This window comes from Sinohyriopsis cumingii, chromosome 10 (assembly GCF_028554795.1).
Source record: "Sinohyriopsis cumingii isolate HCF-2022 chromosome 10, ASM2855479v2, whole genome shotgun sequence".
NCBI lineage: Eukaryota > Metazoa > Mollusca > Bivalvia > Unionida > Unionidae > Sinohyriopsis > Sinohyriopsis cumingii.
The window spans coordinates 89,025,333-89,097,421 of NC_142970.1; the positions used below are offsets into that span (position 1 = coordinate 89,025,333).

At 39.7% G+C, this 72,089-nt stretch overlaps 1 protein-coding gene across 1 annotated transcript; it reads left to right on the forward strand.

Annotated features, from left to right (window-relative positions):
- The first annotated feature begins 32,009 nt into the window (after positions 1-32,009).
- Positions 32,010-57,415, forward strand: LOC149790560 (uncharacterized). Its single transcript, XM_089971423.1, has 3 exons — positions 32,010-32,203; positions 33,094-33,170; positions 56,457-57,415. Exons 2-3 carry the CDS (start codon positions 33,107-33,109, stop codon positions 56,843-56,845), a joined length of 453 nt encoding a protein of 150 aa, XP_089827549.1. The 5' UTR covers positions 32,010-32,203; positions 33,094-33,106; the 3' UTR covers positions 56,846-57,415.
- The last annotated feature ends 14,674 nt before the right edge of the window (positions 57,416-72,089 follow it).

The window sequence follows — 72,089 nt, forward strand, 5'->3', positions numbered from 1 at the left end:
GGACTTCATTACTACACCACATACATGGAATTAACTTTTCCGTTGTAATGGACTTCATTTCTATACCACAGACATGGAATGTAACTTTTCCATTGTAATGGACTTCATTACTACACCACAGACATGAAATGTAACTTTTCCATTGTAATTTACTTCATTTCTACACCACAGACATGAAATGTAACTTTTCCAATGTAATGAACTTCATTTCTACACCACAGACATGGAATGTAACTTTTCCATTGTAATGGACTTCATTTCTACACCACAGACATGAAATGTAACTTTTCCAATGTAATGAACTTCATTTCTACACCACAGACATGAAATGTAACTTTTCCAATGTAATGAACTTCATTTCTACATCACAGACATGAAATGTAACTTTTCCAATGTAATGAACTTCATTTCTACACCACAGACATGGAATATAACTTTTCCATTATAATGAACTTCATTTCTACACCACAGAAGACAACACTTTCAAATATGATAGCACATACAAATAGCTTATGCTAGCAATAATATTAATAGTACGCTTTCGAACATGACAGCCAATAAATTATTTTATATTGACAATGATATTAAATGTACATCTTCCCTGTAATAATGATAACATAAGAACTTGCTGTTTGATGTTGCACAGAGCGAAGCAGAGGCCTGCATGCTGCCGTTGACGTCACACGCTGTTTTCAAAATTGGTCAGAAATTATTATTATCATTATTATTATTGTTATTATTATTATTATTATTATTATTATTATTATTATTATTATTATTATTATTCAAATATGTCTAAATAAACAATTTACAAAAACATTACTTTTTTATCTGAATGTCACTGACATTATCTTTAGAATTTATGAATGGTATTCACATTAGTTCAAATCATATAATTTCATGGACACAATGAGCCTATGTTTGAATAGAAAGCAGAAATTAAAACAATAGGAAACAAATACCTTATCTTTCATCATATAGTAGATTCATTAAATAATTATACAAAAAGATTTGGATAGCAATTAATTAAATCAACTGTCATCATCACTCGAAGCCGACATGTGCTTAAAATTTGATTTAGACCATGGGTGTAAAAACATGACAAGATCTGTTTAAGTACCTATTCTGACATTCAGAATTGTCATTAGCTGGGAGTGAATACATATGCTGCAAAACTTCTCTTTGACAAATTCCGTATTTTTATTTTCAAAATACAATTTTGGAATTTCTTCATCGGATAAACATTCACATATGTATCAAGACACTAGATTGTACCTTTCAAGATGAAATAAGTTCATTTAGATTAGTATGTCTCTTAACTTTCAGAAATAAATAGTTAAAATAAATTTATAAATTATATTGTGATTACTTCCGTACAAGTAATGTACATAGTAATATAAACAGAACGTGTGAGAATTAAACATTCCAAATCCTATAAATAAATGAACAAAACAATCTAATGTAAAAAATCATGAATATAAATCTAAACAATCAAACCCTCTAATCATTTTGATTATAAAAATAACACTAAACTACTAAAATACTTTTATTTCACTTCATTTGGTTTAATCTGATGTGCTCTGCGTGGACATTGCGCCCGTTATTTCATGTTTTATTGACAAAACGTCCGACTCCTGTCTTATGATATTCCAGCAATGCATATTAAGCAAATAGGTGCAAATAAAAATGTTCAGAATGTACATAGTTACTACAAGCTCAGTGAAGACCACCAAAAGGCAATCTGTTATTGTTATTCCCAAGCGCAGTTACCTTTATTGCACAGATGCTCGACGCGAGTACGATGTTGAGAAGAAATAATCTGAAGGAAAACAATCATTCAGAGCAGTGATTCTCAAACTGTGTGCCGCGGCATACTAGTGTGCCGCGAGAGATTTGCAGGTGTGCCGTGGGAGTTTTGAGAAATATTTAAAATTGCTAGCGCTTTGAAACCTTGAACATATCGAAAAATTAAATGGTAAATCAATGTCGCAAAAGTTGAAAAAGTAACATATATAAAAATGCAAACTCTGTCAGTCTGTCATTCATTGGTTCCTTTCGTAACGCGAGACTTGTGCGACATCTCGGGAGAACTCGATCGCTCTAATTATAATAATAGTCTAATAATAAATACATGTAGGTGTGCCGTGAAACTTTTTAGATCTTTTTGGTGCGCCGCAAGACAAACAAGTTTGAGAAACACTGATTCAGAGTGACAAAAAGACCTTAGATTACCCTCATGACCCGTTGTGACATAGGACCCTTTCTATCATACTATATAAGTGAGAATGTACATAACTTCCAAATACTTCGTTTCACCCATGACCCTCAATTTCTTTTTGCTATTTCCGTCTTTAAAGGCATGCGACCATACTATATGGCTTATTTTAATCCTGAGATATATTTGTATTCATCAAGCCATAATTGACTTCTCTGCGTTGTACCAAGCTAAAGTTACAGGCTCCGAAACGTGCGGTTTTCGCGATTTAGTTACTGCTGAGACAAGTCCGAGCTCATGTGAAAACTGGTCAAAAGAGCTACATGTACCATTAACTCAATTCAACTTTAGGAATTCTGTTCCATGGAAAAATTAGACATTATCTTCTTCGCTGCACATACATTACATACAAACGACTCTGTTTTCAAAATAGGTAAGCTGTGCGGCATAAACGTCAACGCCGAAATATGTTTGGCTCAAAAGGTTATACTTATACGTCTTGATTTGTCTGTTTGTGAGCCAAATGCCTTCCTATCTGAACGTTTTCCATATAGGCGAATAAGTCATACCAATCGTAAATAAACACAGATGTTGACAAATTTGGTAATAATTTATATGTTTCTCATCAGTCTAAATCAGTACATGGTAATGGACATGTGTGAAAATGCAAAATAAAAATTTCGTTCTTGTTACTGAGTATCGCGTTCGACTTTACCGACTTTCATATTCATTGCGCCAAATGCCTTCCAATGAGAACGTTTTTCATATAGGCAAATAAGTCATGCCAATCGTAAACAGCCGATGTCGACAAATGTGATGTCAAAAATGGATCTGTGCCAATAGACATGAGAGAAAATGCAAAATAGAAAAGTTGGTAGTTCTTTTATCTGTATCGATTGCGTCTTTACCGATCTTCATATCCTTTTCACGTGCATCTACCGTTGCTTTTTGCGATGATGCCACATATTTTGATGATAATACCATAGATGTAAATAATATAAGAAAAGCTTTGCAACAATATATAATATGTGTATCTATCGTATTAAGAACGTCTTCATTTTTGTTCTGTCCTTGTGCCTAGAACCTACCTTTACGAACACTTTCTGTATAGGAGAATAAGTCATACCAATCGTAAACAACCTCCAGTGTTGACAAATTTGAAATGAACTTACAGGTTTCTCATCAGTTCATAAATCTAAGTCGATCTGTGCCAATAGAAATGTTTGAAAAAGTAAAATAGAAAAGTTGGTATTTTTGGCTCAGTATCGCTTTCGATTTTACCGCTTTTCATATCCTTGCTACGTGCATATACCCTTCCAGTTTTGCGATGATCACACATATTGCAATGCTAGCACAATAAATCTGAAGTATATAATTAAAGCTGTACAACAATAAATAATATGTGTATGTATCTTATTATGTACGTTTTCATTTGTCTCTTCCTGCGCTTAATGTCTTTCTATACGAACGTTTCCATATAGGCGAATAAGTCATACTAATCGTAAATTAACATCGATTTTGACAAATTTGATATCAACTGATAGGGTTCTCATCAGTCTAAATCGATCTCTGACAAAATAAAAATGTGAATATGCAAATTAATTTGCTAATATTATTTTTTAATCAGTATCGCTTGTGACTTTACCGATCTTCATATCCTTGCTACGTGCGTCTACCCTTCCCATTTTGCGATGGTAGCACATACTTCGATGCTAATAATATATATCTGAAGCTTAGAATTAAAGCTATACAACAGTATATAATCTATTTTATTCATCTTAGTAAGTCCGTCTTCATTTGTCTGTCCATGCGCCTAATGATTTCCAATACGAGCGTTTTCCATCTAGACAAATAAGTCATACCAATCATAAACAACCACCGATGTTAGACAATTTTGTATAAATTGATAGGTTTCTTATCAGTCTAAACCAATATGCGCCATAGGAAATGTGTGAAAATGCAAACAAACAAATTTTGGTCTTCGAGACTCAGTATCGTCCGCGACTTTACCGATCTTACTCTCATTGCTACGGGCATCAACCCTTTCCGTTTTGCCATCTTACCACATACTTCTATGCCAATACTATAGATCTGAAGCATAAAATACATGCTGTACAACAGTAAATAATATGTGCATGTATCGTTTTAAGTACGTCTTCATATGTCTGTCCCTGCGCATAGATCCGACCTACACGAACATTTCCCATATAATTCTTGTAACGTTTTCGCGAATACGTTTCCAATAACTTCCCCTTTTTGCGTCAGTTGAAATATCAAATATAATAGTTCAGGTATGAGACAAACGTTAGGACATATCCGAATTTTTCCCCAAAATTCCCTAATGCCAGTAAATCTTGAATAGCATTTATATAGATTGTGAAGAGCATTTGTCAATACTTTACCAGAAGTAACATTCCAAAGGAAGATATACATGTCGTTTACGTCTTCGAAAGCTAAACGTACTGGAAGAATTATAGCAGAGCAACAGCAATCCTCAAATGCCATTTGGTAATTCTTATAAAAGTGTTCCAATTCTATTCCCAAATCGTGTCAGGTGACATATTACCCCAAAACTCTTCAGGCATAAGACGAACGTGGTTCTTATCCTCGGCAGTGGTTGCCGGCGTGTTGTCAACTGGAGCTCGACGTAGGGGCTTGGGTTGGCTTTATGGCAAGATTGGAGCTGAACAATCCTATTGGAAAGCGTCGACATCCTTGATATTTCTTATCCAGAGACTGTTGCTTGGGGCTGACACCGTGGTTGCCGTTGTCTCTTAACTGGCGTCTAGTCGTACGGATATTTGGTCTCACGGATTCGAGGTTGTGACATTCTAATGGTGTAGCACAAGGATAGACTGGGGCTCGTCCGCGAGGGTTGGTCGTGGACTTTGGAAGTCAGGTCTTAATATTTGATACATACGCCCACTCCACAGCAGCCAGTACCAACTCATGCTCTTATTGCTTCACCATGATGATTTACATGCAGATCATGTGGTTTATTCGCACGATGGTTTCAATTTTGCCTTCTTTTATCAGCCTTGCGACAGAGAAATGAACTTAGGAAAAATGCGTATTTAAGAGATATTGCTTTTTATGAGATAGTGTTGTGTTACTTCGAAATAGTATGGCGATATTACGAGATAACGTTGCATTATTGCGGAATGCCATTCCGTTACTAAGAGAATATTAGTTTAGTACGAAATGCTTTCATTTTGTGAGATAATGCTTTAATACGAGATAACATTGCATTATTACGTTATTACAATGCGTTATTACGAGATTATATTACATTGATATGAGATAACATTGCGTTGCTGCTAGATAGTGTTGCGTTATTACGAGATAACATTGCAATAATGCAACACTATGTCGTTATAACGCAATGTTATCTCGTAATAACGCAAAACTATCTCGACAAAGCGCGATATAATCTGTGAAAACTCATTTTCACCTGTGTCTAATGGGTTTCATTAGAAATGTAGCTGACTGATAACCTTACTTTTTTATATCAGTCTGTTTTGCCTCAGTCATGGTGTCCACGCACTAGGTGTAGTACATTTGAAAATAATATATCATTATTATCTTCTGCTGTGCCTAATAGAGTTATGAAATCGAACAATAAATGCAGGTATATAACAGAAAGATCTACCCTCATTGAGCAACTAAAACTATGATCTCTCCAACACTGAGACCACACCATTCAAGACCATTCGAGAGAGACAACAAATCACACGTAAACGAAGTCGAGCTACTTGGAATTAAGCTAGAATCGAACAGAAGGCACAGTTCAAGACACAGAGGCTTTATAATCACTGGCTACAAACGGCTAACCTCTTTCAAATCTACCGCAAAGACGGCAACAACCAAAAATGTTTTATGTTAAATCTGCGTTTTTCAAACTGTGTAATACACAAATCCGCCATAGTTGAATCAAAACTAATAATGTCATTGCAAATGAAAATTCCTGCACTTACTAATCAGAGGGCTTCATACATCATACCAATCGCTATTCCATATAAAAACGTCCATGTAGCGTTTCATGAGTAGTAAGGTGGGGCACTAGAGCCTCATTTTCTTCCCTTCTTCTTTTCTTCTCCTGTTTCTTTGCTTCTTTTAAATAGAATTGTCTTATTTATTCCTCTTCTTCCTCTGAAGAATCCCTCTCTTCTTTCGAAGAATCCCTCTCTTCTTCCTAAGAATCCCTCTCTTCTTCTGAAGAATCCTTCTTTTCTTCTGACTCCTCTTGTTTCTTTTTTGGGCAATCTGGAGACCAATGTCCTTTTTCTTTACAATAATAACAGGTATCTTGACTTTTGTCTTTTTTAGCCCCTGTTTTTTTTTTCTTTTTTGACGGTCTGGACACTCTGAAGACCAATGCCCTTTCTTCTGACAGATATAGCAAGTATCTTGACTTTTATCTCGAAAGGAAGGAGAGTAGTCCGTCGGCTGGTCTGAAGAGAATTTTCTAATGACCCCTCGCAAAGCTCTGACGAAACGTTCCATCTGGGTAGTCTCTTCCATCGTTGTGCTCGGCTTGAGAGTGAAATGAATAGTGAAAGAACAAGACACACACCCTTTTATATACGCTGGTCTGCCATGACTATAAATTAGTCTATAGTGTTTACACTTGAGTCATTTGACGTTTTGCACTCAAGATGAAACGATCCTATTCATTCGAGAAGAAAGAAGAAGAAGAAAGTTCGTCACCCTTAGTCAACCCTGAAAAATACTATTCCATTCGAGAAAAGCGCTCCTCTAGAAAATTTAGAACCACGGCTTACACCTACACGGTGAAGTTTAAAGATTTCAAGGCCGACGTACCCTTGGAGAAAGCAGAAGGGTTTATCACCGAGATGTGGGATTCTTTGCTCACCGCACTTAAGCGACAATGTCAACCCAAAGAAGACGATCCCTTGACACTATCCATAGATCACGAAAGTTTGAAATCCCCTGTTTGGATCGAGTTTAGCAGACCCGCAGAACTAACCCCTTCCAAAATCATGGACAAGATTCAACACGTACAACAATCTAATGACCAGTTTGACATCACCGATGGTAAAGCCACACTGAAAATGGCTCACGTCTCTCTTCCTCAAGTGACTGGACGCAAAAAGATGTTATTGGTGAACGAGCTTCGCAGCATTAAGCGTAGCCTTGTCCAAATTCACAATCCTCAAGACCAGATGTGTTTAGCTCGAGCCATCGTGGTGGGACGAACCTATGCCAACAAGAACGACACGGCAGAATGGAAAAGAGCCTGGAAAACTAAGCAGAAACGAAGCAGAACTCCTGTTACAACAAGCCGGACTGTCCAAAGACACACCCTGTGGCATTCCTGAGATGCAAAAATTGCAAGATGCCCTAGCTCCACGATACACCTTGAAAGTGCACCCTCAAGAAGTGCGCGGACCTCTGTTGTTTCGAGGCCAAGGCTTTAAGGACGGAAAATACATTCATGTCTATCATCACGATGACCATTTCGATACCATTACCAGTATCACCGGATACCTGGGATACAGTTATTACTGTGAGAAATGTGACTATGGCCATAATAATCGAGAGCAACACAAGTATTGTGGATGGAAATGCCCAGGATGTTTGGCCTCTCCACCCTGTCTGAGCGAAGGACCAGTGCCTTGTTCGACTTGTCTGCGCACGTTTGTCAGCCCTACCTGTTACCAACAACATTTGAAAAGACAAGGTTCACAGAAGAAATGTACTTGTCAACTGCTAAGATTGTGCCCTACCTGTGGACAAGGCATACTTACCAATAATGCCAAGGCACACGTATGTCGAGGAAAGAAAAAATGTCACATTTGTCACCACATCGTGGACTTGGAACACGAATGCTACGTGCAAAAATACCAACCCCCACCAGAGAAAGAGGACGGTCACAAGAAGAAAGGCAATTTCATCTTTTTCGATTTCGAATGCATGCAAGAGACTGGCATTCACATTCCTAATTTCTGCGTGGCTCATCGAGCGTGCGAGAAGTGCATTCAAGAACCTATCTTCAGTCATTGCCCTCACTGCAGCAAGATTCCTGGAGGACGTGAAAAAATCTTTCGAGGACCGAACACGTTAGCCGATTTTGCCCAATGGGTCTTAGACCCCATCGACAAGACGTGGAGCCAAGAGGACATCGAACGTTACGGAGATTGTCATCGTCATGCCACGGTGATGGCTCACAATTTCTCCGGATACGATGGACAGTTTCTTCTCAACGGAGCCAAAATCATTTTCATGCAAGTGGGACAAGTGCAGTTTAAAGATTCGATGAGCTATTTGGCCATGCCTTTGAGTCGAATGCCTAAAACGTTTGGAATGACAGAAATGGCTAAAGGGTACTTTCCACACTTTTTCAATACGGAAGCCAATCAACACGCCGTTCTACCCCATTTGCCTGAGGCTCACTATTACGACCCCGACAACATGCGTACCGAACAACGAGAAGCTTTCTACGCTTGGTACCAGGCTCACGCCTCGGACCCTTTCGACTTTCAGGAAGAAATGTTAAAGTATTGTCGTTCCGACGTGGACATTTTACGACGTTGCTGTGGAAAATTTCGAGAACTGTTCATGGAACACGGAGGGGTCGATCCTTTGAAAGAAGCTTGCACCATTGACAAAGCGTGTTCCTTAGTGTACCGACAACGATTCATGCCTGAAAACACCGTAGCTGTCATCAGCCCTCAAACGACCCACTATGTCAAGCGTCAATACTCGGTCAAAGCCCTACGCTGGTTACATTACTTGTGCGACAAGGAAGACAAATGGATTCAGCATGCCCGCAACGGAGGGGGTGAAAAGACCATCGGAACGTATTCGGTCGATGGCTGGGACTTAGAAAACCCCAAGATCGTGTACGAGTTTAACGGCTGCTTATTTCACGGATGTCCCGTCTGTTACCCTGACCGTAGCACTAAAAATCAGTTTTTACAACGAACCATGGAAGACTTGTACCGGGACACTTGTCAGCGGCGCCTAAAGTTAGAACAGCAAGGATACCAAGTGGTGGAAATGTGGGAACACGAGTACGATCACCGTATGAAAACCGATCCCGAGTTTAAACGCCTCGTGGAAAGTTACCAGTTCATGGACCCGTTGAACCCGAGGGATAGTTTGTACGGTGGAAGGACCAATGCCACCTGTTTGCTGTACCAAGCCGACGAAGAGAAAGGAGAAGAAATCAAATACTTGGACGTGTGTTCGCTGTATCCCTACGTGTGCAAATATTGTCGCTTTCCCGTAGGGCACCCGCAATTGCTGACGGAACACATCGACCTGAAAAACATTCGACAATACGAAGGCTTGATCAAGTGTAAAGTTTTGGCTCCCACGAACCTATACCATCCCGTCTTACCTCACCATTGTCAAGGCAAACTGATGTTTCCCTTGTGCCGTACTTGTGCCGAAACGTGCAACCAGGACCAACCTTGCCATCACAGCCAGGAAGAACGTGCCTTGACGGGAACGTGGGTCAGCGTGGAATTGTTCAAAGCTCTGGACATGGGATACCAACTGTTAGAAGTGTACGAAATTTGCCACTTTCCCAAGACACAACAGTACCACAAGGGTGACCCTACTCAGAAAGGCATTTTCGCCGACTACGTGGATGCCTTTTTGAACCTGAAACAAGAAGCCAGCGGCTATCCTTCCTGGTGTCACACTCCCAAGACCAAATACAATTCAAAGAGAAAAACTACGAACAAGAAGGCATCTCTTTAGACCACATCGAAAAAAACGAAGGCAGGCGATCGTTTGCCAAAGTGATGTTAAATTGCTTGTGGGGTAAAATGGCACAACGACCGTGTTTACCCAAGACGGAATATTTGACAGAACCTTCCCGCTACTTCCAGATGATTCACGACAAAACCAAATACATGAAACACGTGGACGTCGTTCGAGAGGATTTGATCTTGGTCAATTACGAAGAAGATCTGGACTTTGTACAAGACGACCCTTTTGGAAATGTCATCATTGCGGCTTACGTGACAGCTCATGCTCGCTTAAAATTGTACGAAGATTTAGAACTGTTAGAAGAACGCGTCCTGTACTTTGACACGGACAGTTGCATTTACATCCATCACCCGATTCAACATCACCCTGACATCGAAGGAGACCATTTAGGAGCCTGGACAGACGAGCATCCCGACGACAAGATTCTAAGTTTCGTCAGTGGCGGCCCCAAAAATTACGGCTACGAATACCGGGACGAACAAGAAGAAGTGCACACGACGTGGAAAGTGAAAGGACTGACTCTGAATCATCGTACCAGTCGAGTGGTCAACTTTGGGGTATTGAAAGAAGCCTTGCAATCGGGAGAGGATGGAAACTTTAAAGTGACCACCTATCAACCGAACAAGATTGTACGTTTACCCACTCACCACATCGTCAGTCGACCCTTGGAGAAAGTCTATCAAATTGTATACCAGAAGCGAGTGCGACTTCCCAATCACTTTACGTTGCCGTACGGTCACGTCGGTATTGGTCTGTATATAAAAAGGAACCCTAGGCAAGATCGATAGTTCATTGTTCATTGAAGTAACTTACCATGTCGTTGACGAAGAAGAAACCAGATTGGTTTGGCTTGGACCCAAGAGGTGGCCCAGTATGCACGAGAGTTATTCAAGGAAAAAAGTTACTTTTCAACCCGTGTTAGTGACGGTGCCAGAAGAACCCGTCACCCAGGACGGGACTGTCATGGACAGGCCTGAAAGACCCTTTCGGGAGGACACTTGTGTGACCTTACCCCCTACTATAGAACTGGTTAGAACATTACCCAAAACATGTTGTACAGACACTTGTTTTTATTCCACGTTCATGGTTATCATGTGCCTTTTATCCTTGTACTTAAGCCTTTTCCTTTTATGTATTTTTGTCTTTCGTATTCATGTTTGAAAAAAAAAACATTTAATAAACGTGTTCTGAAAAAGTATATAAACTCTTGTCTTGTTTGTTTTTCGTGTCACAAGTGACATTTCTCACACCATGGCTACCTCTGCTGTCTCTGCTCCCTCTTCCTCTACTGTCAAAGTCATCGACGAACACTTAGATCGTGCCAGTTGGGAGGCTTTGTATCTTCGCCATCCCTTTAACATGCTCATTGCTGGACCTAGCGGTTCAGGCAAAACCGAATTCGTCAAACGTTTGATCGAACATAAACATCATTTGATCGATCGGCCACCTCAACGGATCGTGTGGTGTTACAAAGAGTGGCAATCGGCGTACAACCTCTTGCGAGAAAGTCAAGGCGATTCCATCGTGTTTGTGGAAGGCATTCCTAAAGAAGACGACGGCATCGTCTCTGACTCCCGTCAAACCCATTTGGTCATTTTCGACGACATGTTAGGAGAAGACGAAGAAGAAATTAAACTGTGGTTCACGCGCAAAGGGCATCACCGTAATGCCAGTGTCGTTTACATCACCCAAAATTTGTTTCAACAAAGTAAAGCCCATCGCACCATCAGTCTCAATGCGCATTACGTGGTCTTGTTTAAAAGCCCTCGAGATATATCGCAAGTGCAAGTCTTAGCCAAACAGTTAGGAACGCCTTGGCTGACTCAGGCGTACGACGATGCCACTCAAACGCCACACGCCTATTTACTCGTCGATTTGAAACCTACGACCCCCGAGGATTTGCGATTTCGTATCCACTTGTTTCACCACTGGTGCCAAGACGGAGGGCCTGTCCTGTACACGTCTCCGTCCTCGACTTCATTTCACTCCCCATCAAAAAATCTATAAAAACCTCAAACCCTTTTTCGTCTGTCTCACACAGTGTCAACATGACGTCCCTTCAGTCGCATCTTCCCGTCAAATTGATTCGTGCCTTGTATGGCATCAGTCGAGGAAAAAATCCACAAACACGAGCTCGTGTCTTAGAAGCTAGTCTCAAAGAAGTCTTACGATGGTTCACGGTGACGGCACGTCAATTACTCCAAGGAATCATTCAGATTCCTCATCAAACCAAACGCTTTTTCGATCGAAACAAAGTCGCTTTGGTCCAACTGGCCGATCCCCGCATCGACACTCAAACCAATAAACAAATCATTTTGAAACCTGGAGGGAGCGGTACTCTAGGAGGGGTCATCATTCGCTCACTCTTAAGATGGGATCCTAATGCCCCCAAAGTTATACCCAAGACAAAAGTCCAACGAAGCCCCAAGAAGAAAAAGACCAGGTCCCCAAGGAGAACTTCTCCAGTGGCAGGACCCTCCTCTGACCAGACACCACCACCACCCTGGAAAAAGAAAAGAAGCCCCCAGAAAAAGAAACAGAAAAAAAGTCCCCAGAAAAAGAAAAGTCCACAGAAGAAAACTAGTCGCAAGAGAGGCACTTCGGCCAGGACGCAACCTTACACTCGCAAACCACGATCTGCCACGGCAGTGACTGCGTCTCCGGCATCCTCACGTTTGTCCACTTCTCCGTTAATGACACCAGGAACTGAAGAGTACTTGGAGACGTTGATCACACCAAGAACTTCTCCGTTGATGACCCCCAAAAGAACTTCCCCAGTGGCAGGACCCTCCAATTTAGTGGCAGTGGCTGCTGCTCACAAAGTACCTTCTCCCAAAATCAAAGTCCATGAAAGATCGGGCATGTTACAAAGTTTACTGGATTTGTCCAAGCAAGAACTGGCTCGATTTAGTCCGTTACGTACCCCTGCACGACGTGTCATGCCTGTCCTCAAACTGATACGACGTCAAGACAATCAGTGGCGACGCGTTCCAGTATAAAAAAGGCCTGTGACCGAGTAGGGTATCAATGTTTTTTTGGTGCTCCTGAAGATTCAAAGATGTCACCCTCCAGAAAACCCCAAGGAAAGAAAAGGAAAGGACTGCCACCACGTTTAGCCAAACATGGGGACATGTTATCTGTCCTGTCCAAAGCTTCTCCACCCCTACGAAAAAACTCATTCAAACGGCCTCCAAAGAGGTCATCGATACCGTGTGCGAATGTTGTTTGAACGTTTTGAAAGGCACGATCCCTTTGTCCAAACACCAGAAACAATGCTTAGGCAAACATCGTCACGTTCTTCGCCAAATGGTTCAAAAGAAAATTCCCATTTGTCAAAAAAAGAAGATGTTGGTCCAACGTGGAGGCATCTTGCCTCTCTTGTTAGGCCCCATACTGAAAGGAGTCTTGGGAACCATGTTGGGAGGACTAGTGGGAGCAAGATAAAAAGGCCTTCGGAAGTCCCAAGATCTCAGAATCGACCCCTGACAACCCCATGGAAGGACAAAAACTAGCTTTAGTGCCTTACAAACGATGGATGGAATACCATCGGTGGCAAGAACAACGCACCCCGCATTTACCTCCCAATCCCAATTTGAGCGAAATGTCCCAGTTACAACACGAATTGCAGTCCTTGATGGATCGCCAAAATTTGTCCGAAACAGAAAAATCGCAAAAGTACGGTCAACTCTTGCAACGACTGCAACTCTTTCACCAGAAAGCTTTAGACGAAACAGCTCTACCCACTCTAAAAGATTTTAAGACCTTGATGAAAAGTCCAGCACCATCACCAGTACCAGTACCAGTACCAGTACCACCAGTACCAGTGACCAAGACAGAAAAAGGAGAAGAAGAAGAAGGGTTTCAAACTCCACCAGAAAAAGTACTCAAGTTAACAACACCACCTACCTCCAGAATTGGATGGATTAAAAAGAAGATGGCCACCCCTTCTTCATCACAAGAGAAAAAGAAAGTGAAGACAGAAGTGAAGACAGAAGTGAAACAAGAACCGATATCCCCCGCTCAGACATCCTCCTCCTCTTCAACACCTATTGCCGGCCGCACACGCAAAGCATTGCAATCCAAGAAAGTACCCCAAGAGAAAAAGAGTAGCACCCTCCAAGAGTGGGTGTCTTATTAACACACCAACCAACACAAAAAAATGGAAAAAGTCTTAGCCAGCATTTAATACGATCCCTCCCATCCTGCAGGTTACGCAGGAGTTCAAAAATTGTATCGTGCTGCCAAAACTCGACTGAAAAGTCTCCGTTTACCTCAAGTGCAACGATGGTTACAAGAACAAGCTACCTACACTTTACACAAACCCATTCGACGCAAGTTTGCCAGAAGTCGCACCCGAGTGGAAGGCATCGATCATCAATGGCAAGCCGATTTAGCCGATGTCTCTCATTTGGCCAGCTACAATCGTGGCTACAAATATTTGTTTTGTGTCATCGACGTCTTTTCCAAATTTGCCTGGGTCGTGCCCTTGACTTCCAAATCGAGCAGCGAGTTAGTGCGAGCCCTGCAACGGGTGTTGAAACAAAGCGGTCGTCACCCTCTTCGATGGCAAACGGACAAAGGCACCGAATGTCTGAACCAAGCTTTCCAAAAAGAATTAAACAAACGTGACATTCATTTTTTTACCACCGAGAATCCCAAAACCAAAGCCCGCATCGTGAAACGTTTTCAACGCACTTTGAAAGAACGCATGTGGAAATATTTTACGCATCACCACACTCTGAAGTACATCGACATCTTACCGCACCTGGTGCAAGCGTACAACCAATCTTACCATCGAAGCATCGGACGTGCCCCGCAAGACGTGACTCCCGACAACGAAGTGTTGGTGTTTGAGCGTCTGTTTGGTACGTCCCCGACGAGGGCTGTCCCCAAGAAAAGTGAAGTGTTGGCAGTAGGAGATTGGGTGCGCATTGGCAAAACCAAACGCACTTTCGACAAAGGTTACTTACCTAACTGGACGACCGAATTGTTTCGCGTCACTGGACGAGTGCATGGCCGTCATCCTGCCATCTATAAATTGGAAGACATGAACGGAGAAGTGCTCAAAGGAACGTTTTATTTGCCCGAGTTACAACGTGTCACCAAAAAAGAAGACGACGTGTACGACATCGAAAGCATTCTCGAACGCAGAACCCGTAAAGTGGGCAAACGACGTGTCAAAGAAGTCAAAGTACGTTGGAAAGGATATCCACCCAGTTTTGATTCTTGGATCGACGCTTCGCAAGTCATCGACTATAAAAAGAAGTGACCATCATGCCCTTTCACACAGCAGACGCAGCTACGTCGACCACTCCTCCTTCACCTAGTTCTTCTGTGCAAGATTTACAAAAACAACCCTTGTGGGTGTGGTGTGGAGAACGTGTGCCTAAAACGCAAATCGTCTTTTTCTGCCAAATCTTCGTGGTGTATTGTGTCATCGGGGCAGCCATCGCCAATTTGAGTTTGCAACAAGGAGACAAACAATTGTGGACCATTTTATTGAGCAGTTGCATCGGTTACCTGCTTCCTAATCCCTCCCTGAAATTCACCTCGAACGGGAACCCCGGGAACCTTGTGTCCAGTACCAGTGCCAGTCACCACTTCAACCACAACCAGAACCCCATTTTAGACGGAGACACGCCTCTGACGTCCAGTAACCCCTCGGACAGCCACAGAACTCTGGAATTATGAGTCACCAAAACCAATTTTACTTAACTTTACCCAGTGACAGTTCCATGGAGGTGTTTCCCAAGAACACGTTGTGTTGTTACACGGCCAAATTACCTCAGGCCATCCAGTTAGATCACGAAGCCCATTGGGAAGTGGCTTTAGTAGAAATGATTCACCTGACCCAAGTCCTCAATGTATTCCCAATCAAAATTTTTTTGATGTGGAATTTCATGACGAGCAAATGCAACAGTGGATGGATAGCAATGTCAAATATGACAAGAAAACCCGTACACAAAATCAAAAGTACACCACCTATCACTTGTTCATTCCCCCAGGCTATTATTTTAGTGGTCAACATTTGGTCAGCACCATAGCCTCCAGGTTTAATGTCGTGTTTCTGAAAGCTTTGGAGCATGTCAACAAAAGTGTCACCATGGAGTACCACAAAGCAGCTCGTCGCTTCTTGATAAAATTTGAACGAAGTAAAATCGTGTCCATTTTATTTTGTCCTGAATTGTTTGACATGTTGGGCGGAGACATGGACATGAGAAAGGCCATGCTCAAGAAAAACGAATTACCCATCGTTTACGACAACGAGTCTTTAAGCAAGTTATTTCGTGCCCCGGTAGAAGTGAACCAAGGACTGAATTTGATGTTCGTGTATTCCGATGTGGTGGAGTACAACGTGGTGGGACACACCTCCGTACCGTTACTGCGTGTCATTCCTTTCAAAGTAGATTCTGCCACGGGCGCTGACGAGGAAGGTGGAAACACTTACCACGTCCACCACGAATTTGTCCATCCTCACTATTTGCCTGTCAGCAAGTCGTATTTGGACACGGTCAACATTGCTATAAAAGGAGATCTGGGACAAAATATTCCATTCACCAAAGGAAAAGTCACGGTGAAACTCCATTTTCGAAAACGGTTCTCTCACGACTCGTAAGTAAGTCATGTATCCAGTGTACCGAGGGGTTGCTCGACAGCGAGGACACGGCTTAGGAGACATGTTAAAATCGGCCTTTCGTTCGGTGGCCCCGGTGTTGAAACCGATGGTGAAACGCAGATTGCACGCCTTGAAAGATGCGGCACTGACGCAAGACAAAGAATTTCTCCAAAATGTCATCATCGACAAACAAAACCCTAAAGAAGCCTTCATGAGGGCAGGCAAAAATATCTTGCTGCAAACGGGCAAAGACATTTTAGGCCAACGAGAAACACCTATAAATGCCCTGCACGCTACCGAGTCAGGCATTCAGCAAGGACAAGGCAGAAAGAGACGACGAAGAAAACACCCTTTCACCAGACTTCAAGCGAGAAAGGCCAAGAAAAGAAGAACCGTTCGAGACTTAGACGTTTTCGATTATTGAGAAAAGAGACAAAAAAAATGATGCACCGAGAATCTTGCGCTTGTTCCAAGACGGAACTGGACCTGTTTGCCATGCCCCCCCCCCCCCCCACGATGATGACGATGCAAGAATCCCAATGGGTGGAATTTCACCCCGTCTCCTCACTGACCGATTCCGCTCCCATCGATCTGAATAGCAGTTACTTGTACCTGAAAGTCAAAATTCTAGATAAGACTGGAGGTCCTATAGATGATGAAGCAGTAGCTCCCGTCAACAATTTCATGCATTCCTTGTTCAGTGGAGTGGACTTGTACTTGAATAACAAACTGGTCAGTAGCAGCATGGATACTTACCCTTATCGTGCCTACCTGGAAAATCTCTTGACGTACGGAATAGATGCCAAGAACACTCATCTCAATGCCTGTGTGGTATGGGAAGCTAACGAACCTACCAAGTTTGAAATATTGGAAACTGATGAAAAGAAAGACAACAATGATGGATTTGTAGAACGAAGAAAGAGAATCACGGGAGTCGACACAAGTTTAGAACTGATGGATCGTTTGCATTTGGACATGTGGTTGCAAGAAAAGTATTTGCTGAACGGGGTGGATGTCCGCCTGAGACTGAATCGTAGCAGTGCCGCTTTCCATTTAATGGCTGATAGTGACTCTTACAAAACCAAAATCCAAGAAGCCAGACTCTACGTACGCCGTGTGGAAGTGTTACCTAAAGTGGGAAACGACATCAGTCAGACGTTGAGCAGAACGACCACCAAGTATCCCATACGACGCATGGAAGTGAAAACCTTCACCATTCCCAAGGGACAGCGATCCATGATCGAAGATCATCTGTTCCAAGGACAGTTACCCAAACGTTTGATCGTTGGTATCGTCGAGAATACAGCCTTCAACGGAGCTGCCGAAAAAAATCCTTTCTACTTTCAACACTTTGGCGTGTCCAAAATCGAAGTCAGTCCCGATGGCAAGACCTTGTGTACCCGACCTTTCGAACCTGACTTTACCAAGAAGAATTACTTGAGATCGTACTTGTCCCTGTACGAAGCCACCGGACAGTTAGGAACCAATACCAGTCACGGTATTACGTACGAGGATTATGCAGGAGGCTACGCTTTGTGGGCTTTTGATTTCACTCCAGACCTAGGCAGCGACGAGGGACATTTCCACCCTATAAAATCCGGCCAGATTCGTGTGGAAATTCAGTTTAAAGACCGAGACCCTGATGAAACGGTGAACGTCATCCTGTATGCAGAATTCGATAATACCATAGAAATCAACAGTTTGAGAGAAGTCATCCTAGATTACTAGAAACCATGGAAGACTGTTATCCCTCTTTACCTAGTGGAGAAACTTTAACGATGGAATGTGAGGAGACTGTGGAAAAAATGTTGTGTTTTGAAAAAAATTGTTTGATGTTATCATGTTGGATTATTGTTAAAAATGTTAGAGTTGTTGTTTAGTGTTAAGTGATTTTTGAATAAAAAATGTTATGTTTTGAAAAAAATGCCTTTGTGGTTTGTTTAGCTATAAGAATGTTGGATTGATGCTCTTTCATTTCTTACTATCCCTAACATGACACTCACTGAACGTTGCGGCTCGAAAACCGTGTGGGGGATGTTTTCCTTCACGTCCGCGCTTTGACTTTAAGAACCGGGGTTGTTTCCAGTCTAACCATCCATTGTCGACTCATCCTCCTACGAAGATGTGCTCCAAACTAGCTAAGCTCAACGAAGCCTACGTGAATTTGCATAGGGTCAGACACAGTCTGATACCGAAGCCAGAAGAAATAGAGAATGCGAGAATGTTAAAAATCACTGAAGACCTGATAGAAGAGCTCTTCAGGGAAGAAATGAACAGGGAAAAAGAAGAATGGACAGAGAAGTACAGACTTCAGAGACAGCAGCAACAGCAGCAACAACAACAACAACAACAGCAACGACACCAAAGAGTTCTTCTTCTCTTTCCGAAGAAGCAGACCTATCGCCAGAAAGTCTATCCTCAGAGGACATTGCATTCTTAGAAACTAAAAAAAGAATGCCATAGCAAACAAAAAAAAACAGCCCTTTTCAGGGCTACCCCAATACTCTAGAAAAGAAATAACGATCGATTTGCCAATGTGTGTAGGTAGAGTAGTGTGAAAATAAACACTAACTCTTTTTTTTAAAAATGTGAGGGTATGTGTTTGTGTGTTTGTGTTTGTAAGTGCTTAAGTAAGTTGGTATGGATAGTAGATTAAAATGATGTCTTTTTTTTTTTGGTGTTTGAGGTGTAGATTTGGGGTTAGATTGGATTGCTTTGCGTATGTAAATAGTCTATTGAAGTGATTTATAAAAAATTTTAAAATAGTGATGGGTAGCATAAAAAAAGTGAGTGAGTGTTTCTTTTAGGTCCGCGCGTTGTTTCTTTTGGTCATGATCTAGGTAAGATCAATTTTATGTTTCTTATGGGGATGTTTTCCTTCACGTACGCGCTTTCACTATAAATTGAAACTCGCTGGGCAGTCTAGCTACCCTTGTTGATTGATCAACACCCAAAATGAACACGAGACTGTCTAAACTGTTGGAACTTCATGTGCATCTGGAATATGCCAGGCGCCTGTTGAATGAACTGGCCGCGGAAGCCATTGTGGAAGACGGAAGGATGAGAGAGGAGGAGGAAAGAAGAAATAAAGAAGAGGAGAGAAGATATAAAGAAGAAGAGGAAAGAAGATACAAAGAGGAGGAGGGAAGATACAAAGAAGAGGAGGAGGAAAAGGAGAGAAGAAGAAAAAATTTCAGAATCCCAGAAACCGAAAATTGGGATTCTGAAGCCACATATCCTGCCTCTGCTCTCTCCCCCAAAAAGGTAAAAAGTAACTGGGGGACAAGATGTGTATGTGGCGCCAGGCCTGGAAGGTGTCACCATTAACCAGGTGTCCATGAAGTTAAAAAAAAAACAGCCCTTTTCAGGGCTACCCAATACTCTAGAAAAGAAATAACGATCGATTTGCCAATGTGTGTAGGTAGAGTAGTGTGAATATAAACACTAACTCTTTATTAATAGTGGGAGTGTATGTGTTTGTGTGTTTGTGTTAGTAACTGTTCACGTAAGTTTGTGTGAATAGTAGATTATGGGTTTCTTAGAGTAAGTGGAGAGTATAGTTTGGGTTTTATTATATGAAATGAGAAAAGTAGGGGATGTTTTCCTTCACGTCCGCGCGTTGCTGTTTCTTTGGTCATGATCTAGGTAAGATCAATTTTATGTTTTAGGGGGATGTTTTCCTTCACGTCCGCGCTTTCACTATAAGAACCCACAGTATTCGTCGTTCAAACCATTCTACAAAGAAGATGGCTTCTAACCAAATGGACAAAATACAAACATTGCAAGACGTTTTAGACAACTTAGGAATGATGGAACAGATGTTAATAAGACTCGTTGAAGACCATTATTCCTATAGTCCCCATCGTGTAAAGATGGAAATTAATAACTTAAAAAAGGTAAAGGACAAGATTAGTGGTGTCATGAAAGAGATAAAGGAGGAGAAGGAGGATGAAGAGGAAAGAATAAGAATAAGCAAATGGAACGAAAAAATTGAAAAAGAAGAAGAAAATGAGAAGAGGAAGAAAGAAGAGGAGGAAGAGAAGAAGAAAGAAGAGCAGGAGAAAAAAAAGAAAGAGAAGAAGAGAAAGAGTGTAGGAGATAAAATAAGAACTTGGTGGAGAAAAAGAAGAAATTAGAAGCAGAAGAAGAAGAAGAAGAAAACCCAAAGGCCCTTTTCAGGGCCAGCCATATTTCTCGAAAAGAGATAGCCTTTCAATTGCCTACCCCTTTTTTAAATTTAAATTTAAATTTAACAAAAATTTAAAAAAAAATAAAAAAATCCCATGTTCAATTCCCTTAAGGCTATAGTGGCCCAAGACTTTTTTCCCATATTCAATTCCCCTTGAGGCTATAGTGGCCCAAGACTATTTCCCATGTTAAATTCCCCTTGAGGCTATATTTGCCCACGATTTTTCTCCATGTTAAATTTCCATTGAGGCTATATTTGCCCAGGGGTCTCTGTAATGCTAATTCCCATTGAGGCTCTAGTGCCCCACCTTACTACTTTCATGGCACTAGTAATAGTAACACTCACCGTATTCCAGGAGAGAAAATATAAATTTCGAAGAAGATTGTGAATTAAAAATCTGATTGTAGACATTTCACACTTCATTAGAATTTCATATTTGGTATTCTGTCATATCATTGGTTACCTTAGAACTATTCTCCAAATTAGAAATAATGAAAGTTAAAAGTAATACTAATAACAATTATTAATTACCTATTGCATTTTCATAAGACGTTCTTATATTAAATATAATGATACACTAATCATATCAAATCGTTTCTATAGTTATATTTTCACATGTTTAAACTTTTTGTACTTAGGGCTGACAGGTCACCCCACATCTCTCATTAACATAGTCAAATTAATGGGCAGTGTTTACATAAACATCCATGTTGATCGAAAGGCTTATGATGGATTGCTTCTAACAGGTAACAATAATAATTTTTCTTGATTTTATTAGTGTTGCTCTTTTCTAAATGCGGCACATATAGCTGAATTCTGCCTAGAGAATTATTAGAATTCATAAAAGAGTTCACGATCTGATGTATAAAGTGGGATGCATTATTAGCACTCAATTAACAGACTATGTAGTGAATCTGCTAAGTATACGACACAACTGCAAGGTGATTTTAATTTCCTTTGAAACTATCGGGTGTGAAAATTAATCTATATGTTTGTACCTATACAAGAAAATCGCACTTATGGGTATATATTTATTGTTTATCCTGTTCTTGTTTTCGTCCTATTGTAAGACCAGTCAACCTTTCTATACTTTGTTTTTATTTGAATAGACAACATCAAGTTCATGACGTTTGCTCTGATTAAGAAGAACTGACGTACGGTGCGATTAATAAATGTGCAGTTTGGAAGCTAAAATATATGGCACAGAGGGTAAGTAATCAAACAATATCCTCCTGTGCTATGTTATGTTTGGTACGTTTTGACAGTTTAAATATTGCAAATAGTTTTTGTGCAATTTTCACCAGTTTGTTTCTCTACCAAATGCCACCACGTCTTATAGTGTACACCTGTCATTTCCAATATGTTATCTTTTCACGAAAGATTTCCCGTGTCTTGCTATATAAGATATGGATGAGGTTTATATGGATTATTTTTAAAGTCTGTTTTTCTAAACTTCTATGAACACTGCTAATTTAATATTAACTATGTATATTACTAACTTAAGTAGACGTAGCATCCATGGATTAAATAGTATTCATGTGTGACTCAACGCGTTCGTTACAGAAGGAGGGCAGAAAACACTTGATAAACATCACAAAATAATCGCATACGATTTTGCTATAGTGTACGTTAATTTGAATTTAGCAACCTTTTCATGTACATCCATTATTTCGCACTTTAAAACTTTTTGTTTTACACAATTGGTTGATATATATATATATATATATATATATATATATATATATATATATATATATATATATATATATATATATATATATATATATATATATATATATATATATATGGAGAGAGAGAGAGAGAGATATATAGACAGACAGATAGATAGATAGACAGAGAGAGAGAGAGATAGATAAAGAGATAGACAGTGTAGATAGATTAAGAGATAGACAGAAAGTGTTTTGTTTGTTAATCGGGTGTATTTAGTTCAGTAGGCTGATATATGATGATCGCAACTATTTTGTTGTATTCATTCCTGTTTACGTGCAAATACGATATGGAATTTATAGAGTACGTTTCATCTGCCTGTCTTTATCAAACACAGATTGTAAGAACTTTGAGGGTATTGATATTCTGTTTGAGCTGATATACGCTTAAAATATATTAGGTAGAGAATTTTTATTTCATGAATATTTTCTATCTTTTATAGATTAGTTGAACCATGACCAAAAGTGGTGTTTCGATTTGTATATTTCTTATCCTAAGGCACATCACTGCCAAAGGTGGTAAGTATTCATAAGATAAAAAGTAAAATTGTCATAGATTTCATGCGAATATACCCATGTTACATAAATATATTGTAAAACAACAATTTTAAAAAGAACATATAAATTCATCTCTGAAAAATATGCTAATGTTGAATTGAAGAAACTCCGATCATCCTTTCACAAATGAAAACACCATGGACTCAATAAATACATAATTAAACAAAGAAATAAAAATACAGCTTGTATTAATTTTAAGCAAGTTATCGTTCTTAAATATTGCAAGGTTTGCAAAGCCCGAGCTATAAGGTCACGATTAATCTATAATCTAGGTCTTGGGAATTTTACCGCGGCAGTGTGTTTGATCTCTAAATATTGCAGCGTGGTTAGTGTTCAACTCTTACGCACGGTTACCAGGACCAGCCAGAGACCAGAAACTTGAGTCGGCGTAGGCTCATCTCACTAAGCAAAGGCTTGCAGTTATCACACCTATATGTTAAAAGTTTCTTCAAGGAAAAAAAGAAAGTCCGCGGGGAAACCAGGCGTATTCTTGTCCGTCCTCACGTTGACAGACAGCGAGAAGGACATTGTCCGATAAGTTTGACTGGACCTATCCAAAACAATATCCAACCAAAAATTGAGATAGCGGTTGTGATTACAATTCAGACCCGAATGATACCTTCCAACTTGGAAAAGAAAATTCAGTATTCGCCTAAAGGGACTGCTGATCAACAGGGTTTACTCCGAGAAGTAGCCACTCGTAATTTGGCGGCCAAACCTAAAGGTATATTCTAAGGAAAGACAAAGCTTCGAAAGATCTGTCGAATTACCTTAGTTGTGTTTCATTTACATGTGTATTTGAGAAATGGGCTTGAGTCTACGTAGAAAATTATTAGACGCGTGTCGAAATTATATAGATTCTTAGCGTGTGGTCAGAATTAATTATGTAATTACTATTAGATTACTTCGTAGCAAACCAGTGCATTTATTAATGCGTTATTTTAGAATTTACACATGCTTGAATTGTGAACTTAGAAATGGGTTGAAGTATGTAAGGTTAGTTACTATGGACGCATTGATATTTGAATATTTGCGTGCTTTGTACGAGTTGTAAGGTAAATAAATGCATCTGATTATTGTGATATTGTTTAGTATAACGGGATTAGGATTATGTACTGATGTTACGCAATTTATTGATGTATGTATAAGAAGTAATAGATACCGTGTTGTATTATGACGTTTGTTTTACCATACAAGAACGTATGAGCATCTCGGTGTGAGTGAAAGCCTGACAGAATAAATTTAATAGCCGGTAACTGATGATAGGTTGGGTGTAGTGTGCGATGACAGGGCTAAGGAAAAAGATTGCACCGACCGCCCTTGTGTTTTCACAGGATCCTTTTAAGGGGATAGAGAACTTCCGGTTCCATTGAGTCCTGAATCTGCAAGAGGTGGAGACGGGATTAAGACAAGCCGAAACAATCGAAGTCGGCCGAAGTCTAGACGTGGTAGAGAAAGTGGAGGAGGAGGAAAAGGAGTCCGTAGAAAGTGGGGGGGGGGAGAAAGAGTCTAGAGAAAATCGAGGAGGAGGAGAATGAATTTGGAGAAATAGAAAGGATATAACAGATGAGTAGAAATACAAGGACAGATGGAAATCAATCTCACACTGCTAATCAAGTGATGCAACAGCGTTTAAAAGGATCTAACGGAATGAGTGTAATTGGAAATTTGAGTCATTTGATTATTGAATTGTTATTAAGTTGTTATTTATTGAACTTCAACCTTTTTTGTGTTGTAAGCTCTAACTCAACAAACCAAAATAGTTGGCAGTATTAAGAACTACATTCCGTTTCCAATAGTAATACTAATAATCTTAACAAAAAAACATGAAACAAAGTTAGAAAAACATGAGGCTGTTCACTGTGTTATAATACCTTAATGGTATTGTGAATGAAGTTTTGCATCCACATTGTCCAATTAATGTGTGGAGATTATTTGGTGATTTAACATTGAGATGTGAGATGATGTTTGAACTACAAGACTTTGGCATATTTGATCATGTCAATTTTATATGTCACTGGAAACATCTACCACGTGTGAATTATTTATTCCGTTCCTGAACGTATGCCACCCACCCACCATTATTTAGATGGCCATTGGCATCTCTTAAAAATGTGTACTCTGTGTTTTATACTAAATGTGAGTATAAAACCTTGCTATGGTCCTCGTAATGTCACGCTGTTGTCATGTGTATTAATGAATTCGTCAAGGAATGAATAAAAAGACATCAACAGTTCTACAAGCCCTGTGATATCAACATCAAGTAGAAAGAAGTTCGGATAATAGCAGTTATTGTGCCATATTCATTTTTATGTTGGACAATGCGTGTCTCGTGCTGGAATTTCACATGAATAGTTTAGGAAATTAATTATCTTACCTTCCATGATTTTGGAATATCAAAGCAAGAATTATGATGTTAGTCCATAAATTAGTGACTTCAACCATCCGATGGAGTTTATTACCGAAACAGCGGAGATGCAGGATAATGATGGAATCAATATACCAAGGCGAAGAATCACATTTCTCTTTTCAGACTTTTGTAGAATTAATGTTATTGTTCATTATTGTAAGTTCTGTGCTATGTAGAACTTGCTATTTTACTGCAATGTGCTAAATAGTATGCATTTGATAGGGACGTTGTACTCTTACTCGATTCGCATCGATATTCACTTGTCCGTTTCGTTCATTTCTACTTAATCATAGGTATGAATATAGGAAAAAGATTAAAAGTATAAACTCACACCACTGACATTGAAAGGACAACTAAATTCTCTCTAAATTTTGTGTGAAGAGGGATTTTTCCATGCAGTTTGAACAGTTGACTCGTTACCGCCATGGCTAACCATGAGAAGGACAAACATTGATTGGCTAACTAAAGTCATGTAACGTGAATAGGAGTCTATAAATACGAGTGCAGACAGCGCAATGGCTGATAGCTGTCAGAGCGGCAAAGTATTAACATCTAAGTAGAAAATAATTTCGGCCATCTATTCTAAAACCTAAAACCATCGCTGACATATTTTTACATAACCGATATTAGCGTTGGCACTTTAAAAACCCAAAACTGAATCAAAATTGTTATGATAAATTTTAAATAGATTTATTACATGATTGCTGCTGAATTTAAATGCTTTATTATTATTACATAATTCTTTATAAGGCCACTGCTACCTCCCACCACACTGCTCAAGTAAACTAGCACTAAAAAACATTTTTATTCTTATCACGCTGCTACTTCAGAATGTATTACAGTCAATCTAATAAATGTAGCCGTTAATATACACATAAATTTAATACTAGAATTAATTTCACCATAATATGGTGGATTATAACGTTTTCTTTCAGCATTTAGACAATTAAGTTGATCTATATTATCAAAAGCGGATAGTGTTGTGACGGACACTCTGTTTATGTAAAGTCACTATGCGAAATTGAATAGCATGTTCTATCTCACCTTTATTATTTATTAAAAAAAAACATTTTTAGTATTCAACTCTGGTCTTCTCGATATGTAACACATGGAGTGTTACAGTATATTTAACCATCAAATCGTCGGCATACTGACCGTGGGCTGTGAGGTATACATCTAACTTTCGCTAAATTTAACTTCCAACAAAACAGAGCCTGGGTGGGGCTTCTATAATACTTTAAGTAAAATATTGGGACCACCCCACCCCAATCATATGTAACCTCACAAAAATAATTTCTAAATAACATTAATATTTTATTGTCTACCGTGACCATCAGTTCCGTATAGTCATTCATGATGTTAGGTTGTTTTATTTGAATGACGATGCTGACATTATTGTTGCTGTTAATGAAGATATTGTTGTTTCAACGGTTATATGTTTTATTATTCAGATTACGGTCTGATTTCATTGACAACATTTAAACACGAAAATACCGCACACAGTCTCTTATGAGTAGCAAATATATTAGGTACATACCTGTGTTGATATATAGCATATTTAGGTGTTTGTAGCTTTCAAGGACTAATTAGTCGAATAAACAAAACAGACCCTGATATGTCTGTGCATCAAGTAAAGGCAGAGCAGACTGTATGTTCCATGCGGTTGTACCAGACCAATAGGAGTATATACGCTATGTAACTTTCTACTCCACATTTAGCGTTCAAATAATCGTGTCTAATGTCCTGTCTTTCATCCCAAAGAAAAGACATGAAGACTGAATGAAGCACATAATGGCACACATTTCTGCGGGTCTGTTGTTGTACAATAAACATGAAATGGCGTATCCTGTAAAGGAAATTTGAGTAGATACGTCTTCAAAACAAGTCCACAACAGTGGATAAGAAGACGTGCTCGATCGTGAGAGGATCGAACCCACAACTTTAAAACCTAGAAGCCGTATGTAGTAACCAAATTATGCTGACGTACGGAAATATTGCAATATGCCTTATCAACTTGTCTTTGTTAGGAAGTGATGCAGGTTTATAGAAATGCTGATCTGGGGTGGGGTATGGTGGGGTGGGGTGGTGGGGTGGGGCTTCTATTATCTGCTTTGTATCGTTGTACATTTGTTGTATAAGAAATTTTTTCATTACATCAGATGAATGAAAAAATATCGCAATAACTTAAAAAGAAAATATTTTAGGTTATATGTATATATATATATATATATATATATATATATATATATATATATATATATATATATATATATATATATATATATATATATATATATATATGTATGTATATATATATATATATATATATATATATATATATATATATATATATATATATATATATATATATATATATATATATATATATATATATATATATATATATATATATATATATATATATATATATATAATTCCTTGTTACGAATCTATGGTTATATACTATGGCGAAAAGGATCACTAACAAGTTTTTTTTACAACTTATGATATAATTTCATTCTCTGAGTGGAAAAATAAAAATGAAATAGTGACTTGTAGTATTGATAATTAAATTCAAAGTAATGATACAAGTTATCGTACGTTTAAAGTAATAGAGTGATCCGAATAAATATTAGTCCTAAAACGGGCTCATTCGCCGATAAATTTGAATGTGATGACTTTATGATAGTTTTTAATTTTGGCATTGGAATTGTTCCTGAACATTTCATAACAAATTCACCACCCAAAAAAAATTGTTTAGTCCAAACAATCATATCCAAGTGCAATAGACTAATTTAAATCATTGATTCGTCTCAAATGAAATCTAAACACATCGTTGAATAAATATTCAGACCGAACATAAAATAAAAACAGTGTTTAGTGTAGGAATGAGTTGCAATTTTGCACTTCTCACTGTGTATGGATTGCCCTGTCCGTATTACGACCTTTTGCCGTAAACCGACACCACCCGTATTACGCCACAATACTCAGTCACCAATGGAGAGTTACCCCAAACTGCAAACAGGTTCATTATTGAGGCTAAATTTATAATTACAATCCATGTAAACAACTTGTTTATAATGTCATTATCTTAAAATATAGTATGTGCCTATGGGCATAACTTTGCAACGTAAGAAGGTGGTTACAATTGATCAGTATAATCTGAAATCATGTACAAATATAAAGCACACACACACACACACACACACAGATATATATATATATATATATATATATATATATATATATATATATATATATATATATATATATATATATAGACACACACAACTAAGGCAAATCAGGGCGAATGAATGGGCAAAGGTTATCCGGGTTGGGGAAGCAACTGCTATTGTGTTACGTCGAATTAAATTAGTGCATCATGAATACATATCAACATATATATTTGAGTGCGTGTATGGATGTATTCCAGCAATAAAGCCACAAGCTAGGCGTCTTTTTCTCTGATGATTACCCAAATTCATGAAGACTGTGCTCGAGAATTTCTGCCCAATTCCATGCTTATATTTCGTTGACAAATTTTACCATGGATGATTTGTACCTCCTTGGGGTGTGTTGTATAGGTTACCTGATTGTGTCTATTTACTTTAAGTGGTGCCATACATTGTGTATATGACCCTGGTGTGGGTGTTTCCTGTAATTAAAATAAGACTTTGTATATATGAAATGATGACATAAGTTCCCATTAAATAACATATTCATTGAGGGCGGGTCGTTTTCGTTGGTGATATTAGACGTTGCATTTATTGCTTGTATCACAAACCACCACAAATAATCACAACCATTCAGCATGTACCCAAGTTTCGTCTCAGCCTCAAACGTCTACATTTCTCAGTCTAAATGTAAATGCAGTTATTTCAGTTTTGTTGTACAGCGGTTTAAGATTTAATGGTGTTCAAGATTAGAAAAAAAACGGCAAGATTATTATTATTATTATTACCATTATTATTATTATTATCATTATTATTATTATTTATATATCTCCACCAATGTAGTAGTTTGTGTAACCCCTGTAGTATGACTGGAACTTTGAAGAATGATATATGCTCTTCTTGTTTCTTGTGGAAACGGTTTACTAGACGGTGTATATAGAATTCCTGTTAGCAGTGGAAAGGACATTTATGAATTCTGAGGCAAATAGATAGTGATCGGTGAAGATGGGAAAGACAGAATAGTTGCTTTTTTCTTCTTTGTAATAATGCCAGCAGCAGCTTAACTCGAATTCCACTGGATCCTGACCGGATACAAGGAGTGGGAGAACCGATGGGCAACAAAATTACTCGGCCATGATGATTTCCACCTAGTATAAAATTATATATATATATATATATATATATATATATATATATATATATATATATATATGATCAATACCGGAGATTAAGAAATCACCCTGTTGTTAAAAATACAATTTGATATCATGTAATCACAAGATATAGAGCGAGCCGCATTACGGCATTCAAACAAATAGAGTTTACAATACCCGCAGTAGTGATTAAACAGTCTTTTCCGAGCTGCGTAATGAAAGTGATGATATTTTCGATTATAATGTTATCTTTCTTTTAGAATTTTGTCAGAGTCACGAGATGGATGAGATAAATAATGAACTCTTCTACTGGATCAAGGTGTTTTTGTTTCTATGCAAAGTCAATTGGATGCACTTACACAGAGGAAAATGGATATGAAAATAAACATCTAAATCGCACTCTAGAACTCTATTGTTTCTGAGACTAAGTATGTTGATTTTGCATATGTAAATTTATACCATTCAGGTCAAAATATTTTTATGAGGTACACGAGGTAGATTTAAACCTTGGTCCACGGATAAAGTTATCTGTCGCGTTGCACCTAAATACCAACCCATATCCGATCTCGACCAAAACTAGTACAACGAAGTCGCTAGTATAGACATTCGTGAGCGGTAGACACACGCATTTCGACCCAGTGATGTTTTCTCATCTGAACACACAGTACCTCCAGATGACAGCTCCAATAACTGTTTGCACTACTTTTTTAAATAAATTCTTCCGGAAAATGATTTAAAAATCAAATCAACATATATATATATATATATATATATATATATATATATATATAGAGAGAGAGAGAGAGAGAGAGAGAGAGAGAGAGAGAGAGAGAGAGATTCTCAGAAAAAAATATTTTTTACCCATGCGAGAGAGAAATCTGTTTTGATAACCTTACTTTTTTCAATCTTAGTCTTTTTTTTCTCAGACCTTTCGTCTCGGTCATGGTGTTCATGCGCAACAAACTACGCTTTTTAAAAAAAACTATGTCCTCTGCTTTAGCTCACGAAAATGTTATAAAGTCAAACAACAACAAATATAAAACAAAATAAAGTAGCTTAAGATCTCTTGAACTTAAAAAACATGTTACATAACGTTTGACACGTATAACCAACACCCACACATACACCCCCATACATACATCCATGCACACACACACAAACACACACACACACACACACACACACACATATATATATATATATATATATATATATATATATATATATATATATATATATATATATATATATATATATATATATATATATATATATATATATATATATATATATATATATATGTTTGTATGTGCGTGTGTGTGTATTTGTGTATATATGTGTCTATGTATGTATCCCAGCATTTCGCCAAGCTAGGAACCGCTCCGGTGGCCTAGTGGTTAGAGATTCCGCCTCCGATGCGGTAAGTCGTGGGTTTGGTCCCCGGCAGAGTCATACCAAAGACTTACAAAAATGGTACTTATAGCTGCCTCGCTTTGCACTCAGAATTAAGAGGTTAGTGCTAGAACTGGTCGGCCTGGTGTCAGGATAATGTGACTGGGTGGGACATCATACTACATGTCTGCGGCATGATGCCCCAGTGCTAGACATCACTATAAACTGCCTCACTGCAGACATCGTAGCGATATGACTGAAAATTGTTAAAGCTACGTTAAAATTCCAAGTCACACACACACACAAACGCCAAGCTAGTCATATTTATCTAAATAATTACTTAGACTCCCGAGACTATACTCAGGAATTCCAAGACAAATCAATGATTATATTTGTGGAAATATTTGACCATGCATCATTTGTACATCCTGAGGGTGGATGTTTCTCTTCACTAATATCAGACCTTAAATAAATTACATGTCATTAACATTTTCAATTAATGCGAAGTGTTTATAAACCAATCCATGTTGAGCAAGGCGTTCACGATGCAACACTACTTACACGTAACAATAACGTTTTTCTTGATTGTATTGATATCGCTCTTTTCTAAATGCGACATATATTGCTGAATTCCACCTAGATAATTATTCGGATTCATAAAAGAATACACGATCTGACGTATAAAGTGAGATGCATTATTAGCACTCAATTAACAGACTATGTAGTGAATCTGCTAAGTATACGACACAAATGCAAGGTGATTTTAATTTACTTGGAAACCACCGGATGTATAAAAAAAAACTATCCCTGTGATTGGACCAATACAAGAAAATCGCACTTATGGGGATATATTTATTGTTTGTCCTGTTCTTGTCCTCACCATATTGTAAGTACGTTCAACTTTCTATAGTTTGTTTTCATTTGAATAGATCACAGTGAGTTCACGACGTTTGTTCTGCTTAAAAAGAACTGGCGTACAGTGCGATTAATAAATAGACAGTTTGGAAGCGAACAGACAGAGCATAGAAGGTAAGTAATCCAGCACTATTCTTCTGTGTTATGTTATCGCAGTTGGTACTATTTGACAGTTTAAATATTGCAAATACTTTTTGTGCAATTTTCATCAGCTTGTTTCTCTACCAAATGCCACCACTTCTTATATTGTACACCTGTCAGCTCCAATATGTTATCTTTTCTCAAAAGATTTCCCATGTCTTGCTATATAAGATATGAATGAGGTTTACATGGATTATGTTTAATGTCTGTTTTTCTAAACTTCTATGAACACTGTTCATTTAATATTAACTATGTCTATTACTAACATATGTAGACGAGGCATCCATGGATTTAATATTATGTATGTGTGGCTCAATGCGTTACAGGAAGAGCGCGTCAAGAACTTAATAAACATCACAAAATACGTTCATACGATTTTGCTATAGTATACATTAACTTGAATGTAGTAACCTATTCATGTACACCTATTATTTCTCTTTCAAATATTTTCTTATCTTTCACAGTTGGTTGATATATATATATATATATATATATATATATATATATATATATATATATATATATATATATATATATAGAGAGAGAGAGAGAGAGAGAGAGAGAGAGAGAGAGAGAGAGAGAGAGAGAGAGATAAATAAATATATAGAAATTGTTATGATTTCTATTCTGGTGTATTTAGTAGGTAGGCTTATATATGGTGATCACAACCACTTTGTTGCTTTCTTTTTTATTTACGTGCAAATAAAATATGGAGTTTATAGAGTACTTTTTATCTGCCTATCGTTATTAAACACAGATTGTATGAACTTTGAGGGCATTCAATGTCTGTTTGAGCTGATATACACTTCATAATATATAAGGTAGACAATTTTTATTTCATGAATATTTTCTATCTTTTATAGAATTAGTTGAACCATGACCAAAAGTGGTGTTACGATTTGTGTATTTCTTATCCTAAAGTACATCACTGCCAATGGTGGTAAGTATTCATACGATAAAAAATAAAATTATCATAGATAATATACACATTCTGTATGAAAATATCATATAGCAACAAATTTAAAAACATACATAAGAACATATAAATTCATCGCTGTGAAAAATATGCTAATGCAGAATTGAATAAACTCAAATCATCCATTTACAAATGAAAACACCAAGGATCCAATAAATAAATAATTAAACAAAGAAATAAAAATACAAGTTGTATTAATTTTAAGGACGTTATCGTTTTTAAATATAATTTCTAAATAACAAATATGTTATTGTCTACCATGACCATAAGTTCGTTATAACTGTTCATGATATTTGGTTGTTCAATTAGAATGATGATGCTGACATTATTGTTGTTGTTAATGAAGATATTGTTGTTTCAACGGTTATATGTTTTATTATTCTGATTACGAGTCTGATCCTATTGAAATACGTCAAACACGAAATTACCGCATACACTCTCTTATCAATAACAACTATCAGATACAAATCTGTCTTGATATTTAGCATATTTGGTGTTTCAAACTTTCAAGAAATAATTAGTAGAACAAACAAAACAGACCCTGATCTGTCTGTGCATCATTTGACGGCAGACCAGAGTCTATGCTCCATGCAGATGTACCAGACAAATAAGAGTATATACGTTATGTAACTTTCTTCTTTATTTTAAGCATTCACATATTCTTGTCTAATGTCGTGTCTTTCATATAAAACACAATACATGAATAGTGAATGTAGCACAGAATGGCACGCATTTCTTCGGGTCTATTGCTGAATAATAAACATGACATGGCGTATCCTGTAAAGAAAGAGTAACTTGCAGTATTGATAATTAAATGCTACTTAATCATAAAATTGATATCGTACGTTTAAAAAAATTGAGTGCTCCTAATAAAATTCAGTCATTGAACGTGCTAATTCACCGACAATCTTGAATTTTGCTGACTTGATAATATTCTTTAATTTTGGCAAAGGCATTGTTCCTGAACATTTCTAAACAAATTCGAAAAAATTAAAAAATAACTTTTAGTCCAAACAATTATATTCAAGTGTAAATCATTGAATCGTCTAAAATGAAATCGAAACAAATCATTAAACACATATTCAGACTAAACATAAAACAAGAACAGTTTTATGAGTAGGAATGAGTTGAAATTTTTCACTTCTCACTTTGTATGCATTGCCCTGACTTATTACGACCTTTTGTCGTAAATGGACACCACCCGCATTATGCCGCAATACTCAGTCACCAATGGCACATTGCCCCAAACTGTGAACATGTTCATTACCGAGGCTAAGTGTAGAATTACAATCCATGTAAGGAACTTATTTATAGCGTCATTATCTTAAAATACAGAATGTGTCTGTGGTCAAAACTTTGCATGTGTTCAAATAGTGTTGGAACAGTAGGTGTATATCATTGCAAGGGTATATGAATTCCATTATATGTCATAAGTATTGCTACCATAGTAGTAAATGGGGGCACCCTAGCGTCAAGGGGAATTAGCATTACAAGACCCCTTGGGCAACTCTAGCGTCAAGGGAAAATTAACATGGAGAAAAATCGTGGGTCAGATTAGCGTCAAGGGAAATTAACATGGAGAAAAATCGTGGGTCACTCTAGCGACAAGGGGAATTTAACATGGAACTATAGTGTGGGTCTGTCTAGCGACAAGGGGAAATTAACATGGGAATAGAGTTTGGGTTTGTCTAGGGACAAGGGGAATTGAATATGGGATTTTTTTTTTTAAATTTAAATTTAAATTTAAATTTAAAAAAAAGGGGTAGGCAATGGAAAGGCTATCTCTTTTCGAGAAATATGGCTGGCCCTGAAAAGGACCTTTGGGTTTTCTTCTTCTTCTGCTTCTAATTTCTTCTTTTTCTCCACCAAGTTCTTATTTTATCTCCAACACTCTTTCTCTTCTTCTCTTTCTTTTTCTCCTGCTCTTCTTTCTTCTTCTCTTCCTCCTCTTCTTTCTTCCTCTTCTCATTTTCTTCTTCTTTTTCAATCTTTTCGTTCCATTTGCTTATTCTTATTCTTTCCTCTTCATCCTCCTTCTCCTCCTTTATCTCTTTCATGACACCACTAATCTTGTCCTTTACCTTTTTTAAGTTATTAATTTCCATCTTTACACGATGGGGACTATAGGAATAATGGTCTTCAACCAGTCTTATTAACATCTGCTCCATCATTCCTAAGTTGTCTAAAACGTCTTGTAATGTTTGTATTTTGTCCATTTGGTTAGAAGCCATCTTCTTTTTTTATTCTTTGCAGAATGGTTTGAACGACGAATACTATGGGTTCTTATACTTAAAGCGCGTACGTGAAGGAAAACATCCCCCTAAAACGTAAAATTGATCTTACCTAGATCATGACCAAACAACGCGCGAACGTGAAGGAAAACATCCCCCTACTTTTTCATTTCATATAATAAAACCCAAACTATACTTTCTCATTTCATATAATAAAAACCCAAACTATACTCTCCACATACGTTAAGAAACAATAAACAAAATCCATAATCTACTATCCACACAATCTTACGTGAGCGCTTACAAAACCCAAACTATACTCTTCACATACGCTAAGAACAATAAACAAATCCATAATCTACTATTCACACAATCGTACGTGAGCGGGTACAAACACAAACACAAACACACAAACACAAACACACAAACACAAACACACAAACACAAACACACAAACACATACGCTAAGAACAATAAACTAATCCATAATCTACTATCCACACAATCGTACGTGAGCGCTTACAGAACCCTAACTATACTCTTCACCTACGCTAAGAAACAATAAAGAAACCCATAATCTACTATTCCCACAAACATACCTGAGCTCTTACAAGCACCAACACACAAACACATACCCTCACACTATCTTAAAAAAGAGTTAGTGTTTATAATCACACTACTCTACCTACGCACATTGGCAAATCGATCGTTATTTCTTTTCTAGAGTATTGGGTAGCCCTGAAAAGGGCTGTTTTTTTTGGGGTTTTTTTTGAACTTCATGGACACCTGGTTAATGGTGGCACCTTCCAGGCCTAGAACCACATACACATCTTGTCCCCCAGTTACTTTTTACCTTTTTTGGGGAGAGAGCAGAGGCAGGATATGTCGCTTCAGAATCCCAATTTTCAACTCTCTGGGATTCTGAAATTTCTTCTTCTTCTCTCCTTTTCCTCCTCCTCCTCTTCTTTGTATCTTCTCTCCTCCTCTTTGTATCTTCTTTCCTCTTCTTCTTTATATCTTCTCTCCTCCTCTTCTTTGTTTCTTCTTTCCTCCTCCTCTCTTATCCTTCCCTCCTCCACAATGGCTTCCGCGGCCAGTTCATTTAATATGCGCCTGGCATATTCCAGATGCACATGAAGTTCCAACAGTTTCTCCAGTCTCGTGTTCATTTTTGGTGTTGATCAATCAACAAGGGTAGCTGGACTGCCGAACGAGTTTCAATTTATAGTGAAAGCGCGGACGTGAACGAAAACATCCCCTAAAAACATAAAATTGATCTTACCTAGATCATGACCATAAAACAACGCGCCGACCTAAAAGAAACACTCACTCACTTTTTATGCTACCCATCACTATTTTAAAATTTTTATAAATCACTTCAATAGACTATCCACATACGCAAAGCAATCCAATCTAACCCCAAATTTACACCTCAAACACCAAAAAAAAAAAAAAGACATCATTTTAATCTACTATCCATACCAACTTACTTGACCACTTACAAACACAAACACACAAACACATACCCTCACATTTTTTTAAAAAAAGAGTTAGTGTTTATTTTCACACTACTCTACCTACACACATTGGCAAATCGATTGTTATTTCTTTTCTAGAGTATTGGGTAGCCCTGAAAAGGGCTGTTTTTTTTTTTTTTGTTTGCTATGGCATTCTTTTTTAGTTTCTAAGAATGCGATGTCCTCTGAGGATAGACTTTCTGGCGATAGGTCTGCTTCTTCGGAAAGAGAAGAAGAACTCTTTGGTGTCGATACGACAATCGACAAAGCCTCTGTCAGCTTCAGGCTGCTGCTGCTGCTCTTGTTGTTGTTGTTGCTGCTGTCTCTGAAGTCTGTACTTCTCTGTCCATTCTTCTTTTTCCCTGTTCATTTCTTCTCTGAAGAGCTCTTCTATCAGGTCTTCAGTGATTTTTAACATTCTCACATTCTCTATTTCTTCTGGCTTCGGTATCAGACTGTGTCTGACCCTATGCAAATTCACGTAGGCTTCGTTGAGTTTAGCTAGTTTGGAGCACATCTTCTTAGGAGGATGAGACGACAATGGATGGTTAGACTGGAAACAACCCGGTTCTTAAAGTCAAAGCGCGGACGTGAAGGAAAACATCCCCCACACGGTTTTTGAGTCGCAACGTTTAGTGAGTGTCATGAGAGGGATAGTAAGAAATGAAAGAGCATCAATCCAACATTCTTATAGCTAAACAAAAGACAAAGGCATTTTTTTCAAAACACATTTTTTATTCAAAAATCACTTAACACTAAACAACAACTCTAACATTTTTAACAATAATCCAACAATATAACATCAAACAATTTTTTCAAAACACAACATTTTTTATTCAAAAATCACTTAACACTAAACAACAACTCTAACATTTTTTAACAACAATGCAACACTAAAAGTTTCTCCACTAGGTAAAGAGGGATAACAGTCTTCCATGGTTTCTAGTAATCTAGGATGACTTCTCTCAAACTGTTGATTTCTATGGTATTATCGAATTCTGCATACAGGATGACGTTCACCGTTTCATCAGGGTCTCGGTCTTTAAACTGAATTTCCACACGAATCTGGCCGGATTTTATAGGGTGGAAATGTCCCTCGTCGCTGCCTTGGTCTGGAGTGAAATCGAAAGCCCACAAAGCGTAGCCTCCTGCATAATCCTCGTACGTAATACCGTGACTGGTATTGGTTCCTAACTGTCCGGTGGCTTCGTACAGGGACAAGTACGATCTCAAGTAATTCTTCTTGGTAAAGTCAGGTTCGAAAGGTCGGGTACACAAGGTCTTGCCATCGCGACTGACTTCGATTTTGGACACGCCAAAGTGTTGAAAGTAGAAAGGATTTTTTTCGGCAGCTCCGTTGAAGGCTGTATTCTCGACGATACCAACGATCAAACGTTTGGGTAACTGTCCTTGGAACAGATGATCTTCGATCATGGATCGCTGTCCCTTGGGAATGGTGAAGGTTTTCACTTCCACGCGTCGTATGGGATATTTGGCGGTCGTTCTGCTCAACGTCTGACTGATGTCGTTTCCCACTTTAGGTAACACTTCCACACGGCGTACGTAGAGTCTGGCTTCTAGGATTTTGGTTTTGTAACCGTCACTATCAGCCATCAAATGGAAAGCGGCACTGCTACGATTCAGTCTCAGGCGGACATCCACCCCGTTCAGCAAATACTTTTCTTGCAACCACATGTCCAAATGCAAACGATCCATCAGTTCTAAACTTGTGTCGGCTCCCGTGATTATCTTTCTTCGTTCTACAAATCCATCATTGTTGTCTTTCTTTTCATCAGTTTCCAATATTTCAAACTTGGTAGGTTCGTCAGCTTCCCATACCACACAGGCATTGAGATGAGTGTTCTTGGCATCTATTCCGTACGTCAAGAGATTTTCCAGGTAGGCACGATAAGGGTAAGTATCCATGCTGCTACTGACCAGTTTGTTATTCAAATACAAGTCCACTCCACTGAACAAGGAATGCATGAAATTGTTGACGGGAGCTACTGCTTCATCGTCTATAGCACCTCCAGTCTTATCTAGAATTTTGACTTTCAGGTACAAGTAACTGCTATTCAGATCGATGTAATCTTCGGGCTGTCCTTTGATTTCAAACTCGATGGGAGCGGAATCGGTCAGTGAGGAGACGGGGTGAAATTCCACCCACTGGGATTCTTGCATCGTCATCATCGTGGGGAACATGGCAAACAGATCCAGTTCCGTCTTGGAACAAGCGCAAGATTCTCGGTGCATCATTTTTTTGTCTCTTTTCTCAATAATCGAAAACGTCTAAGTCTCGAACGGTTCTTCTTTTCTTGGCCTTTCTAGCTTGAAGTCTGGTGAAAGGGTGTTTTCTTCGTCGTCTCTTTCTGCCTTGTTCTTGCTGAATGCCTGACTCGGTAGCGTGCAGGGCATTTATAGGTGTTTCTCGTTGGCCTAAAATGTCTTTGCCCGTTTGCAGCAAGATATTTTTGCCTGCCCTCATGAAGGCTTCTTTAGGGTTTTGTTTGTCGATGATGACATTTTGGAGAAATTCTTTGCCTTGCGTCAGTGCCGCATCTTTGAAGGCGTGCAATCCGCGTGTCACCATCGGTTTCAACACCGGGGCCACCGAACGAAAGGCCGATTTTAACATATCTCCTAAGCCGTGTCCTCGCTGTTGAGCAACCCCACGGTACACTGGATACATGACTTAAGAGTCGTGAGAGAACCGTTTTCGAAAATGGAGTTTCACCGTGACTTTTCCTTTGGTGAATGGAATATTTTGTCCCAGATCTCCTTTTATAGCAATGTTGACCGTGTCCAAATACGACTTACTGACAGGCAAATAGTGAGGATGGACAAATTCGCGGTGGACGTGGTAAGTGTTTCCACCTTCCTCGTCAGCGTTCGTGGCAGAATCAACTTTGAAAGGAATGACACGCAGTAACGGCACGGAGGTGTGTCCCACCACGTTGTACTCCACCACATCGGAATACACGAACATCAAATTCAGTCCTCGGTTCAGTTCTACCGGGGCACGAAATAACTTGCTAAAAGACTCGTTGTCGTAAACGATGGGTAATTCGTTTTTCTTGATCATGGTCTTTCTCATGTCCATGTCTCCGCCCAACATGTCATACAATTCAGGACAAAATAAAATGGACAGGATTTTACTCAGTTCAAATTTCATCAAGAAGCGACGAGCTGCTTTGTGGTACTCCATGGTGACATTTTTGTTGACATGCTCCAAAGCTTTCAGAAACACGACATTAAACCTTGAGGTTATGGTGCTGACCAAATGTTGACCACTAAAATAATAGCCTGGGGGAATGAACAATGATAGGTGGTGTACTTTTGTGTACGGGTTTTCTTGTCATATTTGACATTGCTATCCATCCACTGTTGCATTTGCTCGTCATGAACTTCCACATCAAAAAAATTTTGATTGGGAAGGACATTGAGGACTTGGGTCGGGTGAATCATTTCTACTAAAGCCACTTCCCAATGGGCTTCGTGATCTAACTGGATGGCCTGAGGTAATTTGGCCGTGTAACAGCACAACGTGTTCTTGGGAAACACCTCCATGGAACTGTCACTGGGTAAAATTAAGTAAAATTGGTTTTGGTGACTCATAATTCCAGAGTTCTGTGGCTGCCCGAGGGGTTACTGGACGTCAGAGGCGTGTCTCCGTCTAAAATGGGGTTCTGGTTGTGATTGAAGTGGTGACTGGCACTGGCACTGGACACAAGGTTCCCGGGGTTCCCGTTCGAGGTGAATTTCAGGGAGGGATTAGGAAGCAGGTAACCGATGCAACTGCTCAATAAAATGGTCCACAATTGTTTGTCTCCTTGTTGCAAACTCAAATTGGCGATGGCTGCCCCGATGACACAATACACCACGAAGATTTGGCAGAAAAAGACGATTTGCGTTTTAGGCACACGTTCTCCACACCACACCCACAAGGGTTGTTTTTGTAAATCTTGCACAGAAGAACTAGGGGAAGGAGGAGTGGTCGACGTAGCTGCGTCTGTGTGAAAAGGCATGATGATCACTTCTTTTTATAGTCGATGACTTGGGAAGCGTCGATCCAAGAATCAAAACTGGGTGGATATCCTTTCCAACGTACTTTGACTTCTTTGACACGTCGTTTGCCCACTTTACGGGTTCTGCGTTCGAGAATGCTTTCGATGTCGTACACGTCGTCTTCTTTTTTGGTGACACGTTGTAACTCGGGCAAATAAAACGTTCCTTTGAGCACTTCTCCGTTCATGTCTTCCAATTTATAGACGGCAGGATGACGGCCATGCACTCGTCCAGTGACGCGAAACAATTCGGTCGTCCAGTTAGGTAAGTAACCTTTGTCGAAAGTGCGTTTGGTTTTGCCAATGCGCACCCAATCTCCTACGGCCAACTCTCCACTTTTCTTGGGGACAGCCCTCGTCGGGGACGTACCAAACAGGCGCTCAAACACCAGCACTTCGTTCTCGGGAGTCACGTCTTGCGGGGCACGTCCGATGCTTCGATGGTAAGATTGGTTGTACGCTTGCACCAGGTGCGGTAAGATGTCGATGTACTTCAGAGTGTGGTGATGCGTAAAATATTTCCACATGCGTTCTTTCAAAGTGCGTTGAAAACGTTCCACGATGCTGGCTTTGGTTTCGGGATTCTCGGTGGTAAAAAAATGAATGTCACGTTTCTTTAATTCTTTTTGGAAAGCTTGGTTCAGAAATTCGGTACCTTTCTCCGTTTGCCATCGAAGAGGGTGACGACCGCTTTGTTTCAACACCCGTTGAAGGGCTCGCACTAACTCGCTGCTCGATTTGGAAGACAAGGGCACGACCCAGGCAAATTTGGAAAAGACGTCGATGACACAAAACAAATATTTGTAGCCACGATTGTAGCTGGCCAAATGAGAGACATCGACTAAATCGGCTTGCCATTGATGATCGATGCCTTCCACTCGGGTGCGACTTCTGGCAAATTTGCGTCGAATGGGTTTGTGTAAAGTGTAGGTAGCTTGTTCTTGTAACCATCGTTGCACTTGAGGTAAACGGAGACTTTTCAGTCGACTTTTGGCAGCACGATACAATTTTTGAACTCCTGCGTAACCTGCAGGATGGGAGGGATCGTAGTAAATGCTGGCTAAGACTTTTTCCATTTTTTTGTTTTGGTTGGTGTGTTAATAAGACACCCACTCTTGGAGGATGCTACTCTTTTTCTCTTGGGGTATTTTCTTGGATTGCAATGCTTTGCGTGTGCGGCCAGCAATAGGTGTCGAAGAGGAGAAGGATGTCTGAGCGGGGGATATCGGTTCTTGTTTCACTTCTGTCTTCACTTCTGTCTTCACTTTCTTTTTCTCTTGTGAGGAAGAAGGGGTAGCCATCATCTTTTTAATCCATCCAATTCTGGAGGTAGGTGGTGTTGTTAACTTGCGTACTTTTTCTGGTGGAGTTTGAAACCCTTCCTCTTCTTCTCCTTTTTCTGTCTTGGTCACGGGTACTGGTGGTACTGGTACTGGTATTGGTGATGGTGCTGGACTTTTCATCAAGGTCTTAAAATCTTTCAGAGTGGGTAGAGCTGTTTCGTCTAAAGCTTTCTGGTGAAAGAGTTGCAGTCGTTGCAAGAGTTGACCGTACTTTTGCGATTTTTCTGTTTCGGACAAATCTTGGCGATCCATCAAGGACTGCAATTCGTGTTGTAACTGGGACATCTCGCTCAAATGGGGATTGGGAGGTAAATGCGGGGTGTGTTGTTCTTGCCACCGATGGTATTCCATCCATCGTTTGTAAGGCACTAAAGCTAGTTTTCGTCCTTCCATGGGGGTTGTCAGGGGTCGATTCTGAGATCTTGGAACTTCCGAGGCCTTTTTATCTTGCTCCCACCAGTCCTCCCAACATGGTTCCCAAGACTCCTTTCAGTATGGGGCCTAACAAGAGAGATAAAATACCTCCACGTTGCACTAACATCTTCTTTTTTTGACGAATGGGAATTTTCTTTCGAACCATTTGGCGAAGAACGTGACGATGTTTACCTAAGCATTGTTTCTGGTGTTTGGACAAAGGGATCGTGCCTTTCAAAACGTTCAAACAACATTCGCACACGGTATCGATGACCTCTTTGGAGGCTGTTTGAATGAGTTTTTTTCGTAGGGGTGGAGAAGCTTTGGACAGGACAGATAACATGTCCCCATGTTTGGCTAAACGTGGGGCAGTCCTTTCCTTTTCTTTCCTTGGGGTTTTCTGGAGGGTGACATCTTTGAGTCTTCAGGAGCACCAAAAAACACTGATACACGACTTGGTCACAGGCCTTTTTTATACTGGAACGCGTCGCCACTGATTGTCTTTACGTCGTATTAGTTTGAGGACAGGCATGACACGTCGTGCAGGGGTACGTAACGGACTAAATCGAGCCAGTTCTTGCTTGGACAAATCCAGTAAACTTTGTAACATGCCCGATCTTTCTTGAACTTTGATCTTGGGAGAAGGTACTTTGTGAGCAGCAGCCACTGCCACTAAATTGGAAGGTCCTGCCACTGGGGAAGTTCTTTTGTGGGTCATCAACGGAGAAGTTCTTGGTGTGATCAACGTCTCCAAGTACTCTTCAGTTCTGGGTGTCATTAACGGAGAAGTGGACAAACGTGAAGCTGCCGGAGACGCAGTCACCGCCGTGGCAGGTCGTGGTTTGCGAGTGTAAGGTTGCGTCCTGGCCGAAGTGCCTCTCTTGCGACTAGTTTTCTGTGGACTTTTCTTTTTCTGGGGGCTTCTTTTCTTTTTCCGGGGTGGTGGTGGTGTCTGGTCAGAGGAGGGTCCTGCCACTGGAGAAGTTCTCTTTGGGGACCTGGTCTTTTTCTTCTTGGGGCTTCGTTGGACTTTTGTCTTGGGTATAACTTTGGGGGCATTAGGATCCCATCTTAAGAGTGAACGAATGATGACCCCTCCTAGAGTACCGCTCCCTCCAGGTTTCAAAATGATTTGTTTTTTGGTTTGAGTGTCGATGCGGGGATCGGCCAGTTGGACCAAAGCGACTTTGTTTCGATCAAAAAAGCGTTTGGTTTGATGAGGAAGCTGAATGATTCCTTGGAGTAATTGACGTGCCGTCACCGTCAACCATCGTAAGACTTCTTTGAGACTAGCTTCTAAGACACGAGCTCGTGTTTGTGGATTTTTTTCTCGACTGATGCCATACAAGGCACGAATCAATTTGACGGGAAGATGCGACTGAAGGGACGTCATGTTCGCACTGTGTGAGACAGACGAAAAAGGGTCTGAGGTTTTTATAGATTTTTTTTATGGGGAGTGAAATGAAGTCGAGGACGGAGACGTGTACAGGACAGGCCCTCCGTCTTGGCACCAGTGGTGAAACAAGTGGGTACAAAATCGCAAATCCTCGGGGGTCGTAGGTTTCAAATCGACGAGTAAATAGGCGTGTGGCGTTTGAGTGGCTTCGTCGTACGCCTGCGTCAGCCAAGGCATTCCTAACTGTTTGGCTAAGACTTGCACTTGCGATTTATCTCGAGGGCTTTTAAACAAGACCACGTAATGCGCATTGAGACTGATGGTGCGATGGGCTTTACTTTGTTGAAACAAATTTTGGGTGATGTAAACGACACTGGCATTACGGTGATGCCCTTTGCGCGTGAACCACAGTTTAATTTCTTCTTCGTCTTCTCCTAACATGTCGTCGAAAATGACCAAATGGGTTTGACGGGAGTCAGAGACGATGCCGTCGTCTTCTTTAGGAATGCCTTCCACAAACACGATGGAATCGCCTTGACTTTCTCGCGAGAGGCTGTACGCCGATTGCCACTCTTTGTAACACCACACGATCCGTTGAGGTGGCCGATCGATCAAATGATGTTTATGTTCGATCAAACGTTTGACGAATTCAGTTTTGACAGAACCGCTAGGTCCAGCAATGAGCATGTTAAAGGGATGGCGAAGATACAAAGCCTCCCAACTGGCACGATCTAAGTGTTCGTCGATGACTTTGACAGTAGAGGAAGAGGGAGCAGAGACAGTAGAGGTAGCCATGGTGTGAGGAATGTCACTTGTGACACGAAAAAACAAACAAGACAAGAGTTTATATACTTTTTTCAGAACACGTTTATTGAATGTTTTTTTCAAACATGAATACGAAAGACAAAAATACATAAAAGCCAAAGGCTTAAGTACAAGAATAAAAGGCACATGATAACCATGAACGTGGAATAAAAACAAGTGTCTGTGCAACAACCACATGTTTTGGGTAAAGTTCTAACCAGTTCTATAGTAGGGGGTAAGGTCACACAAGTGTCCTCCCGAATTAGTCTTTCAGGCCTGTCCACGACAGTCCTGTCCTGGGTGACGGGTTCTTCTGGCACCGTCACTAACACAGGTTGAAAAGTAACTTTTTTCCTTGAATAACTCTCGTGCATACTGGGCCACCTCTTGTGTCCAAGCCTCAAAACCCTGGTCTCGGTGATGTCCAACATTTGACTCCTAACCAATCTGGTTTCTTCTTCGTCAACGACAAGGTAAGTTACTTCAATGAACAATGAACTATTGGTCTTGGACGTTGTCCCTTTTTGTATGCTGACCAATATCGATGTGACCGTACGGCAACGTAAAGTGATTGGGAAGTCTCACTCGCTTCTGGTACACGATTTGATAGATTTTTTCCAGGGGCCGACTGACGATATGGTGAGTGGGTAAACGTACAACCTTGTTCGGTTGATAAGTGGTCACTTTAAAGTTTCCATCCTCTCCCGATTGCAAGGCTTCTTTCAATACCCCAAAGTTGACGACTCGACTGGTACGATGATTCAGAGTCAGTCCTTTCACTTTGCACGTCGTGTGCACTTCTCCTTGTTTGTCCCGGTATTCGTAGCCGTAATTTTTGGGACCACCACTGACGAAACTTAGAATCTTGTCGTCGGGATGCTCGTCTGTCCAGGCTCCTAAACGGTCTCCTTCGATGTCAGGGTGCTGTTGAATCGGGTGATGGATGTAAATGCAACTGTCCGCGTCAAAGTACAGGACGCGTTCTTCTAACAGTTCTAAAGCTTCGTACAATTTTAAGCGAGCATGAGCTGTCACGTAAGCCGCAATGATGACATTTCCAAAAGGGTCGTCTTGTACAAAGTCCAGATCTTCTTCGTAATTGACCAAGATCAAATCCTCTCGAACGACGTCCACGTGTTTCATGTATTTGGTTTTGTCGTGAATCATCTGGAAGTAGCGGGAAGGTTCTGTCAAATATTCCGTCTTGGGTAAACACGGGCGTTGTGCCATTTTACCCCACAAGCAATTTAACATCACTTTGGCAAACGATCGCCTGCCTTCGTTTTTTTCGATGTGGTCTAAAGAGATGCCTTCTTGTGCGTAGTATTTCTCTTTGAATTGTATTTGGTCTTCGGGAGTGTGACACCAGGAAGGATAGCCGCTGGCTTCTTGTTTCAGTTTCAAAAAGGCATCCACGTGGTCGGCGAAAATGCCTTTCTGAGTAGGGTTACCCATGTGGTACTGTTGTGTCTTGGGAAAGTGGCAAATTTCGTACACTTCTAACAGTTGGTATCCCATGTCCAGAGCTTTGAACAATTCCACGCTGACCCAGGTTCCCGTCAAGGCACGTTCTTCCTGGCTGTGATGGCAAGGTTGGTCCTGGTTGCACGTTTCGGCACAAGTACGGCACAAGGGAAACATCAGTTTGCCTTGGGACATCCATGAAATAAGCAACCGTTAAACTCGTACACGATCTTGGGGTTTTCTAAGTCCCAGCCATCTACCGAATACGTTCCGATGGTCTTTTCGCCTCCTCCGTTGCGGGCATGCTGAATCCATTTGTCTTCCTTGTCGCATAGTGGGTCGTTTGAGGACTGATGACAGCCACGGTGTTTTCAGGCATGAATCGTTGGCGGTACACTAAGGAACACGCTTTGGCAATGGTGCAAGCTTCTTTCAAAGGATCGATCCCTCCGTGTTCCATGAACAGTTCTCGAAATTTTCCACACAAACGTCGTAAAATGTCCACGTCGGAACGACAATACTTTAACATTTCTTCCTGAAAGTCGACGGGGTCAGAGGCATGAGCCTGGTACCAAGCGTAGAAAGCTTCTCGTTGTTCGGTACGCATGTTGTCGGGGTCGTAATAGTGAGCCTCAGGTAAATGGGGTAGAACGGCATGTTGATTGGCTTCCGTATTGAAAAAGTGTGGAAAGTACCCTTTAGCCATTTCTGTCATTCCAAACGTTTTAGGCATTCGACTCAAAGGCATGGCCAAGTAACTCATCGAATCTTTAAACTGTACTTGTCCCACTTGCATGAAAATGATTTTGGCTCCGTTCAAAGTGACTTTAGGACGCTCGGTGCCTTGTTCCGTATAGTATCTGAGAAGAAACTGTCCATCGTATCCGGAGAAATTGTGAGCCATCACCGTGGCATGACGATGACAATCTCCGTAACGTTCGATGTCCTCTTTGCTCCATGTCTTGTCGATGGGGTCTAAGACCCATTGGGCAAAATCGGCTAACGTGTTTGGTCCTCGAAAGATTTTTTCACGTCCTCCAGGAATCTTGCTGCAGTGAGGGCAATGACTGAAGATAGGTTCTTGAATGCACTTCTCGCACGCTCGATGAGCCACGCAGAAATTAGGAATGTGAATGCCGGTCTATTGCATGCATTCGAAATCGAAAAAGATGAAATTGCCTTTCTTCTTGTGACCGTCCTCTTCCTCTGGTGGTGGTTGGTATTTTTGCACGTAACATTCGTGTTCCAAGTCCACGATGTGGTGACAAATGTGACATTTTTTCTTTCCTCGACATACGTGTGCCTTGGTACTATTGGTACGTATGCCTTGTCCACACGTAGGGCACAATCTCAGGAGTTGACAAGCACATTTCTTCTGTGAACCTTGTGTTTTCAAATGTTGCTGGTAACAGGTAGGGCTGACAAACGTGCGCAGACAAGTTGAACAAGGCACTGGTTCTTCGCTCAGACAGGGTGGAGAGGCCAAACATCCTGGGCATTTCCATCCGCAAGACTTGTGTTGCTCTCGATTGTTATAACCATAATCACATTTCTCACAATAATAACTGTATCCCAGGAATCCAGTGATACTGGTAATGGTATCGAAATGTTCATCGTGATAATAGACATGAATGTATTTTCCGTCCTTAAAATCTTGGCCTCGAAACAACAGAGTTCCACGCATTTCTTGAGGGTGCACTTTCAAGGTGTAGCGTGGAGCTAGGGCATCTTGCAATTTTTGCATCTCAGGAATGCCACAGGGTGTGTCTTTGGACAGTCCGGCTTGTTGTAACAGGAGTTCTGCTTCATTTCGTTGTTTGGCTCGATCGGATTGTTGAATAGTTTTCCAGGTTCTTTTCCATTCTACCGTGTCGTTCTTGTTGGCATAGGTTCGTCCCACCACGATGGCACGGGCTAAACACATCTGGCCTTGAGGGTTGTGAATTCGGACGAGACTTGTTTTGGTGTTGCGAAGGTTGTCCACCAATAACATCTTTTTGCGTCCTGTCCCTTGAGGAAGAGAGACGTGGGCCATTTTCAGTGTGGCTTTACCATCGGTGATGCCAAACTGGTCATTAGATTGTTGTACGTGTTGAATCTTGTCCATGATTTTGGAAGGGGTTAGTTCTGCGGGTCTGCTAAACTCGATCCAAACAGGGGATTTCAAACCGTCGTGATCTATGGATAGTGTCAAGCGATCGTCTTCTTTGGGTTGACATTGTCGCTTGAGTGCGGTGAGCAAAGAATCCCACATCTCGGTGATAAACCCTTCTGCTTTCTCCAAGGGTACGTCGGCCTTGAAATCTTTAAACTTCACCGTGTAGGTGTAAGCCGTAGTTCTAAATTTTCTAGATGAGCGCTTTTCCGTCTCTCGAATGGAATAGTACTTTTCAGGGTTGACTAAGGCTGGTGAACTTGGTTTAGAGGGTTCGGATTCTGGTTCACTCATGTCCTCTTCAAAATCACTTGCATGAATTTGTGCCAAGATTTCAGCCCTGGTACGAGGCGATAGATCACGTTTCTGCCTCTTACTTTCTTCTTCTTCTTTCTTCTCGAATGAATAGGATCGTTTCATCTTGAGTGCAAAACGTCAAATGACTCAAGTTCAAACACCATAGACTAATATATAGTCATGGCAAACCAGCGTATATAAAAAGGGTGTGTCTTGTCCTTTCACTATTCATTTCACTCTCAAACCGAGGAGAACAATGGAAGAGACTAGCCAAATCGAACGTTTCGTCAGAGCTTTGCGAGGGGTCATTAGAAAATTATCTTCAGACCAGCCTACGGACTACTCTCCTTCCTTTCGAGATAAGAGTCAGGATACTTGCTATATCTGTCAGAAGAAAGGGCATTGGTCTTCAGAGTGTCCAGACCGTCAAAAAATAAAAAAAAAACAGGAGCTAAAAAAGACAAAAGTCAAGATACCTGTTATTATTGTAAAGAAACAAGGACATTGGTCTCCAGATTGCCCAAAAAAGAAACAAGAGGAGTCAGAAGAAAAGAAGGATTCTTCAGAAGAAGAGAGGGATTCTTCGGAAGAAGAGAGGGATTCTTCGAAAGAAGAGAGGGATTCTTCAGAGGAAGAAAGAAGACAATTCTATTTAAAAGAAGCAAAGAAACAGGAGAAGAAAAGAAGAAGGGAAGAAAATGAGGAAAAAACGGTGAAGAAATTCAAAAAACAGAGAGACTAAACAAGGAGAAAGAAGAAGTCAATGAACTTTTAATTAAAGTGCTGTGCTGTGAATTGGATTGTAAAAAATGGATAAAAGAATACATGAATGATATAAGGTAAGTGTCTTTGAGTTTTGATTTTAAAATAAGAAGCTACACTCACGCACTCATACACAGACACGTACTATAAGGGTAAAATGGGTGGGGTTTATTTTTGAGTTATTGGCAAATTGAAATTGTATTTCTTTTCGAGAAATGTGGGTGGCCCTGAAAAGGGCCTTTTTATTTTGGTGTAGGGGTGAGTTTAACCAATCAACTTTAACTGCCTTAAGCCTTTGCCACGGCCAAGGCCTACTTCTGATGATTGGGTTGAAATCACTAAGGGTGGTACGATAGGCTTAGTCACAGGGTTGGCGTGTTTAGCTCGGGAAGGTCGTATTCTCTTCGGTCGTGATAAAGAAGTCTGATACATTTGTTTCAGACTTCTTAACTCCGCTAAAATGTCCAACAGTACCGTAGCCGTTTGATTTTCACCCTCTTGTTTCTTTGCTGCTACTTCTTCTTGCTGTTGTTGCTGTTGTTTTTTTCTTACCTCTTCTTGTTGCTGTTGCTGTTGCTGTAGGAGAAAAGCTTGTTCCGCTTCCTTTTGTCGTTGCATAAATTTCTCCAATTCTTCTTTCTGTCTCTGTCTAAAATTCTCCACTTGCGGTAATGAAGAAGGTAACGAAGGTTCCGGAACAAATTCTTGCGAGGTAAGAAAATCCACAAAATCCCAATGTACCTCTTCTGAAAGTAAGTCCGGGTTCCCTTGGGCAGTCTCCCCTGCTGGTGCACCCCAATGGATCGTTTTCTGAGTTTCCGTCATGTTGAATCACTGTCGCATAGATTGACTGCACACAAGCGCTAACGAATATATATAGACCACGTGACGTCACAGACTGCTCTCTTCGGATTGGATGCGAGCTGACTGAATTTTGTAACGCGTGTTCGGATTGGTGAATGAATTCAATCCGTTTCAATCCTTCCTGTACCTATAAATAAGCGCAGTTCACTGCATTGATTCACCTATTCTCGTCGCTTCAAGATGTGGACCACAGTTGAGTCATCCACCCTTGTGTCTTCCATGATGTTTAGGACGGACATGCTCATGTATGTCAGGTCCAAGTGGACTGTTGTTGATAGGACAGATACTAGTCAATGGATGAGGAGAGTTTACATAGAAAGACAAGGATGTTTCAAGAGGGTACTTGTGTATGGACCGGCAGTTAGAAGGAGTTTAAGAAGAAGAAGAAGAAGATGTGACAGATGCCATCTATGTTAATATTAATATTAACATAAACCCAAAGGCCCTTTTCAGGGCCAGCCATATTTCTCGAAAAGAGATAGCCTTTCCATTGCCTACCCCTTTTTTAAATTTAAATTTAAATTTAAATTTTAAAAAAAATCCCATATTCAATTCCCCTTGTCCCTAGACAAACCCAAACTCTATTCCCATGTTAATTTCCCCTTGTCGCTAGACAGACCCACACTATAGTTCCATGTTAAATTCCCCTTGTCGCTAGAGTGACCCACGATTTTTCTCCATGTTAATTTCCCTTGACGCTAATCTGACCCACGATTTTTCTCCATGTTAATTTTCCCTTGACGCTAGAGTTGCCCAAGGGGTCTTGTAATGCTAATTCCCCTTGACGCTAGGGTGCCCCCATTTACTACTTACCATGGCAACAAATTACAGTTACATCGACAAAATTAGAGTTCCATCCATAACTGTATCCAATAAAAGTACGATGATTCCATTACGTTACTTCAGGTTTGGTAACGTTTAGCCATCGTGTGCACCAGATACTTGTCAATACCCAAAGATTTTGAGACTCTGGCTGTTTGTGTTATACAACATATGCAGGCCTCCTGTCGCACAATGGTGCGATACAACCTGATTCATCAGGACCAAACATGAAATGTAAAGATCAACATCACCATCTAAGCAACATTAAACATTATGTATGTGTGGCTCACTGAGTTACATGAGGAGGGCGTCAAGTACATCAACATTATGCCTGTGTGGCTCACCGTGTTACATGAGGAGGGCGTCAAGTACATAAACATGATAAACACTGGACAATAATTTCATAAGTTTTTGCTATAATATACATTGTAGTTGAAAGCATTAACTTCTAAGTGTTCGTTCATTAATTCAGATTTTCAATCTTTGTCTCATTTTTCACATTTGTTATGAGTTGTTATATATATATATATATATATATATATATATATATATATATATATATATATATATATATATATATATATATATAGAGAGAGAGAGAGAGAGAGAGAGAGAGAGAGAGAGAGAGAGAGAGATTGATATATAGCACGTGTTATTGTTTGTTAGGCTAGTATACTTAGGTTGGTAGGCTGATACATCATGATCGCAACAACTGCGTTGTTTTGTTTTTCTTCTTGATGTGCAAATAAATGTGTCACGATATCGAATTGATAGTGTATGTTTTATCCCCCTATCGTTATTCGCCACAAATTGCAGTGTATGTGTGTTCTTTGTGACTATGCATAATTTGTTTGATCTTATTCACAATTCATAAATAATTAGGTGGACAAGCTTTATTTCATGAACATTTTCTCTCTTGTGTAGATGAGTTGAACCATGACGAAAAGTATTTTCTCGATTTTTATATTTCTTATTCCAAATTACATCACTGCAAAAGGTGATAAATGTTAATACACAGTTAAACTCTGAATGATTTAATACTAACATATAAGTTAAAATATCATAGATTAAAAATATCAATATGAACATATAAATTTATCAGTGTGCAAAAATATGCTAATGTTGAATTGAATAAACTTAAAGCATCATTTTGCAAATGAAAACACCAAGGATCGATAAAGAAATAATTAAAAAACGAAATAAATTAAGACAAGTTCTGTTAATATTAGAAAAAGTATCTTTTTGAAATCGAATATGCAGAATACATGTACACTTTATTGTCTTGCGAGACCAAGAGTTTTTCATATTTTTTCAGGATTTTTAAAAATTCTTTTTTAGAATGGTTATATATTCTATTGTCCATTGAAACTCTGGAACACGAAATTACCGCATACACCCTCTTATGATTTACAAATATATTTGATTCAGATCTTCTTTAATATAATGCGCCCGCTGATTTTGATTTTTGTACGTTCCAAGGATTAATTATTTAAACAAACAAAACAGATCCTGTTCTACCTCTGCATCATGTGAAGGCAGATCAGAGTCTATGTTCCAAGCAGTTGTACCAGACAAATACGAGTGTATACGAATAAAAGACATTAATTCTGAATGTAGCACTGAATAGCACACAATTCGGCGGGTGTGTTGAAGAATAGTACGACAGCGCATTTACATGGTATGTATGACAATCGCTTTGTTCGGAATATTTCTAAACGCGTTCACAAAAATCACAAAGTAATGTTAGTCCAAAACAATGATATGAGCACTTTGTAATTTCAATAAACTAATTTAAATCAATGATTCCTTAGAAATGAAATCTAAACACAACATTAAATACTTCCGCAGAATGAAAATAAAACAAGAACAGTATTGTGTATAAGAACGAGAATAATGTTTCACTTCTGTTTATATACATTTGCCTCGATTTAATTACGACATTTTGTTGCACATATGCTTCACCTGTATTATGCCTCAATACTCAATCACCAATGGAAACTTACCCCAAATTGTAAACAGGTTCATTATCAAGGCTACATTTAGAATTACACTCCAAGTAAACAACTTATTTATAGTGTCATTATCTTTAAAAAAAATGTCGGTGGTTTTGGAAAAACTTTGCTACGTAAGAACATGTTTACCAATGATCATTACAATCTAAATTCATCTAAACATAGTAACTACACATACACACAATATATATAAACACTGACAAGAAACCAGTGGAAAACTGAAGCAAATCCTGCCCAGAAATTTCAAAGTTTTTGTCATATTTATTGTTCCCTTGACCTACACGACCTTGATTGATCCAATGCTATTGGAAAGATAGTTATTCGCAGTGTTAGTAGGCAGAGGTGGGCCAGTTAATTGGTGTCGAAGACTGGGTTGGGAAGATAATTATTTGCAGTGTTATTATGGCAGAGGTGGGCTAGTCAATGGGTGTAAGAAGACTGGGTTTGGAAGATAGTTATTTGCAGTGTTATTGTGGCAGAGGTGGGCCAGTCAATTAGTGTCAGAAGACTGGGTTGGGAGCAGCAACTGCTCTTGTTTTGTAAGTGAATTTGTAGGCGCAAGAAAAATAAATATGTGTTTTCTAACCGTGTGTTATATATGCATTTACTGTGTAGGAGGCATTGTATGCATTATTTGTAACAAGAACCAACCATGAATAATTAGAACCAAGCAACACGCACCCCACGTTCATCTGCGCGTGTACTGTCTACGTTTCCGAGTCTGAATTTAAACATAGTTAATACAGTTTTCTTTTATTAGGTTTTGATATTTAATGAGTTGCAAACTGATTTGTACACGCGTTCACCCTCTTAGAACAGAACGGGATTTATTATTATTATTATTATTGTTATTATTTTATCTTAACCTATGTGCCATGAATGGAACTAGGAAGAATGATCTGGGCTCTTTTATGGACGTTTCCTGTGGGAACGGATCACTAAATGGTGTATACAGAATTCCCGTTAGCGAAAGACAGGACCGTTATGATGTCTCAGGCAAATATATAGTGACCGGTTAAGATGGGAAAGACGGAATAGTTGCTATTTTGGTCCCTTGAAATAATGGCAGCAGCAGTGGTAACTCGAATTCCAGTACAAGTTACACTGGCATATACTACAGTTCTGAAGGTGTCATTTACACCAACTGGATCTTGACCGGTTACAAGGAGTGGAGGAGCCGATGGGCAACAAACTTACTCCGTCATTCTGTTTTCCAATGAGTATCAAATTACTCAGATGATCACTAGGGCATATTAGAAAACCACCTTGTTGTTATAAATACAATTTAATGGCATTAAATCACAAGATGTAGCATGTACCACATTACTCCATTCCAGCAAACAGAGTGTGCACATGGTGATGCTTACCATGAACTGTCTTATTTTATGTGAACTTTGTTACTCGGCAAATGTCAATGTTTACTAGATAGCATTACAAAAAAATAGATTAGTTTGACATCAATTCTTGAATGATATTTTAATTTTCGCAAAGCGAGAAAATATCTCAATTTAAACATGTGCATTAAAACAGACAGTGTGAAATGGTGTATGTGCTAATATTGCATGAAATGGTAAATCTGGCAACACTATATGAGTATGAAACAGAACTGAAGTCTTTACAGAATACCGAAACATCTGCCATGCAGAACATTACTTCTTTCCTTTTTTCTGGATTGCCCTATATTTCGATCTACCCATAAACATAATGTTGATGCAAGTAGATATGAGGGTGGCATTGCTTCCAAGAGTTATTTGTAACGTTTCCTCCAGAGAATAATATGCCGTGATGTACACTATAAATGATAATTTTGATTTTAAAAAATCGTTTAGCTGGATTCCATCTCTTTGTTCTAATTTATCTACCGTTTATTAGGTAGGCATAATTCTTTACTTAATGTCTGACTGAAATTCTATAAAAAGCGCCAAGTGCTTGAATATAGTGAAAATTATTGCATGTATTAAAGACGTAATCTTACATAACTGAAATTCTTTGATTTTCACTGGTAGGGGGATTTCATTTGAACCACCCATTCCGTTGTATAACATAGTGATCACTTTGACTATTATTTACTTTCATCCCGGGAATATCGTCCTCGTTATATCCATTGATAACAATGGAAATATATATTGCAAATCCATTACACTGATGATGGATTCATCACACTGGTTAATATTCACCAGAACCAAACTCTACTCAACTTGTACTGCTTCCTTTGCACCCTTTAGATTCTTTATCTCCCACCCCCATACACGTGCATTAAGTCATAGCATTATTCTAGCAAAGTATATTAATATTTGGAGTTGTAGTGGGTGATACTATGCAGTGTGTAACGATTCTAAAATAGCTATTGCAACAGGGCCCTGTTTGGAAAGCTAAACAAAATTGATTTGTGTGGCTAATCAGTCCATTTGTAATGGATGGGAAGATAATAATTTGCAGTGTTAGTAGGGCAGAGGTAGGCTAGTCAATTGGTGTCCGAAGACTGGGTTGGGAAGATAGTTATTTATAGTGTTAGTGTGGCAGATGTGGGCCAGTCAATAGGTGTAAGAAGACTGGGTTGGGAAGATAGTTATTTGCAGTGTTATTATGGCAGAGGTGGGCCAGTCAATTGGTGTCAGAAGACTGGGATGAAAAGATAGTTATTTGCAGTGTTAGTGTGGCAGATGTGGGCCAGTCAATAGGTGTCAGAAGACTGGGTTGAAAAGATAGTTATTTGCATTGTTAGTATGGCAGAGGTGGGCCAGTCAATTAGTGTCAGAAGACTGGGTTGGGAGCAGCAACTGCTCTTGTATTGTAAGTTAATTCGTAGCTGCAAGAAAAATAAATATGTGTTTTCTAACCGTACGTTATATATGCATTTACTGTGAAGGAAGCATTCTATACATTATTTGTAACAGGAACACAACCATAAATTATCAGAACCAAGCAATACGCACCTCACTTTCATCTCCGCGTGTATTGTCCACGTTTCCGAGTCTAAATTTAAACTAGTTACTACAGTTTTCTATTATTAGGTTTTGATATTCAATGGGTTACAAACTGTTTTGTATACAAGTTCAACCTCTTAGAACAGAACGGGATTTATTATTATTATTATTATTATAGATCTCAACCAATGCGGAAGCTTGTGTGATCCCTGTGCCATGAATGGAACTTGGAAGAATGATCTGGGCTCTTTTATGGACGTTTCCTGTGGGAACGGATCACTAAATGGTGTATACAGAATTCCCGTTAGCGGCGGACAGGACCTTTATGAATTTTCAGGCAAATATATAGTGACCGGTGAAGATAGGAAAGACAGAATAGTTGCTTTTTTGATCCCTTGGAATAATGCCAGCAGCAGTGGTAACTCGAATTCCAGTACAAGTTACACTGGCATATACTACAGTTCTGAAGGTGTCATTTACGCCCACTGGGTCTTGACGGGATACAGGGAATGGAAGAGCAGATGGGCAACAAACCTACTCGGCCATGCTGTTTTCAAACGAGTATAAAATTACTCACATGATCAATAGGGCAAATTAGGAAACCACCTTGTTGTTATAAATACAATTTAATGGCATTGAATTATAAGATGTAGAATGCACCGCATTACTCCATTCCAGCAAATTATTTTATGTGAACTTTGTTACTCGGCAAATATCAATGTTTACAAGATAGCATTACAAGAAAATAAATTAGTTTGACACAACAATTCCTGAATATTATTTTAATTTTCGCAAAGCGAGAAAATATATCAGTTTAAATATGTTCATTAAAACAGACAGTGAAATGATGTATGTGCTAATATTGCATGAAATGGTAAATCTGGCAACACTATATGCGTTTTAAACAGAATTTAAATCTTCACGGAATATTGAAACATCTAGTATGCAGAACATTACTTCTTTCCATTTTCCTGGACTGCCTTATATGTCGATCTACCCATGAACGTAATGTTGATGCAAGTAAATATGAGGGTGGCTTTGCTTCCAAGAGTTATTTGTAACGTTTCCTCCAGAGAATAATATGCCGTAATGTACACTATATATGATAATTTGATTAAAAAATATAGTTTAGCAGGATTTCATCTCTTTGATCCAATTTATCTACCGTTTGTTAGGTAGACATAATTCTTTATTTATGGTCAGACTGAAATTCCATAAAAAGTGCCAAATGCTTGAATATAGTGACAAAATATTAAGGACGGAATCTTAAATAACTGAAATACTTCGATTTTCACTGGTAGGGGGATTTCATTTGAACCACCCATTCCGTTGTATAACATAGTGACCACTTTGACTATTATTTACTTTCATCCCCGGAATAACGTCCTCGTTATATCCACTGACAACAATGGAAATATAGTTCGCAATTCCAATATACCTAAGGTGGATTCATCACACTGGTTAATATTCACCAAAACCTAACTCTGCTCAACTTGTACTGCTTCCTTTCTTTGACGGTCATCTCTGAAGTGATAACATTGTGCTAATGTATTCAGATCATGGCTTTAATTATACACATTTGCTAAGCACAAAGCCAAAACGACATCTGTTTTCAATCTTGGACACTTACACTGGCGTAGATGAATTAGCGCAAATGCACCCGAAATAATAGTTTTATGTCGTCTTCAAGGATTTGTCCGCAGTGAACGTACGCAGTTTACTGATTTAGACATAAAATAAGCATTCATTCGTCAAGGATCTGCAATATACGAGTTTATCACCAATTTGAACCTTCATATAAGTTCACATTACTGTGTGAGGGTTAATTTTGCTGCAATACCTATTAGTTAGACTGCGAACATTACGCGAGGAACTGTGATTATTGCCGCAAAGAAAGTGAGTAAAATACGAAAGGGAACTCTTACGGCAACATGAATCAAAATTCTTAAATGAAAACATCTCCTGAGTGTAAGAGTTATCGGACTTCAACGTAGAGGCACTTTTACAATAATCTAATGAAGAACATTTGCCTTGCATTGTAGTACCAAAACTATCTGTATGCAACCCTACAAATGAATTCTCATTATAGTACTTAAGAATTGTCTGACGTAGACATTGAGGTACTTCTTAACATCTTGATCGCATTGTAGCTCCATGGCTAATATGGATGTGAGACGCTTGTTCCATTAAACGTAAAACAATCTGTTCAGAGTAACACGATATCCACGGGAACCACATATATCTAATTGTACGAAATATTTGCTCTTTTTCTTACAAGTAGGCTATGGTAGGTTAGCATTATATTGTACTCTAGATATGTAAATGAAGAGACTATTTGTACCTGTATAAACAAAAATTTAACGCACCACACATATGATATCTTGCGTGTATCAAAGTTTCTATCAGTGTGCGATTTTGTTTGATCGCCATAGTCTTTTACATCATTGTTTTAACAGAGTCAACTGCAGCAACATAGTACAAGAAGGACTCTTCCTTTTCTATTAGTTTACTGAATACTGTTGACTGAGTTGTTCATCCGCAGCTGGAAATAGAGGAACAAACTCCGAGTGGAACTTGTTCAGTAAAGTGGACGTTATTTCTGTTAACCTCGGGTATATTCCAGTGAATTTTTCTAGACGCAAAATCCGCGGTCATAACATATAACCGCTGTATTATGTAATAAATCCAGATGGTGGATCCATAATGCCATCGTTACTGTTCATTACGAATCACATGGCGACATATATTTCATACTCAGACCATTATGTCATCGCACTAGACTGGCTAATCAGCATTGCGTATCGGAAAGCCAAACGTTATAATAATATATAATAGCAATATTTGATATAAGAGATTAATAATTAACCGTTCATAAGCCTACATTTTTCGCTAATGACATAATTGTTTATCTCGTTAACGTGTGGTTGATTTTTAAGTAAATAATTCGAGTTTATAACAATCTGGTATCATTATTGATTGGAATATTACCAGAGTAGCTTCCCATACACTCTATAAAACGACAAGGGCATTTGAGCAACACCTTAACCAGTTCTAGACATGCCCTATGCACGTGCTTTTAAATGTAACTGCTATAAGTCGATATCTTCAAATATTTCCACACATGCGCAACAGTACATACAAATAAAAAAATTGGATATACATTTAATATATATCACTATACTATAAACTATGTCTAAGGAAGCTTCTCTTAAATGTCTTGATTGAGAAACATTACTTTTATTATTATTATTACCCGTTAGGTATTGAATGACGAATAACTTCTTCGCCGTTAAAGCCAGACAAAGCGATCAAACCCCCCCCCCCCCACACACACACACACACACATTGCAATATGCCCCTCTGGAAGTTTTTACTCGCTGGAACATTCGAATAGTCTAAAACCTTTTGGATGGGTTGGGGGTCATACGGGTAAGCGAGGGAGATCTATTTTATATAAACATAACTTTAGTTATTATTATTATTATTATTATTATTGTTATCAAGAACATTTCTCATACTATTTCCATCATCTATAGCTTATATTACCGTGTACAGCGAGGACTCGGACGATACTCTGAATCGGAATTAGGCTTTGTGGAGCTCGAGGTACTTAAGATAGGGGGACAGATATAGTTCTATACATAAAACCTGAAATATGTCATTAAAGTATCCTTTATAAGTGTATCATTGTTATATCTATATTAGTTTAAGTAGTCGATTGTTTAGACCTAGGCATGGTTTATTTAAATAATTAATTACCCCCAAGGCAATTCGAGTGGGTGTGAAGGAACACGGTGCACCCTCTGCCCACCTCTTTTCCCTTAATCCAACACTGGCGATATTTGCTGCTTGAACGGAAATTAGCGCAATGAGCGCAGCTTTACCATGGAAATTCTGAGTGTTCACGAGTGCTCATTACGTGACAAATACAACAACTGACATGTACAATGTAGATTCAGTGTATATATATATATATATATATATATATATATATATATATATATATATATATATATATATATAGTTTTGAGACGTATTTACATATGTGTCATACAATGCACCAAATATGTGTATTTTTAAGCTTTTGCGTTTCTTTAGGCTAACTTTGATAGCATGGATTAAATTAGGACTTTATTAAATAAATGTGTATTCCCAAATTAGGTTGTTTCCATCTGCATGCAATAAATACATTTAGTATACAAAATATAGCAATTAAACACACTCGCTTTATAATGTCGAACATTCACAACGAATACGATCCATACTGAGTGTAATCGTCCTCTGTTGATGCCGAACATTCCAGATGGCCTAAGTGGTTAGAGCGGCCATCTCGGATGCAGTAAGTCGATGGTTCGAACCCCGGCCAAGGTATACCAAAGACTTTTAAAAAATGGTACTAACAGCTGCCTCGTTTTGGCGCTCAGCATTAAGCGGTTAGAGTTAGGATTGGTTGGCTTGGTGTCAGGGTTATGTGACTGGGTGGGACACTTGCTACGTGTCTATGGAATGATGCACATGTGGTTGATATGACTGTAAACTTCCATACTGCAGCCGTAATAGCGTTACGACTGAAATGTTGTTAAAACTAAATTAAAAATTAAAATCACACACACACACACAAACACACACACACACATGTTAATAACAATTAAGACCTGTGAGTTTAGGGTCTCAGCAAGACGTAAAATTGTATTGGTGTGCCACTCATTTTAATTTTCGGCAGTCTTGTACGTACCAGTAGTGTAATTATGGAGATTTTTGATCAGGTTAATACTGCAATAAGCCAAAGCATGTTATACCCAATAAGATTACCCGTAATGAAATGATTATCATTTACACTCGTGAACCCCACTTGAACTTACTGCCAGTGTTGAGCCTCAAGTAAATTACTATACGATGGCATGCAAACATACATACCACACTTAATATTGATCGCATTACACATATGATATTTGTTCACTATGGTTAACAAACACAATATATTTCACGAAGAATGTTTTCTTTCAATATGGTATGTGAGAACATTTTGTTCTCCAAAATACTTTGTAGAGATTGTGTCAGAATATATATATATATATATATATATATATATATATATATATATATATATATATATATATATATATATATATACAGACACCGCGGCGTAAATTTTATAAATGGGAACATGTTAACAGACTAATGGATTTATTACTTTGAAAACAATGTATACACGATTCTGACATTATTTGGCTAGAGCAATGGAGTGTTTCTAGCGTTACGAAATAAATAACATTACTTAATCTCTTTAATGTACCACATAGATTTGGTACAGAGTCTCACAAAATGGTACATGGGTTTCAAAACAATTATTTTGAGTGTATTTAGAAACGAATTGACTTAAGTATTATATTATAATCAAAGCGACTCAGACTTGGCCATTTTTTGTAGACAAAACGTGACAAGCAATTATTTGATATTGTCCTGGAAAATTAAAATCACCAACGTTGAGTGGACATTGTAGATCAACGAACTGAGCGAACATTAAAATGATAATAATATTGACTATATGCAATCTTCAATTATTGCAGAAGCGATGGACATTATCAGGAATGAATTCATTAAAGAAATGTTGTTAGCATTACTATATAAGTAGGGTACGCTAAGTATTCCTAACTGATGTACGGAGAGACAGAAGACCCAAAGCAGCGAAAGCACTGGGAACTTTTTTCAGAAAATATTGCTGAAAATAATGAAACAAAAACTATCGAGCAAAATTACAAGCATTTTAGGATATTTGATATTGATGGTTGCAATAGTAGTGAATGGGGTCACCATAGGGTCTATGGGAATTAGCATTAAAAAACACCCTGGGACGATATAGGGTCTATGTAAATTTAACATGGACAAAATTCCTGGGTCGATATAGGGTCTATGAGGAATTAGCATTACAGACCTCTCTGGGTCTGTATAGGGTCTATGTAAATTTAACATTAATCACCCTGGGTCTGTATAGGGTCTATGTAAATTTAACATGGACCAAAAACCCCTGGGTCTTTATAGGGTCTATGTAAAATTGAAACAGGGAGGGTCTCTATTTTTTTAAAAAAAAAAAAAAATAAAATAAAATAAAATAAAAAAGGGTAGGCAATTCAAAGACTATCTCTTTTCGAGAAATATGGCTGGCCCTGAAAAGGGCCTTTGGGTTTATGTTAATATGCCCTTAACATAAAGGGCATTTGTGGCATCTTCTTTTCCTCAAGCTGCGTCTTACAGCAGGGCCATACATCAGAGTCCTCTTGAGGCAACCTTGTCTCTCTATGTAGACTCTTCGTATCCACAAACTGCTGTTGGTCCTGTGGACAACGGTCCACTTGGATCGGACATACATGAGCATGTCCGTCCTGAACATCATCGTTGACACAAGTGTTGAAGAGTGCACATCGGTCCACATGTTGAGGCGCCGAGAACAGGTGAATCAATGCATTGAACGGAGCTTATTTATAGGTACAAGAAGGATTGAAACGGATTGAGTTCATTCACCAATCCGAACACGCGTTACAGAATTCGGTCAGCTCGCATCCAATCCGAAGAGAGCAGTCTGTGACGTCACGTAGTCTATTTAGATTCGCTAGCGCTTGTGTGCAGTCAATCTATGCGACAGTGATTCAACATGACGGAAACTCAGAAAACGATCCATTGGGGTGCACCAGCAGGGGAGACTGCCCAAGGGAACTCGGACTTACTTTCAGAAGAGGTGAATTGGGATTTTGTGGATTTTCTCTCCTCGCAAGAATTTGTTCCGGAACCTTCGTTACCTTCTTCATTACCGCAAGTGGAGAATTTTAGACAGAGACAGAAAGAAGAATTGGAGAAATTTATACAACGACAAAAAGGAAGCGGAACAGGCTTTTCTCCTACAGCAACAGCAGCAGCAAGAAGAAGAGGTAAGAAAAAAACAACAGCAACAACAGCAAGAAGAAGTAGCAGCAAAGAAACAAGAGGGTGAAAATGAAACGGTCACGGTACTGTTGGACATTTTAGCGGAGTTAAGAAGTCTGAAACAAATGTATCAGACTTCTTTATTACGACCGAAGAGAATACGACCTTCCCGAGCCAAACACGTCAACCCTGTGACTAAGCCTACCGTTCCACCCTTAGTGATTTCAACCCAATCATTATCATCATCATCAACATTACGCAGTCCAGAAGTAGGCCTTGGCCGTGGCAAAGGCTTAAGGCAGTTAAAATTGATTGGTTAAACTCACCCCTGCACCGAAATAATAAAAGGCCCTTTTCAGGGCCAGCCACATTTCTCGAAAAGAAATACAATTTCAAATTGCCAATAACTCAAAAAACCCCACCCATTTTACCCTTATAGTACGTGTCTGTGTATGAGTGCGTGAGTGTACGTTCTTATTTTAAAATCAAAACTCAAAGACACTTACCTTTTTATACCTAATTTATTCTTTTCTCCATTTTTTTTACAATCCAATTCACAATTCACAACACAACACTTTAATTAAAAGTTCATTGATTTCTTCTTTTCTCCTTGTTTAGTCTCTCTGTTTTTTGAATTTCTTCACCGTCACACTCTTTTCCTCTTCTTCCTCCTCGCTTTCTTCCCTTCTTCTTTTTTTCTCCTGTTTCTTTTTCTTCACCTGTCTTCTTTCTTCCTCAGAAGAATCCCTCTCTTCCTCTGAAGAATCCCTCTCTTCTTCTGAAGAATTCCTCTTTTCTTCTGATTCCTCTTGTTTCTTTTTTGGGCAATCTGGAGACCAATGTCCTTTTTCTTTACAATAATAACAGGTATCTTGACTTCTGTCTTTTTTAGTCCTTGTTTTTGTTTTTTTTGACGGTCTGGACACTCTGAAGACCAATGCCCTTTCTTCTGACAGATATAGCAAGTATCTTGACTTTTATCTCGAAAGGAAGGAGAGTAGTCCGTAGGCTGGTCTGAAGAGAATTTTCTAATGACCCCTCGCAAAGCTCTGACGAAACGTTCCATCTGGTTAGTCTCTTCCATCGTTGTGCTCGGCTTGAGAGTGAAATGAATAGTGAAAGGACAAGACACACACCCTTTTATATACGCTGGTCTGCTATGACTATAAAGTAGCTCATGGTGTTTGAACTTGAGTCATTTAACTTTTTGCTTTCAAGATGAAACGATCCCATTCATTCGAGAAGAAAGAAGAAGAAAGTAAGAGGCAGAAACGTGATCTATCGCCTCGTACCAGGGCTGAAATCTTGGCACAAATTCATGCCAGTGATTTTGAAGAGGACATGAGTGAACCAGAATCCGAACCCTCTAAACCAAGTTCACCACCCTTAGTCAACCCTGAAAAGTACTATTCCATTCGAGAGACGGAAAAGCGCTCCTCTAGAAAATTTAGAACCACGGCTTACAAATACACGGTGAAGTTTAAAGATTTCAAGTCCGAAGTGCCGTTAGAGAAAGCAGAAGTGTTCATCACCGGAGTGTGGGATTCTCTGCTCACTGCACTCAAGCGACAATGTCAACCCAAAGAAGACGATCGCTTGAGACTTTCCATACAACACGACGGTTTGAAATCCCCTGTTTGGATCGAGTTTAGCACCCCTGCAGAATTGACCGCTTCCAAAGTCATGGACAAGATTCAACACGTGCAACAATCTAATGACCAGTTTGACATCACCGATGGAAAAGCCACATTGGACATGACCCACGTCTCTCCTCCTCAAGGGACCGGACGCAAAAAGATGTTATTGGTGAACGACCTTCGCAGCATTAAGCGTAGCCTTGTTCAAATTCACAATCCTCATGACCAGATGTGTTTAGCCCGTGCCATCGTGGTGGGACGAACCTATGCCAACAAGAACGACACGGCAGAATGGAAAAGAGACTGGGAGAACATTCGACAATCGGACCGAGCCAAACAACGAAGTGAAGCAGAACTCCTGTTACGACAAGCCGGACTGTCCAAAGACACACCCTGTGGCATTCCTGAGATGCAAAAATTGCAAGATGCCCTAGCTCCACGCTACACCTTGAAAGTGCACCCTCAAGAAGTGCGCGGACCTCTGTTGTTTCGAGGCCAAGATTTTAAGGACGGAAAATACATTCATGTCTATCATCACGATGACCATTTCGATACCATTACCAGTATCACTGGATTCCTGGGATATGTTTATTATCGTGAGAAATGTGACTATGGTTATAATAATCGAGAGCAACACAAACATTGTGGATGGAAATGTTCAGGATGTTTGGCCTCTCCACCCTGTCTGAGCGAAGAACCAGTGCCTTGTTCAACTTGTCTGCGCACGTTTGTCAGCCCTACCTGTTACCAACAACATTTGAAGACGCAAGGTTCACAGAAGAAATGCGCTTGTCAACTGATGAGATTGTGGCCTACCTGTGAACAAGTCATACGTACCAATAGTACCAAGGCACACGTATGTCGAGGAAAGAAAAAATGTCACATTTGTCACCACATCGTGGACTTGGAACACCAATGTTACGTGCAAAAATACCAACCCCCACCAGAGAAAGAGGACGGTCACAGGAAGAAAGGCAATTTCATCTTTTTCGATTTCGAATGCATGCAAGAGACCGGCATTCACATTCCTAATTTCTGCGTGGCTCATCCAGCGTGCGAGAAGTGTATTCAAGAACCTATCTTCAGTCATTGCCCTCATTGCAGCAAAATTCCTGGAGGGCGTGAAAAAATCTTTCGAGGACCAAAGACGCTAGACGATTTTGCCAAATGGGTCTTAGACCCCGTCGACAAGACATGGAGCAAAGAGGACATCGAACGTTACCGAGATTGTCATCGCCATGCCACAGTGATGGCTCACAATTTCTCCGGATACGATGGACAGTTTCTTTTGAGGTACTATACGGAACATGGCACCGAACGTCCTAAAGTGACTTTGAACGGAGCCAATATCATTTTCATGCAAGTGGGACAAGTACAGTTTAAAGATTCGATGAGCTATTTGGCCATGCCTTTGAGTCGAATGCCTAAAACGTTCGGAATGACAGAAATGGCTAAAGGGTACTTTCCACACTTTTTCAATACGGAAGCCAATCAACACGCCGTTCTACCCCATTTACCAGAGGCTCACTATTACGACCCCGACAACATGCGTACCGAACAACGAGAAGCTTTCTACGCTTGGTACCAGATTCACGCCTCGGACCCTTTCGACTTTCAGGAAGAAATGCTAAAGTATTGTCGTTCCGACGTGGACATTTTACGACGTTGCTGTGGAAAATTTCGAGAACTGTTCATGGAACACGGAGGGGTCGATCCTTTGAAAGAAGCTTGCACCATTGCCAAAGCGTGTTCCTTAGTGTACCGCCAACGATTCATGCCTGAAAACACCGTGGCTGTCATCAGCCCTCAAACGACCCACTTTGTCAAACGTCAATACTCGGTCAAAGCCCTACGTTGGTTACATTACTTGTGCGACAAGGAAGACAAGTGGATTCAGCATGCCCGCAACGGAGGAGGCGAAAAGACCATCGGAACGTATTCGGTCGATGGCTGGGACTTAGAAAACCCTAAGATCGTGTACGAGTTTAACGGTTGCTTATTTCACGGATGTCCCGTTTGTTACCCTGACCGTGGCACTAAAAATCAGTTTTTGCAACGAACCATGGAAGACTTGTACCAGGACACTTGTCAGCGACGCCTAAAGTTAGAACAGCAAGGATACCAAGTGGTGGAAATGTGGGAACACGAGTACGATCACCGTATGAAAACCGATCCCGAGTTTAAACGCCTCGTGGAAAGTTACCAGTTCATGGACCCGCTGAACCCGAGGGATAGTTTGTACGGAGGAAGGACCAATGCCACCTGTTTGCTGTACCAAGCCGACGAAGAGAAAGGAGAAGAAATCAAATACTTGGACGTGTGTTCGCTGTATCCCTACGTGTGCAAATATTGTCGCTTTCCTGTAGGGCACCCGCAATTGCTGACGGAACACATCGACCTGGTCAACATTCGACAATACGAAGGCTTGATCAAGTGTAAAGTTTTGCCTCCCACGAACCTATACCATCCCGTCTTACCTCACCATTGTCAAGGCAAACTGATGTTTCCCTTGTGCCGTACTTGTGCCGAAACGTGCAACCAAGACCAGCCTTGTCATCACAGCCAGGAAGAACGGGCCTTGACGGGAACCTGGGTCAGCGTAGAATTGTTCAAAGCTCTGGACATGGGATACCAACTGTTAGAAGTGTACGAAATTTGCCACTTTCCCAAGACACAACAGTACCTCAAGGGTGATCCCAGTCAGAAAGGCATTTTCGCCGACTACGTGGATGCCTTTTTGAAACTGAAGCAAGAAGCCAGCGGCTATCCTTCCTGGTGTCACACTCCCGAAGACCAAATACAATTCAAAGAGAAATACTACGAGCAAGAAGGCATCACTTTAGACCACATCGAGAAAAACGAAGGCAGGCGATCGTTTGCCAAAGTGATGTTAAATTGCTTGTGGGGTAAAATGGCACAACGACCGTGTTTACCCAAGACGGAATATTTGACAGAACCTTCCCGCTACTTCCAGATGATTCACGACAAAACCAAATACATGAAACACGTGGACGTCGTTCGAGAGAATTTGATCTTGGTCAATTACGAAGAAGATCTGGACTTTGTACAAGACGACCCTTTTGGAAATGTCATCATTGCGGCTTACGTGACAGCCCATGCTCGCTTAAAATTGTACGAAGCTTTAGAACTGTTAGGGGAACGCGTCCTGTACTTTGACACGGACAGTTGCATTTACATCCATCACCCGATTCAACATCACCCTGACATCGAAGGAGACCGTTTAGGAGCCTGGACAGACGAGCATCCCGACGACAAGATTCTAAGTTTCGTCAGTGGCGGTCCCAAAAATTACGGCTACGAATACCGGGACAAACAAGGAGAAGTGCACAGGACGTGCAAAGTGAAAGGACTGACTCTGAATTATCGTACCAGTCGAGTGGTCAACTTTGGGGTATTGAAAGAAGCCTTGCAATCGGGAGAGGATGGAAACTTTAAAGTGACCACCTACCAACCGAACAAAATTGTACGTTTACCCACTCACCACATCGTCAGTCGACCCTTGGAAAAAGTCTATCAGATCGTATACCAGAAGCGAGTTCGACTTCCCAATCATTTCACCTTACCGTATGGACATGTTGGTATAAAACATTGGTTGTAAGAGGATAGCCACCCACCAGAAAGATGACTTCGCCACAGCAAGAATCGAGTGAGAAACCCGATGAGAACTCCAAGTTCAAACCCTACCATTTTCCAGTCTTCTTACCTGACTATTGTGATTGTGCCCGTCGATTGAACACGTTTCAGAAATGGCCTACGGATAGGGAAGGATTACCTTCTTCGCATGTTTTAGCTAGAACAGGATTTGTCTACTTGGGACCTGAGTCAGGATTGGGATACGAGGTACAGTGTTTCGCTTGCGGACTGAAGTTACGAATGGATCTATGTATCTATAAAGATTCAGCTATTCTGGAACATACTCGATGGTCTCCGCACTGCCCTTACCTTTCAATGGCCTTTCCACCCATCACACTACGGTACAATGTTGACGGTACCTTAGAGACGGTACCTTCCAGAACAGGACATAAAAAACGTAAAAAAGGAAAGATGTACAAGCTGGAGACTGCATTGCGACTAGTATAAAAAGGGGCTATGGTCAAGACCGATAGTTCATTGTGACTACCAAGACCGAGCGAACAAGATGAATACTTTCAGAGAAACACAGAACAAGTTGTTTAGAAGGGCACAATTCAAGTGTGAGGCTTCGGAAGTGGAATGCGATTGTGAGCCTTGCGATGGATACGATGCTGTACCTTGTGACCTGAGCGATGCCGTAAAGCATCATGGGAACTTTAGTGCCCCTACCCCTATCATGGAAAGTGATGCTGTGCGTGTCAAACCTGTGGGATGCGAAAGCGATGCTGCTCGTCCTCTTGGATATTTTACTGGGTTTCGTTTTAAAGGGGAATGTCGACCTTCACGTTTACCTCCCTACGGATGTCATCCAGCCCTGAGCAAACTCCTGCCCATTTCACTCAACCCTCATCGAAACGAACCTGTGAAAAACGAATATTCGTTTCCTGTGCGTTCGTCGGAATACTGCGACTTTGAAAATCGTCTTCAATCGTTCAAAGGAAAATGGCCAAAGTATCTGGGAGGACCGACCCCCGAAGAATTAGCCAGAGCCGGATTTTTCTACTTGGGCGAAGGAGATAAAGTCAAGTGCTTCAGTTGCGGTGTGTCACTTCACCACTGGGAACCGCAAGATTCGGCCCTTTTTAGAACATGCTCGATGGTCACCGAATTGTCATTACTTACCCTTAGTGGGACCGAGACATTGAAGTAACTTTTTACCATAATAATCTGTTCATGGATACTTTACAAGAGAACATTCGTGCTTTGCCTGTGGAGTTGAGAGAACGCATTTATCGAGAGCTGGTCAAAATACAAGTGAAACGTAAAGAACAATTGCATCCGATACGTCACCGGTGTTTGAACCACTGGTACCTGAAGGCTATACAAGGATTGATTCAATTGAAAGTGTTCCATCGGACAGACATTGATCAACGATCCTCTAGTTTTAAAAAGGATTGGTTTGGTATGGACGATTGTAGTTACATCATTGTAAACGTACTGCATCGAATTCCAGAGGAAGAGTTAACGAATTACCAACATCTTGAACACAATGTCAACTTGGTGAAAGAGGAAACTTCTGAACGAATTGTAATGTGTAGATTAGTGACTCAACTATTTAAATTCGACACTGAAGTGAAACCATGTTTGTGCAAAGAGTACATTTCTTGTGTCAGACCAAAGAGGATTTAGTATGACCTATTCATGGATACTTTACAAGAGAACATTCGTGCTTTACCTGTGGAGTTGAGAGAACGCATTTACCGAGAGCTGGTCAAAATACAAGTGAAACGTAAACTCAAAGTGATTCATCCGTTTTTAAATTATGCTCTGTTCCAAAGTACAAGAAGACTGATTATGAGTGGATATTACATTAGGCACAAAGTTAAACGAGGCTATTGGCTACCACCCAACGATTCCAAAAACAGTGTATATACTTATGGATACTTTACAAGAGTACATTTTGGGCTTGCCTGTGGAGTTGAGAGAACGCATTTATCGAGAACTGGTCAAAATACAAGTGAAACGTAAAGAACAATTGCATCCGTTACGTCACCAGATCTTTAACCACTGGTACCTGAAGGGTATAAGAGAACTGATTCGTCAGAAATTGTTTCAGTGGTCAGACCTTGTTCAATACTTCCAGGCCCCCGATGATTCACGTGTTGATCATTTTGGTTACTTCGAGATTCACCTAGAGCAACCCATTGAGGAAGACGAGGTAAAGGATTACCAACATATTTTCCGTGGAATCTACTTAGCGGAAGAGGAAACTTCTAATCGACCTCTGACGTTTCGGTTACAGTATGCAAGATTTACATTCCCAACTGGAGAACGAAGATCACTGGCTAGAAAGTACGTGTATTCTTTTCGAAACAAAGAGACTATAAAAACAGGCAGCTATGCCACGACTTATGTCGTATGTCATCCAACAGATTCCGTGGAAGGAACTCAATGACCATATTCAAACCGTGGATCATTACCATCGATTATTACAAGAACTTTATCCATTCAATTTGGGACGACAAGTGGTGTGTGTCTTAGTGACTTGTTTTCTGGGATTTCGTTTACCAGCCGATTCTTTGTGGACTCTTTACGATCAGTACTTACCACCTCCATGGCCTTAAATGGTCACGAAAAACTCCTTTTGCTCAAAGCCTTGCGGTTTCATCTGGATACTTCTCGACCTCAACAGGAAAAAAAGATTCGTCAACTTTTAGCTACCCAAGACGTGTATGACGATGTGTGTGTAGCTTGTGACTTACACCCTCATTGGACAGATGTTCGTGACTGGAAAAAGGGGGGTTTTGAGGCTTGGACCCAAGAAGTGGCCCAGTATGCACAAGAGTTGTTCAAGGAAAAAAGTTACTTTTCAACCTGTGTTAGTGACGTTGCCAGAAGAACCCGTCACCGAGAACAACCACTCGCTTCAGGACAGGACTGTCATGGACATTCCTGAAAGGTCATTCCGGGAGGACACTTGTGTGACAATACCTCATGTAGAGACTGTAAGAACATTACACACTGTCCCTAGGACATCTTGGTTACCCAAAACATGTTGTACAGACACTTGTTTATATTCCACTTTGATCGCTTTGCAGTGTTTTATATTCCTGTACATCACTATTTGGGTTGTATGTATTTTTGTCTTTCGTGTTCATATTTGAAACATTCAATAAACGTGTTCTGAAAAAGTATATAAACTCTTGTCTTGTTTGTTTTTCGTGTCACAAGTGACATTTCTCATACCATGGCTACCTCTGCTGTCTCTGCTCCCTCTTCCTCTACTGTCAAAGTCATCGACGAACACTTAGATCGTGCCAATTGGGAGGCTTTGTATCTTCGCCATCCCTTTAACATGCTCATTGCTGGACCTAGCGGTTCAGGCAAAACCGAATTCGTCAAACGTTTGATCGAACATAAACATCATTTGATCGATCGGCCCCCTCAACGAATCGTGTGGTGTTACAAAGAGTGGCAATCGGCGTACAGCCTCTTGCGAGAAAGTCAAGGCGATTCCATCGTGTTTGTGGAAGGCATTCCTAAAGAAGACGACGGCATCGTCTCTGACTCCCGTCTAACCCATTTGGTCATTTTCGACGACATGTTAGGAGAAGACGAAGAAGAAATTAAATTGTGGTTCACGCGCAAAGGGCATCATC

Bases quoted from the DNA above. Each gene is read 5' to 3' on its own strand.
- LOC149790560 (XM_089971423.1), top strand. From the start codon at position 33,107: ATGACCAAAAGTGGTGTTACGATTTGTGTATTTCTTATCCTAAAGTAC. The intron at 33,171-56,456 runs GTAAGTATTCAT...TTATTATTATAG, and splicing joins GTACATCACTGCCAATGGTG to ATCTCAACCAATGCGGAAGC.